At 33.4% G+C, this 72089-nt stretch overlaps 5 protein-coding genes across 5 annotated transcripts; 2 read left to right on the top strand and 3 right to left on the bottom strand.

Annotated features, from left to right (window-relative positions):
• Positions 1–10537: 10537 nt before the first annotated feature.
• LOC131651211 (NDR1/HIN1-like protein 6) lies at positions 10538–11011 on the bottom strand. The gene has a single exon (XM_058920879.1). It carries the CDS (start codon positions 11009–11011, stop codon positions 10538–10540), a length of 474 nt encoding a protein of 157 aa, XP_058776862.1.
• A 24449-nt stretch (positions 11012–35460) lies between these two features.
• On the top strand, positions 35461–36939 carry LOC131651210 (uncharacterized). The gene is made up of 3 exons (XM_058920878.1): positions 35461–35964; positions 36059–36290; positions 36407–36939. Exons 1-3 carry the CDS (start codon positions 35461–35463, stop codon positions 36937–36939), a joined length of 1269 nt encoding a protein of 422 aa, XP_058776861.1.
• Positions 36940–42343: 5404 nt separating this feature from the next.
• Positions 42344–45141, bottom strand: LOC131651209 (uncharacterized). Its single transcript, XM_058920877.1, has 11 exons — positions 45004–45141; positions 44364–44631; positions 44170–44260; positions 43983–44073; positions 43748–43849; positions 43519–43644; positions 43271–43428; positions 43058–43178; positions 42792–42965; positions 42603–42656; positions 42344–42523 (listed from the first exon to the last, which is right to left on the bottom strand). Exons 1-11 carry the CDS (start codon positions 45139–45141, stop codon positions 42344–42346), a joined length of 1503 nt encoding a protein of 500 aa, XP_058776860.1.
• Positions 45142–50414: 5273 nt separating this feature from the next.
• Positions 50415–54311, bottom strand: LOC131653750 (uncharacterized). Its single transcript, XM_058924025.1, has 6 exons — positions 53579–54311; positions 53262–53470; positions 52676–52895; positions 51922–52007; positions 51700–51791; positions 50415–51132 (listed from the first exon to the last, which is right to left on the bottom strand). Exons 1-6 carry the CDS (start codon positions 53666–53668, stop codon positions 50888–50890), a joined length of 942 nt encoding a protein of 313 aa, XP_058780008.1. The 5' UTR covers positions 53669–54311; the 3' UTR covers positions 50415–50887.
• A 4158-nt stretch (positions 54312–58469) lies between these two features.
• LOC131651208 (uncharacterized) lies at positions 58470–59535 on the top strand. Its single transcript, XM_058920876.1, has 2 exons — positions 58470–58755; positions 58913–59535. The coding sequence occupies exons 1-2, from the start codon at positions 58470–58472 to the stop codon at positions 59533–59535; spliced, it is 909 nt and encodes a 302-aa protein (XP_058776859.1).
• Positions 59536–72089: the final 12554 nt, after the last annotated feature.

Genomic DNA, 72089 nt, shown 5'->3' with positions numbered 1-72089 from the left:
CCATTCTCACTAACTCAGCTTCAACTCAAACTATTAACCCTCCAACAGAATTCTAACTGTCAGTTCCTAACTTCTAACTACCTAAATACCAGCCTTTAACTACCAAAACTAACTTTTTTAACAGGCTGTAACCGAATCCAAAACAGAAAATTCTAACACCCTCCATATAACCGAATTCATAACAGAATGGCCAGCTCACCTAACTGTCCTAACAGATCAACAACTAACTTCCTCTCCCTCATAACTAACCTCTCAATCCTCACCCTTAACCTCATAACAAACTCCCCCTAATCCAATGGCTCACATCCTCTCACCTCCTCTATATAATCTCCCTTCCATCCATAATTCAAACTACACGCCATTTTTCTTCCCATTCACCTTCAACTCTCTCTGCGACACACACTCATTCTCCACCATTACACGCCATTCACACTCCATTTTCACCATTTCACTCTCAATTCAGAACTCTCTCTCTGCAATTTCATCTCTCCCAACCTCTACTACACACACCATTCCATTTCATCATCATCTTCTTCTCATCTTCTTCAACTCTTCATCACATCTTCATCTTCTTCTTCAACCTTCTCCACACCTTTCTTCAATCACCACAAAAATTCACAAAAACAGTCTCTTCGATCTTCACACTCTCCATGCAAAGCTCAGAAAATCAAGAACAATAACAATATCGCAACGTGAAAATTTGAAAATCAAAAGAATAGAGGAAAGAAGAAATTCGGAAGCGCAAAGAGGAGAACGCAAAAGAAGAAGCATCACGAAGCTTTAGAGAACCGAAGTATTACCTGAAGATTCTCTGAATTTCTCTCCATTTTCGTTGCCGTTGAAGCACCGTCAGACTCCGACCGAAAATCATTCTTCAATCAGCGCCAGAAACACTCTTCATCTCCATCAATCATCATCACATAATTCTTCAACTCCTTCACGATAAATCTTCAACATCATCGGTCAATGTTCTCTTCACAATCTGATAACTCGTCATCTCCAACGCGTCATCATCGTTAATCTACAAGGAATGCATAACATATTCGCATTAGCTTCAATGGAGCGAACACAACGAGGATGAATCTCCGATTGCTTTGGGTTGGTGTTCTCCGATTTGGATCGAGGGAGATCGGAGAGAACAAATCTGAGATGAAGAGAGACTGAGATAGAGGTCCGAGACGAGCGGAGATAAGAGAAGTGGAATCGGAGATGGAGAGCTTAGAACGGAGAAGCTCCGATCGGAGAAGGATTTGATTCACCGCGCCGTCGTCTACTCGCTCGTGAAGGAGAAGTTGAATTCGTTTGAGTTCACGTAAGCCTTTACCCTAATCCCCTTTTCCTTTTTCTTCTTTCTTTTTTTTATTTTTAATTTCTTTTATTCTTTTTCATCAAAATTGAATCTGAACACCATGGATCATCATATTGGGCTACACGAAAATCTTAGAGATCATATCCCTAAGCCCATCACACTATACTCTTTTACTGAAGAAACTATACAAAAAAAGTCTACTGGGCCTGATCGCTGCTATGCACACCCCCTTGGCCCATGTTGCATTTTTATTTCTGCTGAAAATTCCAAAAAAAACAATAATCTGTTTGGGCCAATTCAATGGGCCTGCGCCCTAATTGCTAACTACACCACAATATCAGTATTGCACCCCCTGTTCATTGCTAGAATTTAAGTTTTAATTAGAGTTTTACCATTTTCTTTTGTACGATAAAAATACTAATTTTTCTCCTATATTTTTAGACATTAGTACTAATTTTTGACATAGAAAATAATCATAAAAAATATTAGTTTTTCGGCTATTTGTTTTTTTAGTCTTTTTGCTTGACTTGTAATTCATTTTCTTTCATAAAAATCAATAAAAATAGTAGTTTTTTAGGTTATTTTTTGCACTTAATTTTGATTTGTTTCTTATATGCTTTTGTGCTGATTTTGTATGTTTGTGTTTACATTGATTTTGGCCTATAACTTTGACCTATGTTAATATCATTTTAATGCTCCTTTTAGAATTTAGTTACCATGTTAACTTTAGACTTAGATTAGAATGATTCTAGGCTTAAAAATTAGGCTAGTCCCCCCTTTCTCATCTCTTTTTCTTTTACAACACTAAAACATCTAAAAATATCAAAATAAAATCCCCTCTAAAAAATACAAAGAAAATGCTTAAAAAACATTAATAAAAAAGTGAAAATCATTAAAAAGGGAATGGAAGCTTGAATCTCCCTTGCTTTAGGGAATCATTCGAGTGCTTGGATCTCCCTTGCTTTAGGGAACCATTCGGGCGTAAGTTCCCAAACTCTAAAAGACACAAACCAAAGAGTAACTCGAGTTTCCCTTGCCTTAGGGATTTCCTCGAAACACTCAAACTCTCTCTCTTCTCTCCTTTCTTAAGGGCATTGTTATCTCCGCTCTATTGCATCCTAGGCTGTCCCCTTATGCAAGAGCGAGAGCGTTAACTCCGCCCAACTAAAAAACACAAAAACAAACAAAACTATGGAGCCGAACTACGGCGCTTTGATTCCTGAAAAGGATACATAGGCATCAAGTCGCGGGGCTTGAACGAGCACACTTGTAAATATTCCTTCTTTTCCCCGTATTTCTTTTGCATGCATTCACATATAGGTAGACATAGTACACACCCTTTAGATAGAAACAAACATAGGTGGATACCATCGAGTACGATGGGCGCGAGGGGTGCTAATACCTTCCCCTTGCGTAACCGACTCCCGTACCTAGATTCTCTGGTCGCAAGACCCTGTTCCTTACTTTGTTAGGTTTCCTGATATTCCTTTCCCTTATGGGATAAATATATTGGTGGCGACTCTGTTCATTTTTCGCGAGCGTGCGACATTCCCCTTTTGGGCCTGCTAATATACTTGATCCCATACTTGTTTCAGAGGGTTGGTGGAGGGTGTTAGGGGCCCGTTTCCCAATGTTCACTCCCTTGAGATGTCTTTATCACTCTTAAATATGATAATCAGTTATGGAATCCCAAACCTTTTAGGTTCAATAATCAATGGTCATCTCATTCTGAATTTTCTGAGTTGGTTATAAATTCTTAGTCCACTTATTAGATCTATGGTTGGAAGGCTTTTTTCCCAATTGGTAAGCTTAGATATCTTAAATCTACCCTTTTAGGTTGGAATAAGCAAGTGTTTGATAATCTAAGTTGCCTAATTGAGTCTCTTAGAGCTGTTATTGGGAACCTAGATTTGTTGGTAGACTAAAAGGCCCTTTGTGTTGAGGAAGGGGAAACTAGATCGAAAGCCATTGCTAATTTTTGGGATTTTCTTAGGATGAAAGACTCTTAGATTTTCCAAAAGGTTAAGGCTTAGTGGCTTAAGGAAAGGGATTCAAATTCATTTTTTTCCATGCTTCGATTAAATGTAGGATCAGAAGAAACTCGATCTTAGCCCTTAAGTTTAGGGATGTCTAAATTGAGGGAGTGGTTGAGCTTCATCAATAAGTGCTCATGTATTTCTCTGAGTGGTTTAAAGAATTGTATCTTGTGAGGCCTAGGCTCAACAAGAACCCTTTCTCGACCTTACCTGTGGAGGATAATCTGACCTTGACATCTACATTCCTTCTTAAGGAGCTGGATGAGGTGGTGTCCTAGTGTGACGGGAATAAGAGCACAAGCCTTGATGGTTTTAAATTTTCTTTTCTTAAAAGGTTTTAGAGCATGCTGAGAGACAATGTGAGGATTATGTTTGATGAGTTTTGTAACACCCTACTTTCCCCGTTATTTATTTATAAAAATACTTATAGACTTAATAGAAAAACAGTAAAGCAGGATGCCACATCCCTTAAAACTCACGATATAAATATTTTCATATACCATCTCGTTATAAAAACATGCAACGGAATACAGAGTTTGTACTTATTCATGACACTCAGGTCTTAACACAACAAATTCCACCTCATTGTGGTCCAATGTTAAAATTAAGTATGATACGTAACAAATCAAATTAAAATTCGACCAAATAGCAATGCAAGCATCCAGGAACTATTCAGGTACCTGATCCTCTGTACTCCCCAAGGAGCACAGACACCATATTAAAGAAAGGGGTGAGAAGTCATTCAAGTAATTAAATGGTATAAATCACATGCTAAGGAGTGGTATTCACTAACAAACCACAACGATAACAATTCCCATTATACACACATATCATCACAATATAAACCACCTTTACTGTACACAGTGCACATCATATTGATGTATGCAATATGACTCAACCATCACAACTATATGCATGCGGTACAAACACAACCAAATACGGTTCATTTATATGAACCTGATTCTAGTCGAAATCCAGATAAGCCATGTGCGTTCCCCTGAACAACGACTTATCTCCACTTGACTCTCACTGGAGTCCGGATGAGACTAAGCACCCATCATCGATGTCCACCTAGGCTCATCTCCACATAACACGACATGATGATGCATGACATATAACTAATGCACAATTTAATATAATGTTGTACATAACACGATCCTCCTTGATCACTTGTGAGCCATATACTCACTGTAATCTATTTCAAAATTACATCATTCACACAAGAACATAAACACAATTTAAGGATTCCACAACTTTGGAGTACAAGCCTCTCTTCACCACCTAAAACTCACATATTTCACTTACGCATAACCAACCTATATTGTTCCCTAATAATTTAAGTCATTCTTACCCTCTAGATTCATTAAACTACATTGCATGCAAATACTGCATCATATATCTCCAATTGTTCTATCATATTATAGTTTAGCACGTCAGCTTCCCAATGCTTTGAACAGTACTCGATTTGGACTAACAATTTGAAAGCTATGAGGTAAAACGTCAAGGCATGTCATAGTTAAAAACAACATATGAACAGTCAACTTCACATACATAATGGAAATAGGAATAAAAATCAATCAATTCACTTATCTCCATCATGGTATAGTTCAGTGTGTTAGCTTTCTAATACTTTGAACGGGACGCCGTTTTGACATATGGATCAAAGTTATGATCAAAATGATTTTATAGTACAAAAACCTGAGATTTGTTACGGCCCCCCGTAATGGCCATTATTGACCCGTAATGCTCTCAGTCCAGAATTTAACTTTTTCACGTTTCTTGTTCAAAAATCAAGAGGGCTATTATGGCCACCGTAATAGCTATTACGGAACGTAATAGAGCCCATAAAACCATATTTTTATGCGATTTTGTGCGATCTTTCTTGTTTTTCAGCCCCTCAATAGACCCCAAGCCCCATGTTTTGACCTCCAATAACCCCAAAACATATCATATCACATGGCACATGAATCAAGGGAAATAAACCATCACAACATCAATTTATCATCTCTATAACCATACACAAAATACCAATTACGAATTCAAAAAACGATCCACACACATACATATTCAATTTCAAGGAAAACATGGAAAATACAAATAATCTCTAAGAGGGAAAGGAACCCTCACTACCCTCTCTTGTTCAAACACCATTAGATGAACCCATTCTCCCCTTACCTCAATTCCAAGCTTAATTCCCCTTACAACTGATGAAATTGCTTGATTCCCTTTCCTTTCCCTAGTTCTCCTCTTTCTCTTTTTACATGAAAAATGTTTTTCTATTTCTCTGTTACCTCCCTATATCCCCTAATTCATCATTATCCCAACCATTAAATTAGTTACCCCAATAATAGTAACAATAATAATATGACTAATAATAATAATAATATTATCAATAATACCTTATTGTTTATTACTAACATATCATCATTATTATTATATTATGCTAATTATAATCCCAATAATTAACTCACCAACAACTTAGACTCTACCCTTAACTCAACTACCACTAATCCCACTTATAAAAATTAGAATATGAACGACTAAATATAAAAATGGGGTGTTACAAGTTTCATTATTTTGTAACTATAGCTCGTAGCTTTGCTTCTTTTTTGTAACCCTTATTCTTAAGGTTAAGAACCCATGTTCCTTGGGTGACTTTCGACCTATATCTCTGATTGGATCCCTGTATAAGTTGGTAGCCAATATTCTGGCTAAGAGACTAGTGTTTGTGATGGACAAGATAATTTCTCCTAATTAGTCATCCTTCTAAAAAGGAAGATGGAAAAATACCCTTTTTGGTCCCGTATGATAACCTCAGGGTTCATTTTAGTCCCTTAACTTCAAAAAGTTCCATATTGGTCCCTTAACTTTTCAAAACATACCATGTTGGTCCTTCTTCGTCTAATTAGCGACGGAAAAACTCAAAAATCAGTCGCTAATATGACATAAAGGACTAAAACAATACCTTTTGAAGATGTAAGGGACCAATATGAAACATTTTGAAGTTAGGGGACCAAAATGAACCCCGAGGTTAACTTACGGGGCCTAAAAGGGTATATTTCCAAGGAAGAATGTTTGTTGATGGTGTTATGGTTGCCAATGAGGTGGTTGACTTGGATAAACGCATTAGAAAGACATGCCTTATCATCAAAGTAAATTTTAAGAAAGCGTATGATTTAGTTAGTTGGAGCTTTTTGGATTACATGCTTATGAGATTCAACTTTAATGACAAGTGGAGATCTTGGATAAGAGCTTGTGTGATTGCTTGCAACATAAAAATGTTAACAAAATGGTTCCCCAACCCATGAGATCATGATCTACAAGGGGTTGAAACAAGGAGACCTTTTAGCTCATTTCCTCTTCTTCCTAGTGGCTGAAGGCCTTAATGGGTTGATCAAGAGGGCCACTAAGCTCTGTCTCTTTTATGGGTTTAGAGTTTGTGCATCTAACTTGGAGATTAGTCAACTTCAAGATTGTCGATAATACCTTAATCTTGGAAGACCCCTCGATAGAGAAACTTTGGACTATTAAAAAGGTTCTGAGAGGGTTTGAGTTAGCTTCGGGCCTTAGGGTTAATTTCCATAAGAGTAGCTTGATAAGGAATAATTTTGATCCTACCTTATTAGTACATGCAAAAAAAATTATCAATTGTAAGACAAATTCTCTTCCTTTTAAGTATCTAGGGCTTCTAGTAGGCCTCAAGCCTCAATTGGAGTCCACTTGGGAACCTCTAATTAACTTGATTTGAAAGATACTTCACTCTTGGAATCATAGGTATGTTAGTCTTGGGGAGAGTTATTCTCCTAAACTCTATTCTCAATGTTAATCTTGTGGCATATTTTTCCCTCGTAAATATTCTTAAAAAAGTGTGGAAGAAGTTAATTAGGATTTAGAGGAAGATTATTTGAGGAGGTGTGAAAGGGGATTCCAAGATATCATGGCTGAAATGGTATTATGTGTGAAAGTCCAAGAAGGAGGAACATTTGGGTGTTAGAGATCTCTAGATGGTTAAACTGGCTTTCTTAGCTAAATGGATATGGATACTTATGTCGAGTGCTTCTGGTATGTGGTTTGTTATCCTCACTGGTACGTATGGTTTTTCCATTGTCACCTCTTTGTTTGAGGTTATCCCATGGGATCTCGTTTTACCTCCTCTTGGTGGAAATGTGTAACCCTTTTTAGATGTAAAAAGTATTATCCTTCCAATTGGTTTTAGGTAGGCTTGGTTAAAAAGTTTGAGATAGACCTTCAAATTTCTTTTCAGCAAGACCCTTGTATATGGAGTATACCTCTTAGGATTAGGTTTCAAACCATTTCTGAAACACAAAATGGCACCATGGGAGAGATTGAGAGTGGAAATATGAGAGAATTTCTTAGGGCCTTGGTTAGAGGAGATCTTCTTAGTTCATGAAGAATCTATGGTCTCTGATTTCTTCTTAATCCTCTTAGAGTTTCAATTTAGTGATGAGAGTGATAAGTGGGTTTTGAGACATACTAGATATGGTTTATTTTCCCTGAAGTCTGCATACCAATTTCAAATAAACTATTATTATTCATTTGAGTCCCAGTTATCTAGGTAGAATCTAACTCTTCCCATATCTAGGATAGTTGGTCCCCCTCTAAGGTGGTGGTTTTTTCTTGGTAGCTTCTATTAGACAAATTCCTGACTAGGAAAAACCTATTCAAATAAAGGTCATTGTTCATCTAGGGGGAATCTCGTGTATTTTTTGTGGAGATTACTTGAAACAACCTCTCATGTATTTGTTACTTATAATCTTTCTTTGACTATTTGTTATAGGATTTATAGGTGGTTAGGGGTTCAGTTGGCTTTTCCTAGAGAGTTGTGGCATATTTTCGAGTTTTTTCTTTCTTTACGTGAGAAGGCTAAGTCTAGGGGAGGTTTTGCCATGATTTGACATATAGTGGTGTGGACTATTTGGTTAGTGCGAAATGATAAGTTGTTTGTTGGATCGTTAACAAACGTGAAAGGAGCGGAGGATAAGAGCATTTTTGGGCTTGGTGTTGGTTTCTTAACAACGCTACATTGAACTCACCCTCCTTATCTGTGTGGCTTCAAAATCCTATCATGTATCTTAGCCAATTGCGGGTCAAGAGTTCTGACCTACTCCTGGGGTTCAATGGTCTCATTGTTGTTAACGGGTTTTCTAATCTGTTGATGGAGGATTTGATGGTTAGAGCTCTATTTGGCTTCAGATTGGGCGATGATTTGTGATTTTCGTGCCTAGAACAGGAGGTGATTACTTTTTGATGTTTATCTATCATTGCTTGGATTTGTTTTCCCCTTATCTTTTGCCTTTTATCTTTTTATTTTAGTTTGGCCTTCCTTGTTTCATCTGAATATGTTCTTGTATTTTATTGGGTCTTTCTCAAATTATTTTCTATTTATTATATATCTATTTTCCTCTTAAAAAGAGATGAATTTCAATATAATAATGTTTATTTCTTAAACTTAAACTAGCAAAGAATTTTTGTATTCTTATTCTCAACTCGCAAATCAAGAAGATTGCAAGTTTTTTTATCTATTTAAATTTAGATGAAGTTGTAATTTTGTTAATTTTATTTAACTTATATACAAAACTAATCTCTCTATTTTAAATTTAAATAATTTTAGTAAATCTCTTACATTTTTGTACTTAATTTGATGATGTGTCTATTTTTAATAATGTCTCACTTTTTGAAACATGACATATCATTAATTTAAGAAACATGTTATTGAAAAATAGAAAACATTCATTTTGAGTACAAAAATATGAACAAATAAAAAATAATTTGAATTTGAAATAGATGAACTAGTTTCGTGAATATGCTAAAATAAGGAACGAAAATTATAATTAAGCTTTAGGGTGAATTCGAACTGCTGAAAAACAAAGAATTTGAAAACACAACCCTCGTTGTGATGCATTTGATTTAAAAACTGTTCATGAGACATGACAAAAATTGAGATGGAACATTTACATTGGGGTTTTTCTTTATAAGCAACATACTTTTGTGAGAGACACACCTCATATTCACTTGAAACTTTAAGGTGATACGTGTGTGGGTTCTCTCACTTATAAATGATCAAGTGTCCACTTATCTAATCAATGTAGGACTTCCCTACACTTTATTTCTCAAAGTTTCCAATTCCCACTTGATATTTTCAACATTCCCCTCAAGTGTGAGTATAATCACGATGCTCCCTCTCAAGCGGAATCTCTTTCATGCACATACACTTGTACTTCCGTTGACACTCTTCAACGGGACACCTCCCACCCTCTCACCATGTGGAGAGTACTTTCGATACAAGTAAGTCGGTCGTTCACTCAAACCAAAGGCTCATGATATCACAATTGGGTCATCAATTTGGGAGACAACGAGATGGAACATTTACATTGGGGCTTTTCTTTATGAGCAACACACATTTGTGACAGACACATCACATACTCACCAAAAATCTTATGGTGATAGGTGTGTGGATTCTCTAACTTAAAAATGCTCAAGTCTCCACTTTTCTAATAAATATGGGACATTCCCACATTATGTTTCTAAAATTTTCCAACTCCCACTTGTTATTCTCAACAATATGGACTTCCTTTTAAGTTAAAGGATAAAAAATGAACCCCGAGATTAACGTAAAAAATCAAAAAGGATATTAAACCTCTATTTTATAAGCATTATAATAATTAACCTTGACCACATTAATTAAAAATTTTAGATCCGTCACTAATTAAAGACATTAGACATATTGCATGAAAACATGGTGTTTAGAGTTATCCACACTCTTCATAAAGACAATATGTGGGTTAATTACAAAGTTAAATTTGGTGCATATTCAAACAACAATCTCTAGATATAAATCTCCATTTCTTTCGAAATTAAGTAATATCATTGCAGCTGACAGATGCGTCATAAATTTTCTTTTTAAAATGGTAGTTTTCTTCTCTAATTCTTTTCCGTTAATTTTGTAAACAAAAATCAATTGTACATTGGTTCTATCAAATCAGTGATGATCTTAACAAGAAATTAATGCAGTTTAATACCACTAGTATATGACTTAAATGACACTTTTTATGTATCAATATTTGAGCCCTTAAGTGACTCTAATCATAAGTCAATATCATAAAGCTAAAATTATTAAATAGAGTTCTTGAGAAAGAAAATATATACAAATTTTGAAAAGAGAAAAATCTCTTCACATATGGATATCATAAGTGAAGTCTTTCTTCAAAATGTTAGGCTTTTTGTTTTGTTTCAACTGATCAATAACCAATGAACAATTTACATCAACAACAAATTTTCTAAGATGAATTAAGTCATCAATCACAATCCTAACGGGAACCTTCACCATTATTAACAAAGGAATATGTCCTAAATTTTGATCTAGCAATAATTTATTTTGCAAAATAGGATCAAAATCACTATCTCCCTTCAATGTCACATTAAAAATTGTTGTTTCCTTCCCTTTTTGCAAGAAAGGTTGAAATTTCCCCACCGAAATTTTGGTTCCTGAATACGATATACTAACTTCATTTTGTAAGTAATCCAAACCAATGTCTGCATTTGGATTCACTGCTTTCATGACAACATTAATGTCAGTGTGTAGGTTATTGCTTTTTTGTAGATCAAAATTGTTTACATCGAGATTTTCGACATTGTAGGTAGGCATGTGTGGTTGAAGAAAAAAATAAAAGGCTATAATGATTGCAACTATGATGAAAATTATTAGACAGATGCAGCAAATACAACAACGGCAACAACGTAAGCAGAAACAACAACAACACCTTAGTAATCCACAACTTGATCTACGGATGGAATGGCGCCTTCTCTGATCATTTAATGCTTCATATCTGTTCGGAATATAATGATTAGATTTCATGGTAAATGTGATGAAGGTGATGGTTGATTAACATTGATTAATCCTTTGAAATTTTACATGAATTTGTTTGTTTGTTTAGAGAAACTTTGTGTTGGTTAAGATTTTGCTAGGTATGTATGGACAAGGTTTTTCTATGAACATGTTTTGTGGGGATACAACTGGTTTCTAAATCTTTGTCTCCTTAAATTTAGGCACTTGTTAATTTTGGTAGATTTTTTTCTGATGTTTTAAAATTATGATATGCTTAATTCACCACCTAAATTGCAAGAGCTTTAACAAAAAAAATATATATTATCAAAAATATTATTTCCATAATATATTTTGATATATTAAAATATGTATAAGGTGAAATGAGAAAAGCTTTTTTTTTTTTATAAAAAAAACACGGCTCGTTTGTTCAATAACTTAAAGACTAATTGGTAGTTTAAGTACTGTGTATTTTAGTATATTTTAGAGATTAATATGTCTATTGTTCCTATTATATTGATTCTTCCAACTTCAATCTTAACTAAATTTTAATAAATATTTAAAACATTCCATGTTGGTGTAAGTCTTATAGGTCAATAGTTTTGATACTTGTATGAAATTATTTATTAATAATAGTCATTTCTTCGTTATATTTGTTCTTTTAAAAATAATAAAGTTCCTAGAATAGTTAGTCTGTTTAATGAAACATTAAATATAATTTAATAACGAGATCACATAAAACATAAGGACATTATTCTAAACGTATCTGTAGTCGAGCTTTATTGTGAAATGGGGTAATATTAAACTTTTGAGTCTATTATGAGAATAGACTGATGATTACATCTCATGGATCATTGATAAAGAATGATCAAGTCTTCAAAAAGGTATGAATATTATGAATAGACTGATGATTACATCTCATGGATCATTGATAAAGAATTATCAAGTCTTCAAAAAGGTATGAATATTATGAGTAATATTTATACTAGATTGACTCGCTATAAGAATACTACATATAATATTATTTAAAGTGTCATAAGTTATTCTCACTGTGATAGTTGTGTATACCACCCATCGACCTAAAACCACTATGGACCCCAAATGTGGAGTCGAGTACTTTATTATTGATCAAACGTTATTCATAATTGGATGAACATAAAGAAAATTTATGGGTATTCCACAAATTATGTTGAGGGACATGAGTGGCCTAGATGGAATTTGTCAATCCCGCGTAATAGGATAAATGTCTAAGGATCCAATATTGAACTGGACAAGAGTGACACGATCTATGCCTTGTGTTCAATATATACATGAGGACAAAAGGGGTAATTTTACACACAAACATTATCACAAAAAGGTTTTATCATATCATATGACATTTTTATGACTTAAGTTGCAGTGATGTATTGTTAGATACCGCTCACTATTTACTATATTAAATGTGTGATTTAATATAACTGGCAATGTCACAAGTACCTTCAGGGGCACACAAAAAAGGACAAATTGATGAAAGATAGAATAAATAAATGAAATAAAGAACACTATAAGATATGGTGTACTTAAGAGAATTACATAACATCGTAAGGTAAAACACGCTTAAGTAGATTATAGTACACAGTAAAGTACGATGCACTTAAGTGAAATACATAATATGGTAAGTGTCATACCCCAAAATTTGCCCTCCTCTTTTCATCTTCAATGACTCAAGGTTCGAGGGTTTATTCAAGCAACATTTTCCTAATCAAGGGCCTCCTAAACTAGGGTTTGCACTTTATTAAAAAATTTGAATCTCTAAAGCCTCAAAGGGATTTCAAGGTGTCACATATGTATCAAAGCATCTCCATGTCAAAAGTCAAGTTTTGATTCCAAGGATTGCTCACTCAATGGCTCAGATGATCAATAATCGACTATGTTGACTTAAAAATCAACTACAGTCAAAATACAGTCAAAACTCCTGACTTTTTGTCAACATCAAGTATTTGAGGTTATATCCATCATCTGATCAAAGGTTGCCATGATCCATTAATAAAAACTCAGAAATGAACAAATGCAAAAGGTTCAAATTAGGGTTTTTTATAGGAGAAAGTCAACTCAACTTTGACTGGCCATAACTTCCACATGGAGCATCAGAAATTTCTCACTCAAAGCCTATTTTGAAGGAAATTGAATCCTCTACAACTTTGCCTCTCACAAGCCAAGGCCAGAAATGCACCATTTGAGAGATATGCTACAAAAGATTATAGGTCCTTTTCAAAGGTCAACCAAAAGCAGTTTTTTGTCAAAGGGAATATCATCAAGATAAAATCTCCAAATGGAAAATATGTTCCATAGTGGCTTATAGAGGACATCTTGAGGTTTTCAAAAAGTCCTAGAACTTCTTCGTATCTTAAAAATTGAGGGAGATATGCCCTGTCAAAGTTGGACGAATTTGAAGGCAAAATGTGAAACAAAAGTTGTTCAAAATGGATATTTTTGCAAATAAGCCCATCTAGTTATGATCCAAACTTGATTACAAGGTTACTAAGGACCTCCAAGTTCAAGGCCACGCCCATTGGATTTTTATTTTAATTTTAGTGAATTTTTTATTTATTTAAAAAGTAATTAAACTCAAATAAATCAAATAAAAACCAAATATTTGATTTGGCTCCTTATCCCAACTATATCCAATCACATATACCTCATATATAATGCAAATTCGTGCAAAGAGGATTTGTAGTGAGAAAGATTGGAATTGGCTTATTTTGGAAAGTTTCATTATCATGATTCAATCAAATTACAATCTCCAAAAATATAAAGATTTGATTGAATTTGCTTAACCTAATGTTGCTACTATATATATATATATATATATATATATATATATATATATATATATATATATATATATATATATATATATATATATATATATATATATATATATATATATATATATATATATATATATATATATATATATATATATATGAATCCTAATGATTAAAGGAGGGGGGATTGCTGCCTCAAATAAAAAAACCCGAGCCAATTCTTAAAGAAAAATTCAAGGAAAAAAATCGTTTTTGGAGAGAGGGACCGATTCAAGGTGTTTTGAGAGTTCATACATGTTCCTGGGATCTCATTGAACTTGTTCCAACTATTCTCCAAAGTCGCAGCACTCAGAACACGCGCCTACACGCTCACGGTTTGGTGTTTACAAATTTGATTCGATTTGTTTAATTTGCGCATGATGAATGAATTTTGATTATATATTCATGTTCCTGATGTTTAATCGAAGCTTTCCATGTGGTTTAATTTCTGTTTGAGTCCATGAATCAATATCTACCATTGTTAGGTTTTGAAGGTTTCAGGCTGGGGCTTCACGTTTCACGCCAAATTGGGATAAATCATGGGCTCTATTGTGTTCAGCATGAGATTTCTAATTGAATCATGTAGTTATTTTATATTTATATGTTGTATTATGTGAAACGGTCCATTGCAAGGATTGGCTACGGAAACATTGGCAGCAGGTTCGCATCTGGTTCGCAGCAAAAATCACAGAGCCATTGGGGAAGAAGAAGACTACTGGGCGCGCGAGTTTCCTTTTAAAAAGCTTCATTGTTCCATGCTCCAGCGTTTATTTTTATGAGTTAACAAACTCACTGGTTCCATGCGCATACCTCTAGAAGGCATACGATGCACCTCCAGTCATTAGCCATTGGATCTGCCATCTTCTTGATCCTACGCGCCTGGATGCAGCTCCACCATGGAGCTTCAAAGAGAAGCAGCACAGGATCAGTACCAGGTTTTCTTAATTTTTTTTATTTTATTTATTTGTTTCTATATTATTTATATAATGGTGTAATTAAATTAATACATTTTTATTACATGTAATTTGATTGTTAAATTAAAACAATATAATTAATATTAGGATTATTTCTTATTCGATTATTTCGAGTAATTATTTTAATCATTTTTAATTATAGAAATTACAAAAAAACCTAGAGAAATATATTAAGGTGTTAGGGTTTGCTCAATCCCACTGGCCATCGGCCAAAGTATTAGGATTAGGGTCTTCTAACCAAATTAGGTTTTAGCCAAACAATCTTAGAATTTTATTCGCTTCGATTAAATTAATTGATCGCGGTGGGTAATAATCAATTGTTTAATTAATTAAATTCAAATCATTTATTTAAAATACAAAGTTTATTTTGCTAAATGGTTTTAACCAAATCTATTGGTTACGATGATTAGCAATCTCTTTCAATTCGTTAGTGGTTTTAATAAAATATATTGATTGCGATAACTAACGATAATCAATTCCCAAAAACAATTAAATAACTAATTAAAACACATCAATTTGCTAACGGTGATAATCGAATCAATCGATTAGAATAATTAGCAATGCTTTTATCAATCCGTTAACTATGGTGATCAAAACTATTGGTCATCGCAACTAACGGTAACATATTAAACCAGGGTTGTACGCCCAAATCTTAAAACACACTAAACCACGAAACTACGGATTTTCATCTCTTCAATACTGCGAATGTGGCAACTCAAAATGCCTTGCAAACCACAAAACTCAAAACTACGATAGGTAACTCAAAATACCTTCAAACCATATCATATCAAGTTCAAAGGCGTACAACCCTGTGCCTGAACTACGTTGACTCTGATTCTCCATAAGGAGATACATAGGCACTTGGCAACAAGGCGAGTCCCCCTTCCCAAAATCCTAATTAGGTTCGAATCTTACCGTTCACCCTTTTCATTTCCTTAGCTATTAACCTTAATAAATTTAGCCATAAACCTTATCTTCAATAAAACCTTAGGAAAGGGTTGAGGGTGTCTAACACCTTCCCTCGACCTGATTATAATAATCTTACCCCGATCTCTTAACTGCGTAGGGTTTCCTATTCGCCCTGGTAGAATAGGTGGCGACTCTAAAAGTCTAATCTTTAGGGCAGGTTGCTATAGTAAGGTATCGTACGCTTAAGTGAAATACAATACATCATAAGGTACGATGCACTTAAGTGAGTTTTTTGTCTTGCAGCTCTTACAAGTGGTTCTATAAATAGAACCTTTGTGCAGAAGCTTACACGCTTGATGAAATTCGATTTTGAACCTTAGCTGTATTAACTTTGTCTCTCTCTCTCAAGGTCTTCATTCGTAGCAGTTAGCACTGAGATTGAAGGCACTCTGATCGTGTGGACTGAGTAGACGGTTGTACTTCATTCATCGATGGTGATCATTCATCTAATTCTGAATAAAAGATTTTAATCGCCACGAGAGGTAATCGTTTCTAGCACTGATCATGCTCATTCGTAAAAACGACTTAAGAAAAATTATTTTTTCCATTGCGTATTGTATCACGATTTTCCTTTACCTCAAACCTAGGGTTTGATATATTTAGAAGAGTTTTATTTTTTGTGTCAAGTGTTAGAAACGGGTAATTATAACATGTATGGCCCATAGTCATAGAAAAGAGATATTTTGGATCTTCTATAACTATGAATCATACTCAATAATCTCCACTTCAGTGATTATTAAATCCATATGAAAATTTCATGCATGACATCCACATCTTGACAACTGAGAATACAACACCTATATAACACTGAGAAACATGTAATATGTCAAAGCAATGCTTGAAATTTTCACCGGCGAATAGATTGGTTAACATATTATTTGTACTCTTTGATCTATGAATCTTTTCAAGCAATCTTTGTGCATATGCAATTAACACTCATATCTTGTAATACATCACATAAATATATTTGGTCTTGGTGTGATACACATAATTATTTTCTAAAATAAATAACACTCTAATGATTATAGTGTAACTAAACTCTACCTTGCTCACACCCAATTCCTTAACCAATATGACATGATCATTTAATTATTTGTGTTGAATTTAAGTATGAGTGATTAAATCTTATATAATAATAAAAACAAAAACAAAATTGAATGTATTAAAGAGATGACGATCAATAACTTAAAATTTAAAATTTTTAGTGATGATATGATATCAAGATTTATTAGGTCCAACCCTTTGACATATTTAAAATGGTATTTTTTTTCTTAGGTCTAAGTGTTAAAAAAAGTATATCTAGGTATCGAAAGCCACTATACAAAAATGTTACCTAGGCCTATAAATATATATATGCAATGAGAAGGTATTGATGGCAGTCACATTGAAACTCTCGGTTGCACAATTTATTATGTGAACTCAATAGCACATTAAATAGTAAAAAATTGCAATAGCACACAAACATAAGTGCAAAATTGTTGCTGCATTTATGCTACCTAACCTATACTTGTGCTTGACCAAGCAAGCAAAGCAATCACGTAAAAGAAACACTTTTAACTCTCTTGTTTTAAATTCTTACTGTTTTTTCTTCTTTCCCTCAAACAACAAAAGCTTAAACAATCTTGTGATCTAAGTGTTGTAATCCTCATTCGCACCCTCTTTCATGTGACAACCCCTTATCACACTCTCCTTTTGCCTGTGAACTGATTCAATTCCATGCATTCTTTTCTACCTATTTATATATTTCCTTCCTTTAACATTTTCACCATGCACTCATAAAAACATCTCATAAGAACAACACTTTTGAAACTTCAACAATTTGATCATAATGAAGAGGAGTTTGGTCTATGTTGTTGCATTTTTCCTTCTTTTACTTTATGTTCCAATCATCACCTCTTCAAGGCACATTAGTCACTCAAATTCACGTAAGTCTCAAATTATTTTTATTTTATTTTTTAATGTGTCAAATGTTTTTATTAATTTTCATGTTAATTAATAGGACATGGACATTCAAAACATGAAGTGGCAAATATGCGGCGGCCGATGCAAGTAGCCGGATCACGGTTGCCGGATTGTTCGCATGCATGCGGGTCGTGTTCGCCATGCAAATTGGTGATGGTGAGCTTGGTATGTGCATCACTTGCAGAGGCTGAATCATGTCCAATGGCTTACAAATGCATGTGCCATAACAAGTCCTATCCTGTTCCATAGAATGAGTTATTAGGAAATTTTCAAGTTTCAATTTCTAATACGTTGTAATATATATAGTGCCCATTTTCCTTGTTTTTTTTTAGTTACTTTTTTTTCTCTTTGGTTTATCTTTGTTGTCCAACATGGTGGAAATTGTTTCCTAACAATGAAAATGGTTTTTGGTACTATTTGCATTGCATATTCTTTAGTGTATACAATGCTTGCGTTATATAGACTGGGCTTATTGGGCCATAAACTAAAAATCAAATGAGCTATTATTGGAGAAATTAATCTGGCACCTCCAAATTATCCCTGACACCCCTTATTTTTCATTATTTCAAAAATATCCATAAATAAATTTGGTGGATGTCCAAAAATGAAATTTCCAATATTTTTACAAAATTTCCAGTAACATACTAAATTCCGGTAGTTCATTTATAAATTTTTGATATAATATTTTTTTTTTAAAATAATATATATTTTTTATTCTACCGGAAATTTTAAAATATACTGAAATTTTTAATAGTGTAAAATTTATTTATTTTTTCGAAAATGCACTATCACATGTCTCGAAAATTTCGGTAATTTTTCTGGAAAATATGGAAAAAAATCCATAAACACAAAAAAAAAATGGTAAGAACATAAAAATAATACTAGCACTATTATTGAAGGTGTCAGGTATAAGTTTGGGGTGCCAGCTTAATTTTTCCTATTATTGGCATCCCTACTTTTTGAAAATTTATCTAGCACCCATTAACTGCACCGCACACCCCCTTCGTCTAATCTAAATTAATTATTTTGTCCTTAATTAAAATAAGTAAAGCTATCACATTTAACTACTTTTTTACAAATTTGTCTAAATCTTTGATAATTTTTTTAAAATTTATTTGTTGAAATTCTAAAGTCCAAACAAAATTTATATAACCCGAACGTAAATTTTTTAAGAATTTTTTAAACTATAGTTCGAAACATATGGTTTGTATTAGTTTTGGTTCAAGATAATTTTAATAGTAAAACAAATTTTTATTTGGCACAAACTATCCAAAAATCTGGAATTGAGTCAAATCAATTTCACATATAAATATTCAAGTATAAGTTACATTACATTCAACTCACTTTGATTTAAATTAATTCAGGCAAAATCAAATCACTCAGAATCAACTTTGACCCATTGAACCAAAGATATATTAAGTCTATCCGGCCAAAGTTTTGGAAGAGTGTTCACATTCATCTAAGAGCCAGCTATCAAGTATAACTAAGGCTTATATTTCTCAATAAGCTTTTTAATTGCTAATTGTCTAGGGAAATACCAAGACCGTTTACATTCCAAAAGATACACTATATAAAAAAAACTTAGGGTAATGGACAAGGTTTAGGCAGTGTACTATAGTACATACTCTTATATTCGCAGTTTGAAAAAAGTTCTCGTATTCGAATCTATTTTCGTATGGGCATCAATGTTCATATCCATATTTGTACCTTATAGGTACGTCAATACTCATATTAGTATTTATTTATCCGCGTTTGTAGTAAAATTAAATCGATTAACTACAAAATATCATATATTTTTAAATTTTGTAACAATATTAAAAAAATTATGGATGTTATTGTTGAGCTAAGAAATCAATAAAAATACTTTTATTTTAAAATGTATAATAGTTCAATAACGATATATTTTTTTAAATTGATAATCGTGCATTTTATATAATAATATAAATGACATTATATAAATATGTAGTGTAGACGTGGGGCGGGGTGGGTAGTATGATACTCGTACCTGCATCCATACCCACTTATTTTGATGGGTATTTACCTGTGTCGGTAGCTGTACCCGTTTTGCATATTTTTACCCTGCCCTTTGTAGACATTTTTGGCAGGTATCTGTTGAGTATGGCCTAAATTGTCATCCCTATCACCGACTAAAAAGGTTGACTATTTCCCACAAGTGATCCTTTAGTTGAGTTATCCTCAATGTTTTTCAGTTTCAACCATGTCATTGAAAGACTCTTTCAAGAATTCCTTATTCCTTTAGACTGCCTCAAGAATGAGAGTGTCAGAGGCATTAGTAATGGCTTCATCAGACAGTTAAAGGAGAATAACTTCCCCACCTTCCACTTGGGTATCATCTACAAAATCTGAATTATTAGAGTTTTGATCAGTATAAACTTGAGTTTGCATAAATATTTTTTTGGACCTTGAATATGTTTCCTTCTATTAGTTCTTCTTTCGTCTTCAGGTAAAAGAGAAAATCTTTAGCATCCTGCAGGTGCTTATATTGTGCCCAATACACTTTCAATTATTGTAAAATTTCAGGCATATTTTTGTAGTCTAGTTCAACGAAAAAGGAAAATCGTGTTTTTTCTACAAGTAATTTATAACTATTTTACTTAGTTATTCCATGAATAAGATGATCGAACATATTACACGTCTTCCAGAGAGGAAATAATTTTTTAAAATCTTTCCCTATTTGGCATTGTTAGCAGCTTAGCTCTCAAAACTTCAACTTTCAACAAAGTTACCCTATTTGGCCAGAGTCGTCTCAAGTTTTTAGAGGTCCTATGTAAATTAACTGCAGTTTAATCATGGTAAAACAAATAGAGGCCTTATTTAAATATAAATTAACCATGAAAATATTTTATGAGGCCATATTTAGCCACAGTTTAATCGTGATAATTGTGGGCTCTATGCGGTTGTATGTCTTGCACGCCCTAAAAAACGACCGTGCATTTAGCCATATGGCTTTTTTATACAAGTCATGATGCATGATTCTAAACCTACAATGTACTCATCTTTTGGAATTGTAATGGCAATATGATCACCCTTTACACGGGGTTGTGGTGGATGACTTAACTAGATGGCACCCAAAAAAAAATTAGCGCTTGTGCAAACAATTTCCGCTAAGGCAATGATTTATTAATGTCGATGGTTGGTGGTAGGAGTCGTGATTTGAGGCAAGTCCAAGGGATATTGATGAAAGTCATGGTGAAAATAGAGAAGGTTGGTGTCAAAGTTAATTACAAATATTTCAGGATGAAGGAAAGTTTAGAGACAATGTTTTAGCTCGAGTTAACATTTTTTCTGAAAAATATTTGATCATGGCCACAAAATAGGGTAAGTAAATTTTATAACAAATATAAACAAAAACTTATATTCATCAAATTTTATAGGGTTAATACTACTTTACCCCCCTGCCATATAAGCGAGATTCGGTTTACCCCCCTCTAAAAAAAAAACTTATTGGACAAACCTTGCAAAATAAAGATTCCATCAATATTGACCCTGATCAGTTTTTTTGGCCAAGATTCTTAGAATCTTGCCTACGTGGCATTTTTGGTAGTGCTGACTGTACAACACATAAGCAATGTGGCACAGTCAGCACTGCCACGTGGAATTTATTTTTTTTAAAATTTTTTTTTTTGAAATTTTTTTTTAAAATTAATATTTTTTTTTTAAAAATTAATTTTTTTAAAAAAAAATTAATTTTTTTTTTAAAATTAATATTTTTTTTTTAAAATTAATATTATTTTTTTCAAAAATTTAATATTTTTTTACGTTTTTAAAAAATATTTGACAGTACCTGCGGATTTACGTACGGATTTAAAAATACATGCGGATTCACCAACGGATTTGACAATACCTGCGGATTTACCTACGAATTTGACAATACCTGGGGATTTACCTGCGAATTTACCTGCGGATTTACCTACGAATTTGACAATACCTGCGGATTTACCTGCGAATTTGACAATACCTGGGGATTTACCTGCGAATTTACCTGCGGATTTACCTACGAATTTGACAATACCTGCGAATTTGACAATACCTGCGGATTTACCTACGAATTTGACAATACCTGCGGATTTACCTACGGATTTAAAAATACCTGCGGATTTGACAATACCTGCGGATTTAACTACGAATTTAAAATTACCTGCGGATTTACCTTTAAAAATACATGCGGATTTACCTGCGAATTTGACAATACCTGTGGATTTACCTACGGATTTGAAAATACCTGCGAATTTATATATAATAAAAATAAATTTTAAAAATAAAAAAAAAAAAACAGTAAAAAAATTTTGGAAAAAAAATTTAAAAAAAAATTAATAAAAACGTAAATTTTTTTAATTTTTCCAATTTTTTATAATTCTTTTTCAATTTTTTTATAATTTATATATAATAAAAACGTAAAAAAAATATTAATATTTTTTTTAAAAAAAAATTTAAAAAAATCAACAAAATTAATAACAAAAATTTAAAAAAATATTAAATTTTTATTAAAAAAAAATTTTCAAATAAAAAAATTATAAAAATAAATAAATTCCACGTGGCAGTGCTGACTGTGCCACATAAGCAATGTGTTGTACAGGGGGGTAAACCGAATCTCGCTTTGGCCAAAAAAACTGATCAGGGTCAAATTTGATGGAATCTTTATTTTGCAAGGTTTGTCCAATAAGTTTTTTTTTTTAGAGGGGGTAAACCGAATCTCACTTATATGGCAGGGGGTAAAGTAGTATTAACCCAATTTTATATAATAGATTGTGAAATTTTCACCATTATACCAACTTTTTTCAATTTAAATCTCCAAATATTATTTTTTCCCCTCAAGATTTCCAAAATACTTTTTTTTTCAAAAAAATTTTTTGATACCAAAGTTCCGCCTAATCCTTTGGAAGGCCCTATATAATTTTAATTGGACTCCTCAATTGAATTAGTGGGCCTATGTTATTTGACTTTTTTTGTTGAAAAATATTTTCTACTGAATTTTATATGGATTTTTTAAATATATGATTTTATAAAATAATATTTTTGTTAAAATCTACAGAAAATTCTATTGCATATAATTTATCACCGGAAAAATCTGTAGCTAAAAATTTTCACAGAAAAATATCATATAATTAAATAATAAAATAGGAGAGCCCGAGAATTCAATTGGCGGGGTGTACATTAAAATAATTTTTTGGTTTAAAAAGATGATATTTTGGAATTTATTTGAGAAAGTATGGTAGTTTGATATTTAAAATGAAAAACAAAATTAATATATTTGTAAAATATTTAATAAATTGTACCCAAAATATTTATGAATAGGATAATTAAATATTGAGTTAAAAGATAGTGCATTGACAATCTGAAATAGTTTTACACTGTCATCTTATGAGAATTAATTATTTGACCGTATCCTATAATTTATTTAAAAATAAAAGTATAATCTTGTACTTAACATAGTCGTGATTGATTCACAGTATAAAATAATTTTATAGCATATATTCTTTATTCTCTGGAAAAAAAAATTAACGAGAACCACGTTGACATACATTTCTTTAAAAGAAAAAAACACATGTAATTTGCTTCTCTTTTTTTCTAATTCTAAAGAAGTCCAAAAGCCCATTAAACAACTGTTGTGAATTCAATGCCAAGAACAAAGTATAAAACAAGGAAGAATAAAGGACAAGGAAGAAGAGGAACACAAGAATTGGTTATAACTACTATTCTTTCACTTTCTCTTAAAACAAGATTACAAGTTTACAAGAATAACAAATAACCTCTCTCACCCTAAATTAGGATTTGCAGCTTAGCAATGATGAGAGACTAGTATGCTATTTATAATAAAACCTAACATACTAACTAATGGGCTTTTTCAGCAAGGCCCATTACACAAGCCAACTTAATAAACAAGCTAACTTAACAAATTAGGGTTTAAACACTAAAACCTAATTTAACATGCTAACAACCCTAGCATCTTCGACATCTGCATGCTAGACCCATCTTCGACTACAGCATGCACACTTCGACACCAGCATGTGAACAATCCTTCGACTTAATGCTTAACTCTGTCGAACTGTCGAACCAAGAAGCTACCCTTCGACAATACTAGAGTTCGATCCAATATCTCACAAATCTCCACCTTGGACCTAACTCTACAACGTCAAGGAACAAACTAGCTTTCTTCATGCAGCTTTATCAACTGCATACAATGGAAAAACTTGCAACTCGGCAATGTCTTGGTGATCATATCAGCAGCATTGTCTTCAGTCGAAACCTTCAGCACTTGGACTTCTCCACGCTCGATTACTCCTCTGACGAAATGCAGTCTCACATCAATGTGCTTAGTTCGCTCATGATAGGCTGAATTCTTCGACAGGTGTATTGCACTTTGACTATCACATTTAACAGTGATACCTCGACCTTGAAGTTTCAGCTCCTTTGCAAAACCTTCAAGCCACAATGCTTCTTTCACAGCTTCAGTTAGGGCAATATATTCCGCTTCAGTGGTTGATAGAGCAACAACCTTCTGAAGAGTTGCTTTCCAACTAATTATTGTGCCAAACATAGTGAAAACATATCCAGAAATAGACTTTCTAGAATCCATACAACCTGCATAATCAGAGTCGACATATCCTTCTATTACTGCTTTACTATCTTCACCCAAGGCTCCACCATAAATTAGGACTCTATTCAGAGACCCATTTATGTACCTTAAAATCCACTTCAATGCTTGCCAGTGAGCCTTTCCAGGATTCGCCATGTACCTGCTTACAAGACTTACTGCGTATGCTATGTCGGGCCTAGTACAGACCATAGCATACATCAAAGAACCGACTATATTAGCATATGGGATGCTATTCATATAGGCTCTTTCGACATCAGTACTGGGACACTGATCAATACTCAGCTTGAATTGAGGGTTTGTTGGAGTCACAACTGGCTTCGAATTCGACATACCAAACTTTTCAAGAATCTTCCATAGATATGCCTCTTGAGATAGGCATAACTTCGACTTCTTTCTATCTCTTCGAATGTCAATTCCAAGAATCCTGGAAGCAGCTCACAGATCCTTCATATCGAACTCCTTATTGAGTTCAGCCTTCACCCTCGTCACATCTTCAACATTGTTGCTTGCTATGAGAATATCATCCACATAAAGCAACAAAATAACAAATGAATTACCAGATCGAAATCTGAAGTAAACGCAGTGGTCGAACTGACTTCTAATGAAACTTATGCGTGCCATGAACTTGTCGAATCTCCTATTCCACTGTCGAGGAGATTGTTTCAGCCCATACAAAGATCTCTTTAACTTGCACACATAATCTTCCTTCCCCTTTTCGACATACCCTTCAGGTTGCCTCATCAGGATCGTTTCATCTAGATCACCATACAAGAACGCAGTCTTCACATCCATCTGTTCCAGTTCAAGATCGAACTGTGCCACCATGGCAAGCAACATTCGAATGGACCTATGCTTCACAACAGGAGAAAACACATCATTGAAGTCGACACCTTCTTTCTGAGTGAAACCCCTTGCAACTAACCTTGCCTTGTATCGTTTCGACGTCACTCCTTCAATTCCTTCCTTAACTTTGAAAATCCATTTACAGCTGACTAACCTTGCCCCAACAGGTTTCTTGATCAGTTCCCAAGTATGATTATCATGAAGAGATTTCATCTCATCATCCATGGCCTTCAGCCATTCAGTCTTATTTCGACTCCTCATAACTTCCTTATAGTCTCTAGGTTCTTCGTCTAGAACCTCACTTGCAGAGATTAAGGCATAAGCTATAAGATCTGCATATCCAAGTCTCTGAGGTGGCTTGATGACTCTTCTCGACCTATCTCTCGACAATAGGTAGTCATCGTCAGTTTCCTCAACTTCAGCATCTTCTGCTTCTTCTTCGACTTCATCTGGGATATGCAATTCAGCATCAACATGCTCCACCTCAACAGGAATCTCTACCTGTTCTAGCTCTTCGTCAGATGTTTCTGTACTTCGACCAACATCATCAGTTTTCTTAAAAACCATTTCAGCTTCATTGAAAACTACATCTCGACTGGTGATACACCTCCTGTGACCTGGCTCTAGGCACCATAGCCTATAAGCTTTGACTCCTTCAGGGTATCCCATGAACATGCATTTCAGAGCTCTAGGTTCGACCTTGTCTTGCCTAATGTGAGCATAGGCTACGCAGCCAAATACTCTCAGTTTGTCGAGATCTGGTGGATGTCCCGACCAAACTTCTTCAGGTGTCTTCATATCTAACGCTGTCGAAGGACATCTGTTTATCAGATATGTTGCTGTCGAAACAGCCTCAGCCCAGAACACCTTTGTTAACCCTGCACTAGTCAACATGCATCTGACTCTCTCCAAAATAGTTCGATTAAACCTTTCAGCCAAACCATTTTGTTGTGGAGTACCTGCAGTAGTTCTATGCCTTGCAATACCAGAGGCAGCACAAAAACTGTCGAATGCCTCATTGCAAAATTCAAGGCCATTGTCGGTTCTCAACCTCTTGACCTTCCTGCCAGTCTGATTTTCAACCAGAGTCTTCCAACTTTTGAAATTCTCAAAAGTTTCATCCTTAGTCTTCTGGATGAATACCCATAATTTTCTGGAATAATCATCTACTATGGATAGAAAATACCTTGCTCCTGAATGTGATGCACACCTTGCAGGCCCCCAAAGATCAGCATGGATGTAATCAAGGGATCCATGTGTTCTTTGTTTGCCTTTGTTGAACTTCACTCTGCAAGATTTTCCAAGTACACAGGGTTCACAAAACTTCAGCTTTTCGACTTTGTCTCCACCAAGCAGATTTTGTTTCCCTAATTCGACCAGACCCCTTTCACTGACATGGCCCAATCTCATGTGCCAGATTTCTGTTTTTGACAAAGGTTTCGTGGATGCAACATTTGTCGAACCACTTACAACTTCAGCCTCAAGGGTATACAAGCCTTGTTTCTTCACGCCTCTCAAGACTTCCTTCGAACCCTTCATGACTCTTAGGATACTTTTCTCTCCTTGGAAAACATATCCTTTCTTGTCGAATTCACCAAGAGAAAGCAGATTTCTCTTCAAATCAGGAACATACCTGACTTCAGTCAACAACCTTATTGACTCATCATGGAGCTTGAATCTCACAGATCCAACACCTGCAATCTTGCAAGCCTTGTTGTTTCCCAGCAATACTGATCCACCATCTTGATCACATAATTCCTCGAACAAGTCTTTGTTTGGAGTCATGTGCCAAGTGCAACCTGAATCCATAATCCACTCCTTCTTAGAGTCACTGCTTGAAACCACAAGAACATCAGATGATTCGAAATCATCTTGAACAATGGCAGCGTTGCCATTATCCTTACCTCCATGATATTTCAAGCGTTCAGGGCACACCTTTCTTGTGTGACCCTCCTTTTTACAATGGTAGCATCGAATGCCAGATGCTTCGCCACTGTAAGTCTTCGACTGGCTTTTGCCTTTCTTCTTGTCGAACTTACCATCCTTTCGTAAGAGTTTTCCTTTAACGGCCAACCCTTCGCCAACAGTCGAAGGTTTATGCTCCTTTCGTTCATTCAAGTCCTTAGAGTACAAGGCTGATTGAACTTCTTCAAACGTCAGGGACTCCCTTCCATACAAGAGAGTTTCTTTGAAGTGAGCATGTGATCGAGGCAAAGAACACAATAGTAACAGCGCTTGATCTTCATCATCGATCTTCACATCAATATTTTCAAGATCAAGAATCAGCTTGTTGAACATATCCAACTGCTCAGTCAATACTTTGTCTTCAATCATCTTGAATGAATACAAAGCTTGCTTCAGGTAGAGTCGATTTACCAGCGATTTGGTCATATACAAACTTTCAAGTTTCACCCATAACCCTAATGCCGTCGTCTCCTTTGATACCTGCCGGAGAACCTTATCACCAAGGCTCAACAAAATTGCGCTGTGTGCTTTCTCGATCATATTCGTCTTCTCCGCTGCCGTCAATTCTGCATTCATGGCTGCCTCTCCCTTCAACGCTTCCAAACAACCCTGCTGAACCAGTAGAGCTTTCATCTTCAAGCGCCACAGACCGAAATCATTCACTCCGGTGAACTTTTCAATCTCATACTTTGTTGAAGGCATCTTCTCCACGCTCACCGCACCAATTTGTTGTGAATTCAATGCCAAGAACAAAGTATAAAACAAGGAAGAATAAAGGACAAGGAAGAAGAGGAACACAAGAATTGGTTATAACTACTATTCTTTCACTTTCTCTTAAAACAAGATTACAAGTTTACAAGAATAACAAATAACCTCTCTCACCCTAAATTAGGATTTGCAGCTTAGCAATGATGAGAGACTAGTATGCTATTTATAATAAAACCTAACATACTAACTAATGGGCTTTTTCAGCAAGGCCCATTACACAAGCCAACTTAATAAACAAGCTAACTTAACAAATTAGGGTTTAAACACTAAAACCTAATTTAACATGCTAACAACCCTAGCATCTTCGACATCTGCATGCTAGACCCATCTTCGACTACAGCATGCACACTTCGACACCAGCATGTGAACAATCCTTCGACTTCATGCTTAACTCTGTCGAACTGTCGAACCAAGAAGCTACCCTTCGACAATACTAGAGTTCGATCCAATATCTCACAACAACTAAACTACACCAAAATAAAAGCAACAACACAAATGCCAAAACATATTTATTTTTTTAGATGATATACATCACTTTCAAATGCTCATAAAATTCATTATGATTTGTCTAAAACAAAAAAAATTAATTAAGAATCTTAATTGCACATGCATCATTGTTTGTGGCCAAATAGCCAGTTGCCACGCTGCATTTTAGGTGCATCTTATCCAGAAAAAAATATATTATATATCCAAATCCAATCCAAAATCTACAACAATTAAGACCTATTTGAATGAACATGCGACAACAAAATATGACTCGACGAGGCTTGTGGCGACCATGGTATTATGTTTTCCCTCAAAACTATCTCAATATATAATGAAATGAAGAGTGTGATAATAACTATTCAAAAGACAAATAGTGATATAGCGATGGGAATTAACACAAAAACATAATAATTAGTAAGATGTAGTGGATATAAAAGTTTCAAGTTGCAAGAATCTTTAAGAAACCACAATACATATTTAATGAAAGTAAGTATAACAATCTTTAAGAAACAACAAAAAGATATTTAATTAAAGTAAATATAACAATTGTCAATTAAAAGCGAATGAAGTTAGTGAAAAATAAATAAGAGTAAAAACTAAGGGTCGAATTAAAGAAGTGTAAGCTCCCTTTAAATTATAAAGTCATAAGAGTGAGGTTTGTAAACTCCTTCAAAATCTTAGTCAGATTAATAAAATTTATCATTGAATCACAATAATCAAATATTTAAATTTTAAGCATAAACAATATCAAACAGTCAGTTTCAAATGTTTAAATATTTATCATTCTTCTCTCCTTTTTGTCATCAACAAAAAGATACAACAATAAAGAACATAAAAGAAACCGAAGGATAAAAACTATATTTGGGATTAAATAATTCTGAATAAAAATAAGTTTAAATCAGTTTTTGCAATCCCCCTAAAACAATTTCTAGGATTTTGAAAAATGGCTTGATTGGTTGAGAATATTTTTAAGGAAACATCAAAAGACGGAAATGAAAATAAGAGCTAGTAAACCTAGAGTATAGCACGCGTTAATTGTTATTGGCGATTAAACATCCAAAAACAAATAAAGTTATACTCAAGATTCACTATAAAAGCATGGTATCAATACAATCGAAGTCATAGTCCTTCATCAAACTCCTTTTTATGAAAAACAAACACATCAACTAAGGCTTCCAAGATTAGCATCTCTCTCAGAGAGAGCAAATTTTCCAAGAGAGATTTTCCTCTTAAGCAAGAAGCAATTTAGTCCTTTAACAAGGCGAGCACATCCACTGGAGTACCAAAGCTAGAAAGACTTTTGTGTTATTTTAGACAAGTGAAACTGAATGATATATATAAAATTTAGATGAAAAGTGGCTTATTTTTAAACTAAAATAAAATATTTAGGTAGACACTTTAATAAAATAAAATTATAATCTGAAACTATTGAAATTCGAAGCATATATTTTGAATTAGTTTATCCCTCGATTTTTAGCTGAAATCAAAGAAATAGATTGCATTTTTTCAAAAAAGAAAACATGTTGTATCCAACAATTATACTTCGGTTTATTAATATATATAAGGCGTAATTATTTTCATAAAATATCGTTTTTTAGTAGTGACATCATTGAAGAAGGAGTATCTTTATCTAAGTGAAGAATTAAATTCAATTTACACACAATTAATAAAATTCATTATAATGGATCTTAGATATAAGAAGAAAATATTTAAATTATTATATTGAATGTCACTATTTTAAATTCATTTTTATATTAATTATTATTTTGTTCAATTTTTTTTATATTCTTATGTTTTCAACTATTTTTCGTAATAAAATAAAGGTGAAATTGAAAAGAATATGAAACCCTATTAAGGACTTAAATGTTTTTAGACAATTTTTTTAAAAAAATAATATGCTTTTTGTTGTTGTTTTTTTACATTCAAGATCGGGTTAATATGTATTAAAGAAAATTATGGTAAAGGAAACTATGTTATTTTATTATTTATAGAATTAAATATGTTTTAATCTCATAAAACTATGAATTTTTAAGTTTAGTTCTTCTTAAATTTTAATTGAAATTTTAGTCATTTATAATATCACAATTCACAAAAATAGGAAAAAAAATGTTTTAAAATTATATTTATAAAATATAAATAAAAATTGTAAGTAAATAATATTTAATGGTAGATTAAACATACAAATTCATAATATTTTTAAGCTAATGTCGTTTTCTGAAAATGAATAAAGAAACGTCTCGAATCTAGCGCCTAGAATCTTTTTCTTGTCCTTTCTCTTACTGGAATAGGTAAATAAAATGAAAGTGAATTGGTCAATTGTTCAAGAGGTCAATTAAAATGAAAAACGAAGAAAATTCCAACATAACAATTAAAAATAAGGATTAAAATAAAATTTTAAATTTTATTTTTTGTTTCCTATAAAAAATTATATGTTTTGGTCCTACAAAATTATTAAGCATGTAATTTTAGTTCTACTGTTAAACAAATGTGTATTTTTAAATAGTTATTGCGTCGATATGTTTAAGACGTTATAAAAAGTTTTTTTTTTAAAAAATTCAAAATTTAATTTTTTTTATGTCAAAATTTTCATTAATTTTATCAATATTTTTTAAAATTTAAAAATTCTCTCACTTTAAATAATTCTAAAGTTTGGTAAACAAATATTTTACAGTATTATCAATATGTATGAAAAAAATTATTCAAAAATTTTAAAATTAAAAATTAATTAGAAAGTTTTCAAAATTTTAAAAAATAACAAAAACTGAAACTGAATGCATAATATTTTTGTATGGGCTAAAATATATATTTTTTAATATCGACTAAAAATAAAATTAAAAATATTTATAAAAACTAAAAACATATTTAACCCTAAAATCAACTATGAGGTGTTGTTTTTGAATGACTATACAGGCATACATTTAATCAAATTTAAAAGAAATGTTTTCTTTTATTATAATTATAAAATTTTTAATTATATACTTTTTTATATGAATCAATTAAGTTATTTGTATAAAAAAATCCAGTATTTCAAAACTCTCTTTTTAAATTTTTTTTATAAACATTGAATGTCTAAGTTTTATTTATAAAAAATTAGTTAAAATTAATTTTCTTTTTAAACTACCAAGTTTCGCTCACCATTCCATTCCATAGCTGCCTGCCTCGTTCTTCCAACAACAACAACCGTAGGACTGTGCATAGTATGGATATTCATAAAATCAAGTTTAACTATAATAGAAGAAAAACAAACAACAAATTACAAACTACGTGGTTTTTTTTTTTATAGCAAAATTTTTTTTAAAAAAAATTTGTTTATAGACTTAATAAATATAACATTGCTACTCATAAATCTTTTGACTCTATATAAAAGATCAACTGATTTTGATGTTAGAAAATTAAAAAGCATAAAAAAATAAATTGTATAAAAGCATGTTAATTGTCGGAACTTCTTTTCGCATATTTGATCATTTTATTTAAAGTATTTTTGAAAGTTATTTGTTCCCGACCCCATTAATTAGTAGAGAAATTCTAGTTAAATTCACATATACCAAAATATATGTTGGACTAAGTGCCGATCTCTCCCCATATAAATGTCGAAATTCATAATTTTCTCTTTTTTAAAAAAATATTTTAGCTTATTGAAATATATCAAACATAAGAAAAAAAATTTAAATAACCATGTTTAATAAAAAAAATACCAAAAAAATCATGTTTTCGGGGTATTTACCAAACTGTCTAGGTTTGGGATGGCAGATAAGTGAATGCGCCATTCCAAATGGCGCATATGTACCCTACATGCCAAATGAAATGGCGCAAATGAAGAGGAATTTAGGGCACATGGAAGTTAGCCATATCAAATGGCGCATGCACCCATCATGCAACACATAGGCGCCATTTCATTTGGCTCGTAAGTGTTGTGCCTTTTTCTTTTTCAAAATTAACCCGTTTCGGGTATTTTCGCGCAAAGTTTTTGATTTCGGTCTTTTATTTTCGTAAAAACGTCTAATAAATCGAGTTCGTAAAATTCTTATTAACCCTAAATAATGTAATGTTTGCGTCGTCGATTTCGGTTTTTTACTAAAGCACAATTTATTGATGAAAGACTGAGGAAAGGTTACAAGAGTTGCATGCGAAATTGATACATTGTCGTAAAAAAAATACAGAGTAGATTAAACTTGCGACGAGGTCGAGCCACGATTAGGGCATCTTTTTCTATTGTGCCCCACCTGACGACAAATGCTGCATTTTCTTTCCATTTTGTCGTGGACGTCCATTTCGGTTCTAATCCGCGTACTATTGGGACGACCCTTTTTCTTTCGCCGCATTGCGTCGTTATGCCAAACTAGGGGTGTTCATGGGTTGGGTAAACCCAATAAACCCAGTAAAACCCACCCAAACTGATCCAAAAAAGTGGGTTGGGTCGGTTATTGGGTGAATACGGTTTTCAAAAATTAAAACCCATTCAAAATAATTGGGTTATGGGTAAAACCACACCCAACCCACAAAACCCATGGGTTATTGAGTGACTATTTTTTCTCTTTTTTTGTAATTTGACAAGCGATGACTTTGATGTTTTTAATTTTGCTTGCTTCAATTTCAACTTTTTGAACATCTTTTATGTAGTAAGTAATGATTTTAACTTATTTAGGATGCCACATTTTGATTATTTTGATGCTAATTCTAATAAATTGCAAGTATTTTATGCAATTCTAGGTTTTAATAATGTAACTTTGGTTTTTACAAACATATGTTTATAATAAATTTCATTATACATTTTGACATTTGATGTTAAAAAAAAACAATAATATGTTAAGCTATTTATTAAGAAAAAATGTAACATATCATTAATAATTATATAAGAAAAAGTAATATTGGGTAACCCATTACCCAACCCAATTCAACCCATAAATTTGTGGTTTTACCCAAACCAACCCAATGATATTGTGGGTGGTTATTTTTCCTCACCCAAACCAGTGTACCATGTACGGGTTGAGTTATGGTTTTGGCTAAATTCAACCCAAACCGACCCATGAACACCCCTATGCCAAACTACCTCCCCATCATACTCAGGCCAGTAATCCTCCTTGGCTACCACTAGAAACGCAGCACTGTAAACTCGGAGCAATGTCTGAGTCTTGTAAATTGGAGACAGTAGTGATTTTGCGTCGCGGTGCGCAAACGCACATGCAGCTATGACGTGTGAGAAAGACATACGAAAAGCTTGAAACCTTCCACAGTCGCACCAATCTTCGTTCAGCAGAATCCTATACTGTTGTCTTGGCAAACCCTCATTATGGTCAATTGTTTCGCGCACACTGAACGTGCAGTTGAATCAGTCGAAAGAAGTTACTTGATGAGTGTTTGCTTTAGCCGATTGCTGTTGCATAAATTTCATGCAACTATCACTTAACAGTTAACCAGATTGTCTAACATCACCCCATTTCCTGCCTCTCGTTGAGAAGAGCGAAGCCATCCTAAAGTAGGTTGCCTCCACTAGTGTTGTGATAGGAAGGTTATGAATGCGTTTGAAAACTCCATTTATTGATTCCACCAGATTTGTCGTCATATGGCCGATCGCACGCCTTGATCATAAGCCCTAGTCCATTTCTCCCTAGAAAGGTTATCTATCCAACTTCCTGCATCTGGATATGTCAGTGCAATCTCACTCCGATAATGCTGGAATGTTGGTTGGGTTAATGCATAACCAGCATTGACCAGGGCCTTCCTGAGATGTCTGTCCTTGATCTCCCGCATGAAGTTCTGGGCGATGTGGCGAATACAATAGACGTGTTTTGATGGCGGGTCATGCCATCCGTTTGCTGGATTATTATAAGCACTCTCAATGGAAGCGTGCCTATCAGAGATTAAACAGATGTCCGGCTGAGGAGCAACATGTTCTCGGAGGTTCCTTAGAAAGAAACTCCAAGTCGCGGCAGTTTCACCTTCAACAATTACGAACGCCACTGGAAAATGTTGTTGTTCTCGTCCCGTGCAACCTCCATAAGCATGGTTCCTTTGTATTTGTCGTATAACCATATTCCATCAATTTGAAGTATGGGTTTACAATGTGCAAACCCTCGTACGCAAGGTTTGAACGCCCAAAATAGCCGATGGAATATTCCGTTTCCTTAGACAGGGTTTCCATCCGGGGCATGCGCGGGCAGTGTCTCTAAAATAGTAATAGTGCCAGGTGCGTAACTTTGTAGCGCAGTAAGGTAGCGGGGAAGAATTTTGTATGACTCCTCCCAGTTGTCGTAGACTATCTCAATTGCCTTTGTTTTTGCAACCCACGCCTTTCTGTAAGATGGAGTGTAGTTGAAGGTTGTAACGATATGCGAGATAATATTTTTGACCTTCAAAGACGGATCAGCGCTTATTAGAGGCAAGATCTCCTGACATATGAGATCGCCACTGAGTTTCGTATGATCCTGGGAAGTGTTAGGGTTGACACACGTGTGTTGTTGCGTAATCGACCCTATTTTCCATGCATTACTTCTCTTCCTATAAGAAGCCAACAGTCTGAAGCCACACTCTGGATTCTTACAAGTGATTACATGATTTCAAGCCCATTCCTTATCCGAATGACTATGTTATTCAACAATTGGGAAACCGGCTTATATACGATGAAAGACAGTACAATATCCAGGACATGAAGGCGGAATTTGATAACCTATTCAAATGTCTCACTAGTAATGAAATCTAAGATTAACATATTTCTTATTACTAATTTACATCCTTATATGAACAAATGTCAACAAGTGTTGTTTATGCATGAATGTCATTTTATAGTGTTTGTTATTATGGTGTTAACAAGATGAACAGAGGAAGGTTTATGACCAAATCATGGATGCCGTTATCAAACAAAAAGGTGGTGTCTTCTTCCTGCACGGTTATGGCGGAACCGGTAAGACATATATGTGGAGAACACTTGCAAGTGCATTGAGATCTAAGCATGAGATTTGTCTTACTGTTGCAACAAGTGGGATAACATCTCTTTTGTTGCCAGGAGGTCGTATAGCTCATTCAAAGTTCAAGTTGCCAGTTCCATGTGTCGAAAAATCAACTTGCAAAATTAATTTCAATGACCCTAGCGTTGGTCTTCTAAGGGAGGCAAAGCTAATTATATGGGATGAGGCACCAATGGCACACAAATATTGTTTTGAAACGCTGGACAGGACTTTGAAGGATGTCATGAGTAATTACAGTAACTCCAAAACTATTTTCGGAGGGAAGGTTGTGATTTTTGGTGGGGATTTCCGTCAGATATTACCCGTTGTACCCGGAGGAAGCCGTTCTGACATTGTCCATTCAACAATTAACGCTTCTTACATTTGGCATTATGTTAAAGTCTTGAATTTGACAAAAAAACATGCGTCTATCCTCCGGACCAAGTGAAGAAGATAAAAAGGAAATTGCGGATTTTTCAGATTGGCTTTTAAAGATAGGAGAGGGAAGAATTTCAGAACCTAACGACGGTTATGCTAACATTGACATACCGCCCGAACTGTTAATTACAGACTTCGATGACCCTATTCTTGCCATCGTCGAGAGTACATATCCTGATTTCTTAAATTGTTACCAATCGTGTGATTATCTCAAAAATAGGGCCATTCTTGCTTCCACTTTGGACATTGTTGATACAATCAATGACCATGTCCTTGCCATGATGCCAGGTAGAATTTTGCATTATTTATAGATACTGTGTTTTAGATTGTTATATCTTTTCTAATGGATAATTTTATAGGGGAAATACGAGATTACTACAGCTCTAACTCAGTTGATTGATCAGAAATCCATGACAGCAACATTCTTCAAGTCCTTAGCCCAAAATTCCTCAGCTCTTTAAGAACTTCTGGCCTACCCAACCATCACTTAAAGTTAAAGGTTGGAACACCAATCATGCTTATGCGAAACATTGATCAATCACAAGGTCTATGTAATGGGACGAGGCTTATAGTAACTAAAATGGCTGCTCATGTCCTTGAGGCCAAATTGATGGGTGATAACAATAATGGAAAGGTTATATACATCCCGCGAATGGATATGTCCCCATCTCAATCTCCTTGGCCATTCAAGTTATCGAGACATCAATTTCCGGTTATTGTAGCCTACGCCATGACCATTAACAAATCACAAGGCCAATCGTTGGATTGGGTTGGACTTTATATACCTCAGGATGTTTTCATACATGGACAGATTTATGTTGCCGTTTCACGAGTTACAACAAAAAGAGGTATCAAGATATTGATACATGATGATAAAAACATCCCAAAGCTTTCAACATGTAATGTTGTATACAAAGAAGTTTTTAACAACATTTAGACGGTACGTATATATCTTTTTTCCAGTTTCTCTGTTCCGGATGTATATGGCACAGAATAATTATTTATCACTAATTCTTGATAACATTTTCTATAGTATACTTACTGTCGTTTATATATACTTTAAATTAGCATATTTTGCATTCTAATAAAACCTACCTTCCTGTGCAGATCATCCAAAAGGCAAAGGATCCCAACATTTTTGAACTACAATCTTAACTGTTATTGTTCTGTATGTAGCAATATCATTTCCAACATTATTTTATACTTTGAATCTATGTTTGTTTTGCTCTTCATTTGCATTCAATATGTCCATTAGATCAAATATTTTTACCCTACAAACACCGACCAAAACATACAATCGGAACATAAGGAAATATTTTTACCTCTAAAACTAACATCATTTTCAAAATTTCATCACAACCAAGGCATTATAATCAAAACAACATAACTGTTTTACCTGAGACTATAAATTGAATTTCAATGCTTCTTTCTGTTAGCTTCCCAGTTGAGAATGAAATATATAACTTCTCTCCATAGCAAAGCTTCAAACTACATCTTTGCCAACATTCATATTAGTTTTTTTTATCACAAATTTTAGAACAAATCATTCGTGCCCTGTTTTCTTCCTCATGGGTGTAGGATAAATCTTTTACTTTATCATAAGGTCTTCAATAATTCATCCTTTCCTTCTTTCCAAATTTACTTTCACGTGGGACTTATAATTGGCAGCATATAGTCACATGTTGTTGGAATATATTTTGCATACAAGTATTTTATTATATTTCCAACATTTTCTATGCAAAACAGGTTCCCAACATATCACATGCTTACGGAATATATTCCTTTGTCTTTTACCAACACCATATATGCGGTCCCAGCTGTTTTCACATGCAATGATCAACTTTCTTTTTTACTTTCAATTGCTTTATTGTCATTTTTATCCAACAACCATATATGCCTTATACTATATTATACATTATTAGGGTCCCATGCACTATGTATCACTCCTATTAAAAATGGTATCCTATGCACTATGTATCACTCCATCAATTGGGTCCCATGCACTATATTTAACATTATTTGCTTCAACTATTCAACTATGGTATCCTATGCATTTCCAATTGTCTAAGATAATGACCTGTCCCCCAAGCACTTGCCTCCTTTAACGCACATATGTATTCTCGATCATCATCTAAAAATCTCATTGCAAAGCATGCTTCTCGAAAGGTTTCATATTGTGTTTCACCGACCTTCGTGATTTCTTCATAGCTAGTTGGTCCCTTTGCCACAGTCAACATCATCCGCAAATAGAAAAGTTCACCGGTTGTCGGTGGAACCCACACCAAACGTCCAATAGTGAACCCTCTTTTTCGTGGCTTCCACAATCTGTTTCTCTTAACATAAACAAACTTTGTAACAAATTCACCGTATGTTAATGATTGGGCTTCCTCATATGTTCCATTTGCTACCAGCCAAGATGTGAACATAGATTCTGTGACGCTTGCATTTTCTAAGACATGCTCCATTTGTAATCTTTATAATAGACAGCCTTTTCACCAATGAGATGGAAAAACATTCGCTCAACAGCAGGTTTCCTTCCATGAACCTTGTATGAAAATATTCGCCAACACGCCTCACTCGGAGATACATACCTACAATCAAGATATTGTTTGATCTCATTTACACATTCATGCTGTAGTCCGGTGTTTGACTTAGAAGCAACCACACTTGCACCGATTATGTCATTTCCTTTGTGAATGTATTTGAATAGATACTTGATAGAAGTGCATTGGTTACACCATTCCATATTAATATGTGCTTGATATTTCAACAATAACCGAGTGTTATAGGGAACCACATTTCTATTATCCAACTTGATATTATTATTTGTAATTACATGGGTGTTGGATCTTCTTCTATATAATGGATAACCTTCAGCATTAACAATTGTATCTTCGATGAAATTTTTTGGATAATATTTCGAACATTGCCGATTTCTCATACATTGTGAATTAGGCCGTGAAAGACCGCACGGTCCATGTATCATATGTGATTTTACCAGTGCGTATAAAGCAGGACGAAGTGAAGGATCAGGTATCTCGGCACAAATGATGTTATCAATGTCGGACGATGTTGGATACTTGCTTTGGGGGTGCAAGAAAATCAAAATGTGAGCATGGGGTAAGCCTCGCTTTTGAAACTCAATTGTATACATAACTGCATAAATAAGTTAAAAAAATGGTAAATGTGAATAATAAAGAATAGTGAAAAGTTAGAAACATATTGGGGGGAAAAACTTTCCCAAGAATATGTTTTTTTCTTAAATCAACCATAAGCTCTTTAAACTTGATGTTGAAAACGTTGGCAACAATGTCAGGCCTATCACGAGGTTTTAAATTTTTCCCGGACAGCAACCGTGTAATCTCTGGCCAATTTGGGTTGCATGTGAAGGTGATAAACAAATCTGGGAATCCCAATCTGCTTGAAATTGCCATACCGTCGAAGTAAAGTTGATCCATGTATCGTTTGCTACCCACAAAAGAAGATGGCAGAACAACACGTTTACCTTGTTTGTTACCTGGATTCTGGCCTCCTTCCTCACACCTTGGTTGCAAATTATTGTATTTTCCGACCCTTAACTTGGATTGATTTTTTCGCAACCAATTGAGATGTTCTGATTCCATCATAGCGTAACCATCAACCAAAAATTGTTGGAAAGGTTTCCTTGAGTACAATAATGTTTTAGGTTCATCTGTGCATTCTTGGAGATGAAAACACAGCCAATCCTTGATAGATTGCCTATTCTTCCTTGTAACAGTTGTCTCATCTTTATACTTGTGAAGGATATTATTCCGGTATCCATCTTCACCGTAGCAAAAAATCAATGGGTATTGATATGAAAGATAACTTGGATTGAACTCATCTATTCTTTATAATTTACCACTCCGGTATTCGACAACAATGTCTCTCTTTTCACCTGTGTCAATATCACCAACAATAAGGGCAGCAACTTCCACAACGGTTGGCATATTATACACACGACCATCGTCATGTCTGTCACTGATAAGTTTCAGCCTCAATTCGACGTATGAATTGGCCTTAAACATATCACGTTCCATTCGAAACGCTTTGGCAAGAACATTAACTTCATCTAACATACACTTTAACTTAGCAACAATAGATGTTTTAATAGATGTATTGTCCCTGAAAAACATAGTAGCAAACATAGTGTTATTTGTCTAAGTAATCGTAGAAAAACTTTGGTATTTAGGAAAAGAAACTTCATTACTTGAAACAACGCATTCTATTTGTAATCTTGTGGTCAGTGTCGTAAATGTACAATTGGGCATATTGTGGTAGTTCACCCAGTGGTGGTATAAGACTGTCTATCCGGTGACATGTTTGACCGTGTCGGAGCATCGTTGGAGGACCTCCTCCCTTGGGAATCTTAGTGTCAAATTTCATTCCCGGAGATGTAAACGAAAACATTGCATTGTATGTTCGTATATTGGCTTGAAAGTTTTTGCTCTCAGGATCAGTTTTGTGATGAAGTAGCTTTTCCAACAGTAACAGTGGTTGTTTCATGTAGGGTAAAACAATTTTACCGCTCCTGCAACACAATTCGAATTTTGGAACAATAGTATGTTTTCTCATATTCTTGCGCTCTGCATACCACATGCAAGCTTGTCAAATTAAACATTCCCACACAGGGTCACCAATGTCAGAATAAGGTGCAGAAAAATAAAATATTAATTGTTTTCAAACGGGTATCAATTTACGCGGATATTATGTCAAGAGAAGTTAAATAACAACTTACACTGGTTGTGTTGATCATGAATATCATCAGGTTCTATGGAGTCATCTGAATCAGAGTTGTGTCCAAATGAGTCGCATTCTTCAGAATCTCCTTTGCTATCATCAGAGGAATAATCTGGTCTAGTTACATTAGGAGTAGGAGGAGATAAATATGGTGGGTTTGATATTTTAGGAGAAGTGTGTGAATTGTTAAGAGCAGTAGGGGTAAAAATTAGTAGTTGATTTTGACCGAATTTTTGCCGTTTGCCGGTGTTCGATGATTCACCTACATGGAACGATGGAGATGTCTCAACATTGTTGAAACGACTGAATAGATTCACCCCATTGCCGGCAAGAAATCTTGATCTTTTTTTGTTTTGTATTATGGAAACATGGTGTTGAGATGGTAGAGTGTGGGCATCGTTAGAGATAGTAAGCTGGAGGGGAGATCTTATTGCTGTGTCCCTGGATGAGCCAACGAATGTTCCAGCAGAAGGTGTTAATGTTGGCTGGTTTTCTTTGTTATGGCCATGGTTAGAGAGTTTATTGTTTGACAACAAAATCCTCCTCCTTTTTCTTGCAAGAGTTGTAGTGGAATCATTTGCATCAAAGGGGTTGCCATCCATTGAAATGAACTTAGTTGAAATGAAGAAGTTGATTGTATGAAGTGTAGTTTAAACCAACAAATGGATGGATATAGATTATCTTGTAAAACAGAACAAATGTTAGATCTCAATGGTTTGAACAAAGGAGGCAAGTAATTGGTCCTTCATCTAAATAAAAATAGAGGGAAACAGGATGTCAATTTAAAAAAAGCTGGGAAAATTTCAAATTTGAAATAAGGGCAAATATGAAAAATAATGTATAAAAATTCAGAATTTCCTCTACATAAGAAAACTATATAAGAAAAAAATATATAAAAAAGTAGGCCAAGATTATAGGTAGTGGGAGGCTGTACTTTACCATATTTTATGGAATCATTGTGCAGGTTTCAAGTCAAAATCGATGGAAGTGAGACATGAAAGGGGGCTACCTTTACACAAAAGGCAAAAGCAACCCAATTGCCTCAAGTAAGTGTCTAATCACTGGTTATTTAAATAAGTATGTAGTACTACTCATTAAATAAGTATAAGTATTTGTATTAGAACATAAAATTATATTTCCTCATGTAATATTCCTTATTAAGTTAGTATGTAGTATTGTTTGACGTAATTTCTATTATGTTGTTAGCAAGAGTTAAAGTAGCAAAATGTGAGTCTGTTTAAGTACTTTACCATATTACTTATATACTATATATAAAACCTATAAATTGTGGTGATGGTATAAAGAGAAAATTGGGTAAACATTTAAACAAACATTTGTTTCATTCATGTAATAAAACAACCAAATAATGCAGTCGAGTAACAATGTTAAAATGATCGGAGAGTAGTATAATACCGAAAGCATACGTTATATTGATTTGACAGTAGTATAATACCGTAACATACATTAGATTGATCGAACAGTAGTCGAGTAATAATGTAATATTACAACAAAATATGTATTTTCCAAATAGAATCCATACATAAAATTACCCAAAATAATAGCAGCCATGACAATATTATAAACTATTTTTCAATCTTCACTAATTTCCTAGTGATCCTCGTTGGTTTCTTAAGTTTTGTCGAAGACAAATCTCCTTCGCCGTGTGTTGCAAGACTTGTAGATTCATTGGATGGATCCGGGTTCTGTCTTTTTGCCGTAGGTGTGACCGGTTCACCGTGCAATTTTGAAGTAATTTCAGGATCCTGCAGTTAAAAAGATGTGAGAAAGAAGTACATTGATGTAGGTAAATAAGTGGCATTTGTATAGGTCTCAAAACAACACCGTAACAATGTCGGAATCATCAACAGGAACAGCCTCATCAACACTCTCCTTGATCTATAAACATGATGAATAAAAGAAAATCAGAAATAAAACTCGACATGTATTCAACTAATTTAGCAGAAAATGTTAGATACAGCGCAAGACAAATCTTACATGGTTCACAGGGGCGCATAGCTATTGTGAATTAACTGTACTTGCAGCCACCCATTCAGCTTTTAGTTGATCCACAACAGATTTATCTTTCACTAACATGATGACAGAGCAATTAGACCAATCTGGTTGCCACTTGACTTTGAATGCAAGTTCCTGATCCAGCAGCTTGTCAAGTGCCAGGGGAAAATCGAGGGGATCAAATATTCCAGCCTACATAAAAATGAATATATATACCATGAGTTATTATATGCAGTGTTGAACCAGCATGTTTTAAAAATCATAAGTTATATTTTTGTCGGTACCTGAAACATTGTTTCGCGCATATGAGCAGCCGACACTTCCAATAGTTCCCCACTCTCCTTGTCCCACAAAACAAACTTGCATTTTGTACCAGCATGAAGAACATCCACCTTTATTTTATACCTAAGTTTGTACCCTTAAAAATGTAAGTTCACATTTCACAGATAAAGTTGGTGTGAAAATTAGTTGATCAAATAAAAGATTGGCATTTATACCTGAATATGGCGGTTTCCGTTTCATGTCCCTTTGTACACTTGTAGGGAGGTTTATCACCAGTGACTTTATTTGGGCATTCATGGCATGCTTGGTAGTACCAGCCATATCTTGACGCAAAGATTTTCGTAATTGTGGCAACCGTAGCACAAAAAGTTGTCTGAGATTACAAAAGGGTGGTAAACGGAAAATCAAATATAGTATATGAGTTTGAGTATATTTGCTTAAACAATAAATGCAAGATTACTACCTCTTTGAGTTTAACAATTTGCTCAAGAGGAAGAAGAACAGCATTAGACAACAATTTTTTGGGAAGGTGATTGGCGAGAAGTGTATGAGTTTTGCGACCTGCCCTGAGACTGCTAACTGCGAAGGCCTGAGACAGCCATTATAGTATCCTGTGTAAGCCAGAATACCAAAAAAACATAGTCAGTGTTAATTATGAAGGATGATACCAAGTGCAGGGTATTGCAATAAACCAAGTTAGTACATTTTGGCGAATTGTTTGATTGTCTCCATGTCTTCATTAATAGCCACTTTGGTGACATTGTAAGTGTTGGTAACAGATAGTGGATATTTTCCTGCAAACACAAAATAAGTTAATAACAATATTGACTTGAAAACATAAAACACACTTTATGAACCGTAGGAATCAGTATGGGAGTAATATATACCAAAAGCTTATTTGACTTTTGCATATTGAATCAGAATCACAATCGGAATGGAAGTATCGACTTGCTGTTCAACGTAGTTGATAAACTGCACCGTGTACGCCTCCCATAATGTAACCGTTATAGTGTTGTTGCTACAAAATGCACATTTAAACTAAGAAATCAGACAAAATATAAGCTATAAAGGGCTACCATTAAGATGTATGAAAGGTAACAAACAAACTTTCAACCTCAAGTCGCGAATGACAAAGTTGACCTGTTGCTTTTTACTTCCAACCTGGGCCTGTGTGTACCCAATTTTATCAACCACTCCAATAACATCTGTAAAAGACAATGGGAAAACGTGCATCAGGTTGAATGAAAGATTAGATGCATAGTGCTACATAGAAGTTGAGATTGTCCCAAAAAGTATATAGAGTTTTACCTAAAACTTGATCTTTATTCCATTTCCCAGTTAAAATATCAAGAAAAGGAGTGAGTCTGCAAGCCTTTTCCTGAATCTGATGCACGTTTCTATCCCCAACTTTGGTCCCACCAGTAAATTTAAGGAGGTACTTGTGAGCAGAAGGTTTGAACAGCAGATCATTCAGCTGAACTTGGAAGTTTGCAATAGTGTAAGTATCATTAACAACAAAGAGCGAATCAAAACTCTGCCTATACACGGGAGGTACGATAACATGGATATCACTTCCCTACAGAGGTAATACAAACAAAATCCATCAATATAAAATAAACCATAAAATATAGCCTACATCCAACGATAAAAAAATCAAAAAACATACTCTTTAACACCTCCCTACAACCAAATATTAACCATTCAAAACAAAAACATACTGTAATAAAATATAAAAAATCAATACAAAATCTTCCTCTTTAACACCTCCCTACAACCAAATATTAACCTTTCAAAACCAAAACATACTGTATGAAAATATAGAAAATCACAAAATATAATAAACGATGGTTATTGTAACAAAACGAACAGATTCAACGAAAACAACATAAATAATGGCTGCAAGCAAAAAAATTTTAAGTCATGTTTAACCTTCAATGTTGAAACTAACCTCAGAATCATAAACAACCATTTCAAAATGTTCCTTGTTGTTAGAGATGACACTCCATTTGTGATGTATTTTAACAGCAACTTTCCAAAGTTCCTTTTCATCATTAACATTAGAGATTTTTTCCAACGGTCGTGCCATTTTCTTGCCTAAAGTTAGGGTTTAAACTATGGCTACAGCTTCGGTGGAAGAGGAAGTTGTATTGTCAAAAAAGGGTTGAATGGTTAGCAAGCTTTTGAAAGGAATAGGTTGAAAGAATGGTGAGTGACGGTAGATGAAGAGGGAGAAAACGATAGAATGCATATGGGATTGTGATTGGAAAGCAACATTGGGAGTAAGGAAAAAGTGTAAATGGGTACAGATTGTCTTTGGAGGAGGATATTGCCTTACTCGGTTCAGTTAGATTAGAAATAAAAGGACAAATAGTACATAAGTTGGCCAATAGAGAGAGGAACAGAAGAGACAATTAGTTAGATTGAAGCCAAAGTCAGAATTTAGTCACAAAAAGTATTATTTGGACACATTTTGACCCTAAAAGAAATAGGTGGAATTTTTTAAACAAAAGGCATATGAGTCTTTATCAGGTACTTGTGTTTTCTTATTTTATAGATATATCTGTGTTTCTCATATATATTTAAGCAAGCTTAAAAATTTTATAACTTTTTTGTTTGTTTGTTAAGATTTAAGCAGGATAAGTTTTTTTACATCCTTATGACATCTCGTACAAATTAGGTGATGTGACATATTTAATACTATTAAATCAAGATTTCAAACCTTGAGATAAGTCTTAAGTTTTGATTTTGCAACACTACATTATCCTTTTGTGTCAAAAAGTTTTCTTCAAATTCAACAATCATCATTAGTTAGTTGTTCAGCACTAGAACCAAATTCTCACCTCGTGGTTTCAACAACTACTCTACAATTTTCTTATTTTAAACTAGCATCACCGTCACTTTTTCATATTTACACATGTTAGAAGATTTCTTCCATATAAATTATCAACACAATATTTTACTTCCTCCCATTTTAGAAACTCCTGGATTATTGAAAAAGAAAGAAAATGAAGTGGAGTTAAAAAAATGAATAAATAGATGAAGTATTGTGAAAAAGAAAGACAAAGAGGACAAAGAAGAAGGAAAATGAAGAACTGGAACGAGATGGAGATGGATGAAGAGAAATAAAAATGAATTTTACATTATGACGATGGAATCTTAGTTGGTCTAGATGTAATCTCTAGTAATAATATTCATTTTATATTTATGTATCAATTTAAACAAATACTTAATTTTTAGAGTGTAGTCGATATACACTGAAAGATGTATCCCAATTTTCATCTGATTGACCTATTTGACCAGGGTTGTTTATAGCATACCCTAATAACATGTATGGATGAAAAGGAGAGGCAACAGTCATTGCATTATTTGTGTACATTGACGTATTGACGTGTTAGAGCATCTCCAACCGTGAACTCATTTTTAAGTTTTTTGTGGACTCTATTAAGCCACGTCAACTTGAAACAACTCAATTAATTTTTCACTCCAATGATGCAATTCTGAAGAATTCATATTAGGTCCCACAACTTTATTTTATAAATTAACATTTTATTCATATTATGTTCATATTGGGTCCCTCAATGACTAGTTTGTATTTTATAATATAAAAAAAAGTAAATGAACCGTTGCTTCTCTTTATTCCGTTGGCCAGCTGGAGCACCTTGAGAACATAAAGTTTGATGCCACCTGGAAAACGGCAGTGAAGAACCTCCCATTGGAGGTGGTCTTAGTATGTAGTAAGAGTGGAAAAATAGGCTCGACCCACCGGATATGTCAGTTTTATCCGTACTTTTTTGCGAGACGAGTTAAGTTTTTAGGCTCGCACCTTCTAATATGTCTGCCCCGTCCCTCCATATCTTTTTGCGGGCTTTTGTTAGTATGAGAATTGACACAAAAATTTATAATTTTTAGGCTTAAAATATGCAATGACCACGGTATTATCCGCCCCACACTCATTTTTCTGCGGGACAAGGTAAAGTTTTAGGCCCTCACCCTCAACAAAGCTCGCCCCACCGCATTTTTTTTTGGACTTTTGGGAGGCAGGTATAAATGGGACGGACATGCTCATATGGATATTCCTTACCACTAGGGGAGTTGTAAAACTTGGAAGAAATTGATGCCTAATACCTCCTATGGTGGTCTGTGTAACCACGGGATTGACAGAAAAATTAGTTGGTGGTGGAATAACCATTTTTGGTGTCTTGGTCAAAACTAATGTCTGACTCACAATAGGAGCAATTACTCTAATGGTTGTTGAAGTGCATGTACCATCAACAGTCGTTTCGATTGGTTGCTCTTCTACATTTGGAGCCTTATTCTGGGGAGGAGGAAATCCTTAAGGGGATGAATTTTGTGATGATCTAAACATACTAACAAATTTGTGACTTCTCAGATGCATACACACTCAACAATTGACAACATTTAGATGTGAAGAATGAAAAACAAACATAAAAGCACATACATTTTTTGCAAAACTTTAAATTTCGTACAAAAGAGTCTCACTGAACGTGCCAATTAGTTTATTTGTGTTTTTAGTAAACACTCACGAATTATAATTCACTTGTAGGATCAAACTTAAAAACCTAAAGGACACTTTGTGTTAAACGTTTTGAGAAAATGTAACAGTGCTAAAAGGTTTGCATTGTAAAGATTCAAAAAAATAAATGCAAAAATGTTGAAATGGATAAATCAAATAAAGGAAAATAGTAAAGCAATTGGATAAAAAAAATGCTTGAATAAAGATTGAGACACAAGTTCATACATTTCTCACAAATTCTTATTTATGTGACTCGGATGTGTGAATTCTAGAGAAAACATAATGAAATTGTGAACCTTCTTTACAACAACGAAATCTATTTATATACTATGTACATCAATAATTGCCAATAACGGTTAATCTCCAAAATTCGACTCATATGTTCTACGTGGGTTTTTGTTTTCTGATGTGTTTCCACATGTTTTTAACTATCAAACCGTTTTAAACTATTACTGTTGTCGAAAACGTCTTCAAAAACTCCACTTATCAAATTTGTAACTTTGTGTTGACACATGACTTAGCTACCTAAAGTTAGTATTTATTTCCACATTTTATCTCACATTCATGTAGAAAAGGTTAAAGTCGAAAATATCTGGCTAACAACAACTAATAAATCACTTCAACGTTTTTATGCTATATATTATGTCACGTCAAGTTTCTTCTATTAAAAAACAAATAATTAATTTGTTTTTCTCTAAAACCAATTTAAATATTCTAATTTGAGATACTCTTAGGATATGTTTGGTTGGGTGATATGGGATGGAATTGAATGGAATCAAATGGTAACTAATAAAATTTTATTATTTGAATTTGTAAATTGTGGATGGAATGAAATGAAATATTATGGAATCTATTTCATCTCATTTCATCCAATTCTCCATTTTTTAATTTCATCCAATTTATGATGTATATGATAGAGTGAGACAATTTTAATAGAATAATTAAACAATAGAATGAGATTTATATTCTATTTCATTCTACTATATTCTGTTCCGCTATATTCCATTCTACTCCACTGTGCTCCACCAATCCAAACATACCTTTAAGATTGTTAGTATATCAGTGAGATGCTGAAAAATCATTAAAAAGAATTGGATGCTGAATTTTAATTGATGAACTTTTTATTTTTAACACCATGTGCTAAAAATTTAGGCAATTTTAGTTGCATTTTGGCTCTTGATATAAGCAATCAACTTTTTTTTTTTTTGTTAAATAGAATAATCAACTAGAATGGCATTTACACACAAACTTATAAAATAATTATGAAATTTAAATAACACAACAAATGAATTGGTGCATTTAACCGAGGCTGATTTTTATATAAAATATGATAATATGTTACTAGTATATATTTTTTATTTTCATTTATGAATGAGCATGGAAATAATCCAAGATTAATGCAACGATATTACACTGTCCAAAAACTCCTCTCCTAAATAGATTATCTCTTGTGCTATTTTGTTTCGAAAGAACCTCCAAACTAAATAAGATACTTTGTTTTGAAAGAACCTCCATACCGAATTAGACATATTAGTAGTATGCGGCAAAAGAGCCAAATATGCTTCTCTAAGAGAATATATGTCGGAAGCAGACCACTCTCCTAAATTAAGATGACAAATGGTGTTCCACCAACTAGAAGTACCTCTACCCCTAAGTCTCCTCTTTGCTTTTTGTCCGGTATCTCTTCATTGGTGGACTAAGCTTTGTGATTGACTTCGCCTTAATGTCGCATCATTTTCGGATAATCTTTTTTATCGTCTTTGTATTTTGGAGTCTATTTGTAGAACCAAGTTTAAAATATATATTAGATGACTTTTTGGGATGGCTTTTTGTTGGGGGGTTAGAATTATAGAAATGAGGTTACTTTCAATAGTCTTGTTGAGTAATTTTGATGCGCTTGGGATGATGAAACTAGTGGCTTGAGAATGGTTTATCTCTTCCTACAATGTTAGAGAATCTATTCTTTGAGTTGATTGGTGTGTGAATCCGACTTTGTGTTTTCGATGTTAGTTTGGATGGGTTTGTCGGGTGGGAGTTTTTTTTTTTGTTTTGTTTTGGAAGTGGTTTTGACTTCTCTCTTTTGTAACCGTGGGTTAGCATCCCTTGTGCTTTTTTAATATACCTTCTTTGATTATAAAAAAAAAACTCCAAATACCATCTTAATTTATTGTTGTAAAATGAAGCAGTTAAAAGAATAGAAGACAAATGTCCATTCTTTTTCCAAGAAACCCTACATCTACTTGCATTTTTCCTTCTTTTTCTTTGTTAAGTGAGTGCGCACCAAAACAAAAACAATGAAAACCCATTAGTCTTTGTGGAAATAAGATGATGACACATTAACATAATTTGGAAAATGTGAACATATCACATCATTCCCTCATCAAATCCATTAACCATAACCATTAAAGTCAATAGCAAAAAATGACTAATGTATATATATATATATATATATATATATATATATATATATATATATATATATATATATATATATATATATATATATATATATATATATATATATATATATATATATACATACACGGACTTGGATTCTCTCCTTCATTTTTCTCTCATTCCCTCTCCATCCTTTCTATCTCTCTTAATCTCACTCTCACTCATCATTAAAAAACAAAATATAATAAAAAGAGAATGAAATTAAGAAAGAGATAGAGAGGATGGAGAGGGAAGGAGAGAAAAATGAAGGAGATGATCCAAAGTGAGGTAAACATAAAGATAATATACAAATTGATCGAGTATTGTTACTCATTAAAGTTAATCTCAGCAGTTACGCATAAAGAATATTTAATTTATAAAAAAACAAATTTATACACTATCTAATAAGATGTTTGTATTTTGATTTTTTTTTAAATAATACAATACAATCATTAATACTATACAATATCAAAGGAGTTCAAAGGGCTATAGTTTCTCACTTGTGTCCCTCTCATGACCCCTCCTTCCCTCACTCCCATACCCATCTCTCCAATTCCCTTTTAGAACATACTAGTATAAAGTCTATCTATTAAAACAACTCAATTCATCAACCACCCTTTACATTTAAAGGGGTTTCAAGGTTGGTCCTAAAATGCTCTCAAGGGTTACTACTACTACTACTATTACATTACATACATATCCTCATTAATATTCTTCTCACACCCCTTCAATAAATTAAAGACAAAAAAAAAAGGAGCAATTAATGGTCCAAGAAAGTGCATAGACAAATAATAAAAAAAACTAAGAAAAGGAGGATTTTTTTTTTTTTGAGTAGTGGAATTTATCCCTTTTGTGGATAATTTTAGCCATGTCGAATACCCATGAAATAATTGAAGTCATGATGTTGAACCCTTAGTTGCTTTAACCATGAGTCTGCTACACTTAATAGTGACACAAGTCTTTCTTGGTCCCGACCACGATTTCCTCCTGCCCACACATTTCCACCTTGCATCTTGTATGTTGCTAATCCAAAGGCTGGCAATGAGATGTTTTCTCCTTCCTTTTTCTTTTCTTGGCCACCTTCAATATCATCATCAAGGTCCATCCCTACACAAAATTAATATCTTTCAATAACTAGTACATTAGAATAGGTGGTAATTAATGTGACATGGTTGGATCGTCTCATCACGCTAGGTTCGTCAAAATAAAGATCATCTTTTATGATCGAAAAATTCCAAGTAGAATGTCCACTCTGCACCTGGAATTTTTCAATCACTAGAGAATCTCCATTCGCTTGATTCAATTGATCGTTGAATTTAATTAAAAAATAATAAGTTTAACACTCTCAACCGTTGAATTAATCTAGCGATCAAAATTGAGTTGGAGATGGATCAATATTATAAGTACTAGTATGTGTATTTTCCAATAAAAATATTAAGACCGAACGGTTTAAATTTTAAAATAGATTTTGATTTCTTAAAAATAAAATTGAAATTATTATCTAAAATTTTCAATCTTGATCAAATAATTAAGATACATTTGAGTGAATAAACTCACATAGTTATGACTGACTACGGATGATCCGAACCCATAAAATTATGTAAAAGTATGATACTATAGCCAAAATTTTCCCTTTAATATAATATAAAAATGTAATAAATAGGAAATAAGTACCTTGAAATGAAGATGAAAGTGTGTGGTAAGTAAGGAAGCATGTGGAAAGATCTTTAATTGTTCTTCCCATAGGAATATGATATATTGGGTACCTGAAAAACAAAACAGAATATTCCTTAACAAAAAAAATTGCCACAAAAGTACATAGATAGAGAGAATCAATTATGTTGATGAAGTAAATAAGTAGCTAAGGATAGGATAGGATGAGACAAAGTTGGTTACCAAGCAACAGCCATCCAACTTGCTGGTGAAAGATCCACACTTCTTAGTGACATCAACCCTGGGTATCTTTGGGCTAATCCAGATATCTGAAATTCATAAAATAATTCTACAAATTCAACAATGGAATCTCCATACTTTTATACATTACCATTTATTTATATGATTGATGCATTTTAAGTTCTTTTTGTAAAAAAATTGCTAACATCCATCCAAATTAGATAAAAGTTGTGGAAGAAGAACTTATGCTATAAGCGCATGACAAGTACATTGATATGAAATAAAGGGAAAAAAGGAATATGCTTAATAATTTCCATTTCCACTCATAAGTTCAAAACAAAATGAGTCTTTACTTATTCAAAGGTCAAAAGTTGGAATTTATCTCTTTAAGGATGCCCATATCACCAAGTTATTGTTACTTGTTAGTGTCCCAATTTCCGAATTAGGATTTCTTACCTTCACGACTTCCTCATATTCACACATTCAATCTAGATTGAGATTCAACGGTTTACATTTCAAGTTCAATCTTTATATTTAAAAATAAATAAATTAAAATCTACATTAAAATCATGACTGTCTTATCTCAATTTAATGGTTATTGATTCATTGATTACGTGAATGAGTAAAAATCGTGATCGGATGAAATCCAAATTCTGCGATTTCTTTCTATACCGAATAAAATGCGATTTCTTTCTATACCAAATAAAATGGAGCCTAGAGATGAAGTAAGGAATAACAAGATAATATTTTTACACACCTTATCCATTAGAGGTACTCTTCCATAAGGATTTGATCTTTCAAAATATTGACAATAAAGATGACCCAATCTATCATTCAAATGCCAAAGACAATCTTGTTCATATCCTTCTTCTGATGAAGTTCCATCCCATCTCCATAACTTATCACATTCACTCTCATCACTGTAAGAATCACTGCATGAATCCCTCGTCTCGCAATCACCCGATTCCGTCTCTTCCCTGAAATACCCATTTCAAATTTCATGAACTTATAAATTTTGAAATCTTCCGTCAGTTAACGTCAACATCAGATAACGTTAAACAAGTCAGTTTTGTAAAGATAAGTCGGACGCATTTAAAGGCCTGATAGAATTAATTATGTAGCTAGTGTGAAAGTTTGACCTTAAGAAACAGTAACAATATCCAAATTCATAATACATATTATCTTTCTCTAGTGGGGTTTGAATTTTTCAAAATGTCCTATGGTTAGAGACATGTAGGGGACACCAAAACACCAATGAAAGCAACAATGGTTGAATTTGAAATTCAAGATGAAAAAACCCAAAATCATGTCAACACAATAATGATCAAATCTGAATTAATTACCTGAAAGTGTTGCTAGTGAAAATCTGAATTGCAGAAAGATAAGGAACATAGTATTGAACAAGTGTTTCTCCACTAGTTAACGTGATTGGAACACCAGCTCCATAAGCACTCCATTCATCATAACATCTCCATAAATCACCTAAGGTAAAATATTCCATTGTTTCTCTTTCCCACGGTTGCCACAAACCGTTCAGGTTTTTAATCTCAGACTTCAACAAAAAAAAAAAACAACATTAAAAAAAAAAAAAAAAAGACAACAACATTAAACAAAAAAAATAAAATTATTAAAATCGTCGAAAACAAAAATAAGACAATACCTTAGGTAGAAACTGGGATTGAACAACCGGTGTTGTACACCGAACGAAGCAATCAAGGTTAGAATGCATTGAGCCTTTATTGAAAATCATGACTTTAGAGAGAGAAAGAGAAGATAGAGAGAGAAAGAGAGAGAGAGAAGGGAGGGAAGAGGAAAAGAGGGTGTGTTTTTTTCAGCTTCTCTCCCAACCCTGAAGAAAAAAAACAGAGAAAAACAAGAACCCAGAAAAGGGAGAGAAAAAAAAGGTGTAAAGATTAATTTGGGAAACGAAACTAGTGTTAGAAAGAAGAGAAATTGAAATGGAAAATATGTTGAAAAAGTAAAAACAGTTTCTATTATTTGACTATGAAAAAAAAAACAGCTAATTAACCGTAAAATCTCATTGTCATAATCTATTTATAACTTTGTCTGTTTTTTTTTTTGTTAGCTTTTGGTTTGGTAATGTTGTGAATTGAAAGCTAGCAAAAATTTCTTGAAACTGAAGGAAAAAAAAAAACTAGATTGTTGTTGAGAGATGGAAACGGAAAGGAAGGGAGATAGATAGAGACAGAGAGATATTTGAGGTTTGAAGGAAGCGGTAAAAGTGGGGGGTGATTAACGGAAAAGGGAGGGGAATTTTGGTGAGAAAATGGAGAAGAAAAGTGAAAAGAAAAATGTATGAATATTGTTTGTGATTGAAAGGGATGAGAAGAAGAAGAGAGGATGGGGAGTTATGGATTGAATTGAATACTCGGCGAAAATTATGGTGTCCAGATTACATTATTTATATACAAACATTTATCACTTTCATCTCTCTTTATTTTTTTATTATTAAATGTTATTATTTCTTTCTAACTATAAAATACTACCTTTTTTTTTTTTTACTCTTCCATTATTATATGTTACTTTAAATATATTTTTATTAAATTATATAAATCGTTTTATGATATCAATATATTATTAAAGTTATTTTTATTATATTTTAACAATTTTTTGTTTTTTAAATTTATCTTCATTCTATTGTTAATTAATAAAGAATAATACTATAATTTTTTTTAATTATAATATTTATATAATAATTATATTTTTTTAATATTTGGATAATGATAAAAAATATTTATAATAAAAAAATAGGAGGAGTGTTAGTATAGTGAAATTAATTTTAAAATGTGTTTTTTCAATTAATTTAATATATATTATTAAATATATATATATATATATATATATATATATATATATATATATATATATATATATATATATATATATATATATATATATATATATATATATATATATATATATATATATATATATATATATATATAGGGGACGACTCAAGTGAGAACACTTGGTTATTATGAGAAATGAGAACAACGAATCACGACCATTAAATTTTGATTTTGTTGATTTTAATGGACTGGATTGGTTTCTCTTTCTATGTTGATTTAAATAGATATTAAGGATCATAAAAAGAGAAACTCATCCAGTCCATTAAAATCAACAAAATCAAAATTTAATGGTCGTGATTCATTGTTCTTATTTCTCATAATAACCAAGTGTTCTCACTTAAGTCGTCCCCATATATATATATATATATATATATATATATATATATATATATATATATATATATATATATATGAGGAGGGATCAAATTACACCCGAAGAGTTACACCACGAGTTACACTCATTCAATAACTACATTTTGAATTAATATTTTTTAAATTCAACCGTTGGATTGAAACATAATATCATATAGATCATACCTATAAAGTTTGAGCTTAATCTATAATGATTTACTATGTCATTGAATTACATCAAAATTAACGTTATATGAAAGCTCATTTTGACGTTAATCTTTGGATATCTTGATCGTATAGCAAATCATTATAGATTAAGCTCAAACTTTATAGGTATGATCTATATGATATTATGTTTCAATCCAACGGTTGAATTTAAAAAATATTAATTCGAAATGTAGTTATTGAACGAGTGTAACTCGTGGTGTAACTCTTAGGGTGTAATTTGATCCCTCCTCTCTCTCTCTCTCTCTCTCTCTCTCTATATATATATATATATATATATATATATATATATATATATATATATATATATATATATATATATATATATATATATATATATATATATATATATATATATATATGGGGACGACTCAAGTGAGAACACTTGGTTATTATGAGAAATGAGAACAATGAATCACGACCATTAAATTTTGATTTTGTTGATTTTAATGGACTGGATTGGTTTCTCTTTCTATGATCCTTAGTATTTATATTAAATTAACATAGAAAGAGAAACCAATCCAGTCCATTAAAATCAACAAAATCAAAATTTAATGGTCGTGATTCATTTTTCTCATTTCTCATAATAACCAAGTGTTCTCACTTGAGTCGTCCCCTATATATATATATATATATATATATATATATATATATATATATATATATATATATATATATATATATATATATATACTCAATTAGAGATACGTTAACAATTTAGACTCAGTTTAAATACATTTAATGTTAAAGATATGATATAAACTTGATATAAATAAGTTTAAATGAAGATGTTTTATAGGCAATGATATTTCAATCCATTCCATAGATCTCTTATACACTGTGGGAATTTTCATTTTTTCCTCCAGCTTCCGTAGATAGATGCACATCCGAAAGCATCCTATGAAGCCAGAAAAATTTGATTGGTTCGGTTGATATATCTACAAAAGTATAATAAACTATTATATATATATGAGGAAAAATATAAATAAATTCAGTTCAAGGATACTTCCGTAAGTTCATCTACGGAATGGCTTAGCGTCATACTATTTCGTATATGTACCTACAGAAGCATCTGATATAGTTTGAACCAGTATGATCACTCCACCATTGTCACATTTCTTCTCCAACACTCACTCTCACCACCCTAAAAAACCCTACTTCATCAATATCATTTTCTACACCAAAGTTCCAATTTTTTGGTGCAACATATCAAAGGGAGCCAGAGAAGATTCAATTTCAAGTAAATATCCATCTTCAACCACTACATTGTTCACATTATGCAACTAAATTTCTGTAAAAAAATTATGCTGCTTCCGTATATGCATCTACAGAACGTGTTGAAGATGAACACTTCCGTAGGTGCATCTACGGAACAATCACTGAGTTGTTTTTTCCAGCAGTTATGTAATTCTGTGTTATTTTGGCAATTGTTTTCAAATAGGTATGGTGCACCCCGACAATATTTCAAGAGAATTAGCTCATTTAGTCGATTTTTGTACGAGTGTGGATGGGGTTGTCGCAAAGACAGTAGATGTCGGAGGTGACTTTAGTAGCAAGGAAGACTTTGATGATCGTGAAAGTATGCTAACATGGATTCGTAGGAATGCAACTACCCTTGGTTTTGGTGTGGTAATAGGAAGATTGGATAATGGTACGGCAAGAAGAAACCTAATTGTAACAATGATGTGCGAAAGAAGCGGGAAATACCATCTTCCTCTAAAAAATTTTAAAAGAGACAACACGGGTACTAGAAAATGCGAGTGTCTATTTAAGATCCGCGGTTACATGTTGGCTAGCAAGAAATGGATATGCTCTATTATTTGTGGTTTGCATAACCATGAATTGTGCGCAAAATTACAAGGTCATCCTAGTGTTTGTCGGCTCAATCCGGAAGAGAAGACATCTATTAGAGACATGTCCTTGAATCTTGTCCAACTGAAAAATATACTTGCCACATTGAAAAGGAAGGAACCCGACAACGTATCGAATATAAGACAAGTGTATAATCAACGATACCGCAATAATAAGGCGAGTTGGGGAGATAGGAGTGAGATGCAACAATTTTTGAAAATGTTGGATGCTAACAAATACGTGTCGCGCTATAGAACTTGCGTTGACAAGGTTATGGTCCGAGATATTTTTTGGACTTATCCGGATTCGATAATGTTGTTCAACACTTTCCCGACAGTGCTCATCCTCGATTCTACCTACAAGACCAACAAGTATCGACTCCCATTATTTGAGATGGTCGATGTTACATCCATCGAGAAGACATTTCCGTTTGTTTTGCTTTTTTAGAGTGTGAAAAAGAAGATAATTTTAGATGGGCATTGGAGGTGTGTCGCGCACTTTTGAAAAACAAGTCGAGATGCCTAAGGCGATTGTTACGGACCCGACCCCGCTTTGATGAATGCGGTTACAAAGGTATTTCCTTCTTCTGATGCATTACTTTGTCGATATCACATATCATGTGAGAAGTAAGGTTAAACCCGCTATAGGGACGAAACATGTAGAGACCGAAGGTGGGAAACCGGTGAAGCCCGGAGTGATTGTTGACTGAATAATGGATGCTTGGGCTCGTATTGCAAGTTCGTCGACAAAAGAATTGTATGTTGATGCCGTATTGCAATTTCGGAAAATATGGGGAAAATATCTCGATTTATTGAAATACGTTGAAAGCACCATTCTTGACAAAGTGAATGAAAAATTTGTTTGTGCGTGGACTGATAAGATCCGACACCTTGGGAATACAACCACCAATAGAGTTGAGTCGGCACATGCTACTTTAAAAAATTGGTTGTGTAATATCAAGGGTGATTTTTGTCGAGGTTGGGACACCATAAATCTCATGATTTCGAACCAACATAACGAGATACAAACCTCATTCGGTAGGAGCATTACGGTGTGGGAGCATCGATTTAAGGACAACATCCTTTACTCTCAATTGATCGGCAATATGTCTCGGGCTGGATTGAATTATATCTTTCACGAGGCCAAACGCGGTGAAACTTTTGGTGGCGATAGCGCAAAGTGTGGTTGCACTATTACTACCCCGTATGGTCTCCCACGTGCTTGTTTTATTGCTAAAATGGTGAGCCAATAAGAATGGATGAAGTCACTCTTCATTGGAAGAGACTTAGTTTTGATGATGATGGTTGCATCAAAGAAGAATCAAGTATCTCTATTACTTCCAAATTGGAGGCGATACAAGACAGGTTTTCGAAGGCCGATGACAACATGAAACTATACATCAAAGAACAATTGCGGAAGATTGGCTTTCCAGAAACAACCGACATGAAACCGCCGTCTCAACCGGTTAAAACAAAGGGTGCTCCGAAGAAAGTGAAGTTTACGTCGAATGACAACTCGACTACACGGGATCCTTCATATTGTGAGCACGTCGACAAACTCTTTCCCGACTCACCTACTCCTAAATCTCAAAAAAGTTCAAACAAAGGAGCTCACATTAGCAAACCGCCTTTTACACCTATTGCTCCGAAAGTTTCGACTCCGACAACTATTGACACAAAATTCCATCAATTGAAGAGGTACATATTGCTCCAAAAATTCATCAATCGAAGAGGTGCATATTGCTCCAAATATTCCATTCATCGACGAGATGTCGGTTTTTATGCACAAATACATCGATCGGATCGTCAATATGGTTGGGGACGGTAATTGCGGATTCCGGGCCGTATCAGCTTTGCTTGGTAAGGAAAATGATGACCATAAGCTTGTCCGTCTTGAACTTCTCGAAGAGTTGATGAACCATAAAGACTCGTACACGTGGGTATTTGGAGACGAAACCAAATTTGAATCGGTCAATGAAGCTCTTGTTCCTTGGTTGGGCGCTTACGCACCAATGTCAAAATGGATGAGATTCATGGAAATGGGACATCTTATTGCATGCGCATATGACATGGTATGCATTGACTTGACACGATATGGTTTTTCGAAAACCTTTTTCCGCTCCGCACCGCACCTCCTACAAATTTTGGTGATTGTATTATGTGTGTTGATGGCTCGCAAAATCAAAACATTTTGTGCAAGTTTACTTGAAACTGGATGCTCCATACCACATACGTCACCGAAATGGGCACTTCATCATACCGAAGCTGTCGATACGTGGCCGAATCGTTTTGTGGATATGATGCACGATTCGAAAGGTTGAACAACATCGAAAAGGAATCAAATGCCAAAAAGTCAAGATTAGAACCTCCAACAGATTTAGCCGGCGACAGTTCTTTTGATGTATTTATCTAGTTTCAAAATGTAACATATGCACTTTATAACATTGCAATATAATCCTTTTTTGTGTTTATGTGTTTGTGTCTATGTGTTTCAAAGTGTTTATGTTTTGTGACTCTATAACTGCTGCTACTGCCTTTTGTTCTGTTAAAAAAACTAACATGGAAACTTCCATAGATGTATCTACGGAAGGGTCTGATATTGAAAATTATGGGTGTTTACCGTAGATGCATCTACAGAAGGAAGAAATCTATGACCCTTCCGTGGATATATCTACGGAACATTCTAAGACAGAAATTGTGTGGTCTATAATCACCAAAGGCTTCTATAAATTTGGGGTTTCTAGGGTTGAATTATTACACACAAACACAAACACAAACACAAACACAAACCCTAAACACAAACACAAAAATGGCTCACTAAAGGCCTTGTTCAGCGCAGCGAACATCATCCAAGCGTCCCGATCCTGAACCGGTTTATCGCAAAAGGGATGGGCATGTTATTTTCTCTTCCGTCAAACCTCCCATGCCGGTTAAGTTTTGGAACATACGTTCCTTTGACCAACTCAAGAGGACTCTGGTGTCTTTTTTAGAGGGGGAGTACAAACCCGACGAAGTCATCAGAAGGATCCAGAGGCTTAGAACAAGGACCTCTTCTGTGACCGGAGAAAAGGAACGTTGGTGGGATGAAATGGAAGGCGACATTGATTTCGTTCTAATGATGCATGGATCAGATGACATTGTTTTAATTGTTGTAGTTTCTTAGTTCTCTTAGTTTTTTTAATTTTTTGTTATAAATTTTGATGTATCTTTTAATCAATATTGATTTTAATGAATGAATGAAAGTGTTATTGTTAGAAATGTTGATTTTCTGATTTTGTTTAGTTTCGTATGTGCATCTACGAAAGTCTACCGTATGTGCATCTACGGAACAAAACAACGTTAAAACAAAAAAGGGGGTGCTTTCGGAGATGCATCTACAGAAACACGAAGATATTTTGGTCAAATCGGTGATGCGTAACAAGCCCATGGAGTAGATTGAGAAATCATCTTATAGGCTATTTACTTGGTCATATTAAGATGAGCTTGCTAATAAGAATATTTATAAATGGTTAAAATATGTATCAAAATTTTAATTTTAAAACCTCCTATCATTGTAAACGACAAAATTTAACGATTATATATATTAATAATATAAAATAATTTTATACTGTCTTTTAATAAAAAATCAACACTACTATATTATTTAAATAATTTTAAAATATATAAATAATTTGATGAAATACTTCATTAATTGATAATATAAAATTATTTTAAACGGTAGATATATCTTCTCTTTTTTTTTGGGACATCTTCTATTTTCTCTTAATAATATATAGCAATATACATCTTCTATTTTCTCTTAATATATATGCAATATAATATGTTTGTTTGTTATTTTTAGTGTATATAATAATAATAACTTTGATTATAGAACGAGGTTTGTTGTCAAACCACAACCCCGTCGCTATCATTTTTAAATTTTGTTGGCTTCGTTCATAGATTTAAAATTAACAACTTATATATCTTTCTTAGAGAAAATAAAGGGGATTTTTATTTCTCATATTAAAAATAAAAATATAGTAGATTCTTTTCTAATAAAAAAAAGAAAAGTGCAAATGTAGACTTCAATAAAACACTTAAGTCCTCCATTTTTAAAGTAAAATGTTGGACTCTTTCTTCACCCGTTAACCTCAACGAAAGTTTTATGTGACTACCAAGTTATTAATTTACATATCATGAAAAGCTTTATAATTAAGTGTCGGTTATAAAATCGTAAAGTCCTGTTAATATTATTGGTAATCACTATTTATAATTAAAATAGTAATACATCACAATCTCATCAAAATCTTATATGTATATAAATGACTTTGTATGTTTTGATTTGAAAATGATTTGGTGATGTCGGTCTCATTATAGTCAATTATGTAGCTATTCCAAAAAAATTATACTCTAATATTTGGTGTGTATATTTTTTTTAAGATTATTATAGCACTAAAATAGACCTGTATAATATGCTAATTAATTTAGTTAATTGTAATTACTAAATATAATATTATTAAATCATGAATACAATTATGTACATTTTTTATAGTATCTTTCTATATTCCCTTTCACATTTCAATTATCAATGTCCTCTCGTGTTTGCCACTCATTTTATTAAAAAAATTCAACAAGCACTAACTGAAAAACCTATGCTCAACACAGGTTATAAATTTATAATAGAAAAATATTACCATAAAATTAACCATAAAGCTAACGAAGAGGTTAATTTTTCTAATTTAAATTTATATTAATTTTTGCTGAATTCAAATAGTATTAGATTGATACTAGTTTCACAACTAAGATATTTAATTTTAAAGTTTGTTGCAAAATTAATGTTAGTAATATTTTTATTTAAAACAAATGTTTTAATCGAGATACAATAAAGGTATAAAAATGTTTTATTCTATCATCCAATAAAAATATAATAATCTCTCATGTCATATAATTAATTAAAAAATTTTAATCTAACTTAAGAGAATACATGATCGTCTAGAGCCGTCTCAAATTTTTGAGAGTTCCAGTGTAAGAAGTTGAAGTTATCTTAGTTGAATTTTGAAAAAAAATTCAGTGGCCCCTATTTAAGCATAAATTAGTAATGAAATATATAATTTGAGGCCTTTTTTGTCCTAGCTTAAACATGAAAAAGTGTGAGGCCTTATGCTGTAGGTCGTTTTGCACACCCTCAAAGACAGCCATGTGATCGTCATTAGTCGAAAGTGTGTAAATTTTTTTACACAGTAAATGCTTCGTCCTTTTCTGTAAAACAAAAGAAAAAGTAAACTTAAATTTTTGTACACCGTTTACATAAAGTGATATAGATGAATGGAAGTTGGTGAAACCGCGTAAACGTAACAGCAAGTAATTCATATATTAACACTTGTTGTACCATTGTTTTGTGTTGTACCCTTGAATAAAAATAAGCTTAAGCTTAAACCTAACGTACGTTTGAATAGAGAAAGAGAGATGAAAAATAAGCACGGTACAGCATGTACAAGCAAGCCATAGTTTTGACATGGTCTTAAAACGCAAATGATGAGTCTCTGGATTAGCCAGCACGGCATTGCATTCATGGTATGGCAGATAGATAAGATGTATGGGCATACACGAAAACTATTAAAGAAATGAGATTATTAATTTATTACACTCTTTGATGATAAATAAAGGAAAAAAATTGAATTGATAAAAATTAAATTATTTACTTAAAGTTTTGAATTAAGCTGAAAATATTAATTTTTATTGATGTAAGTGTCTCTTATATTTAGTAAATCGGAATAGATCATATTTGTATTTGTGACTTGGTTGTACAATTCCAACTTGTAAATTTTGTGAGAATATAAAAAAACAAATGTTAGGGAAGGGAAAGAAAATGCCATAAACAAACAAAGTTGATGAAATTGAAAAAAATATTGTGTGGGGGCCCTCTTGTTTGAACAGTCAGTCTTTTATTATGTGTGGTTATGGCAGAATTTGTTACAATATCACGTGGTTTTTATTCACTTTCATCAACGGGTTTATGGTAGTGTTATGGGCCGGGCAAACAACCCTACCGTATAAGACCGGCCCAAATACGATAACTCAATTTAGAATATTCTTGCAATGAGTGACAAATTGATAGATCAGTTTTAGAGGATCACACATTAGAACGGAATCATATATTCATTATTGATTTTTGGATTTATCAGACGGTCTCCCGCTTTTTGTATTAGGTCAAGCGGAAGCGCTGAAAATCTTCATATAAAGACTCTTTTATGCGTTATGACATGTACTAATTGATCGTTCTTACAAAGTTACATTTAAGTTTATGCGCCTAACTTTGTAGGTACACCATGTTCCACCGCATCAGAGGCCCACACCATTGATTCGAAAGAGTTCTATGTTTACATGTCACAAATATTTTGTTCCTCACTGGAATAGTGACGTTGTATGTGGGAATCTTTTTCTGAATCTCATGAAACTCCACATCGACTCATTAGATTTATCGTTGCACCATTTTACCGCCAATTCCTTCAATCGACAATGATAACATATGACCTTGCAACCAGAATCATCGGGTCGGTTTCAACCTCCATCTTGGTACCACACTTCATCATATCCTCAATAACTATAGCCTAGCCTGAAGGAGCCAACCAAGATATCGACAAAGAGATGTGCCTAAAAATTGCAAACAAATAAATAAGATCTGAAGGATAAGAGACCAATCATAGAATTTTGAGATAAAGAAAGGGTAGATGGAGTCCCCAACAAAGTGCTTCTGTTGGTGATAACTGCCATAATAGAAAATCACATAGCGCCAAAAATCCAGATGAACAAAGGAATTTTGTGACATCATGTACGTCTGTCTTTTCGAGAAGCTAAAGGCTAAACAAATGAATAATATCACCTTACAAAAGCATGGATCTTCAGGTGTTCGACAATTATGTGACTTGTCAATGGGATATAATAGAACTATCGAGTGTGAAAAGAAAGTGATGTAAACGTGTACAACTACATTCTTGGAAGACTTTTCTTCACAACACTCGACCTAGATGTTTTGACCGTCCACCTAAAGATAAAATACCATAACATTTATGATGAACCAGTTACTATCCATGCCAACTTATCGAAAGCACACTAAATATATGAGATGTTACTAAGATATCTAATGACAACCATTCTTCTACAAGAGAGCATCTACTGATCTAGTGTTAATACCACATATTTCAATGCGCACACAGACGATTTAGCAACAAGTGACGAGTGCAACCTCTCAGTCGAGGAAAAGTAGAAAACCCTGGATTGATTCCAGATGGAGAATTTAAAGTCATGCAACTTGATGGGAATCCAATCATAGTGTTAAAGATAGGATTTGATCTACCAGCCCTAGTGAAGATAAACATCATTAAGCTCCTCAAAGCCAATGCATACTTGTTCGTAATTTTTCTAGATGAAATGTCTTGTATTGACCCATGTTTGACTTATCATCAATTGAATGTTGATCCATCCATCAGATATATGGCTTTGAGGAGATTATGGAAATCCCCCGAAAAGGTTGATGCCACATAAAACACGATTTAAGGGTTATTCTATACTAATCCCGTCTCTAAACTAAAGTACACTAATTGGTTATCAAATGTCGTCTTGGTTAAAAAATAGAGCAAATAGAGCAATTATACTTATAGATTGGAATTGTCACGTAATGACTTAAACAATTCATAACACAATCAAGATTGAAATACAAATTTAACCAAATATACAAATAATGAGTTGTATTGAATGATTGACAAAATTACACGAGAAATGTGATTTTACAACACCAACACTGTGTGGATTCTACAATCACAATTTTCAGTTTTAATCTTTAACCAAATAAAATCAAAGTTCCAATTCTAACAAAACGTACGCTTTTACAATTAAATCACTACCACAAGAAATCCTAATAGCATGCAATTTTAGAAAGCACAAAAGAACAACCTAACACGCAATGTCTACGAAACTAAAAAGGAGAGAGAGAGAGAGAGAGAGAGGGAGAGAGAGAGAGAGAGAAGTATACACATATATTTTTACTAGTTCGACTTGTTTTTCCTTGCTTTGTACCTATTGTAGTCTCAAATGGTTGCCCGTTGAAAATTTGTTGGTCTTCCAATAATATTTGTGAAAAAATTACATGAGTTTAGTACAACCAAAATATCCAAATTAACATTTTGGCTTGTACACGATCTACAAAGTGAACTCTTTTTGAGATCTTCGCGAGAAATCATCTTTAGTCTTCCAGCCCCAACAACCTTATCCTAAGTCTATGTTCTGCAACAATTTTTACTTGATCCTACTAGTATCTTGAGCTTTGGTGTGTTCAAAGATTGAGAAGAACTCCCACCTTGTCTGTAGGCTTCCACACAATACTTCTAAGATGAACCTAAAGAGAAGAACTTTCTTCTTTTCCATTAGAATTGTCAAAACCAGTCACAACACCACACACCTTACGAACCTATGAAACCTTAACCAATTTTTTTTAAAGAAACGTTAAATTCAAAAATGAATCTCCTCAACAATCGCACGTCTCCAAAGATGATATTTAGATCTATGCAACAATGGAGAAAGAATGAGGTAGAAGATGAAAGAAATTGTTTGCAAGTGTTCAAGGAAGATTCAAAACTCTTTTAAAAATATGAGACACCAAGTTGTTTGTAAGTTTTCAAATCAATAATGGAAGTGTATATTTTCTAACATTGTGAAGGTTTTGAGAGAAAATGCTATGTATATATGCTAGAGATCAAGCATAAAAGATGAGAGAAAAATGATGTTTGATTTGAGTCATAAGCAAAAAATATGGGTTGAGTCAAATGGCAAAGTGATTCGAATCAAGATCTAAAATATATGAGAAACCCATGTGTGTGATTCGAGTCACATGATTCGAGTCATGAAACATGTGATTCAAATCAAATGAGACAGTGGCAAAATATATAAGTGCAATTTTGCATTATTTAAATCAAGTGAAATATGTGATTCGAATCAAGGGTGTTATGATTTGAATCAAGTACAAGTTATGATTTGAGTCATGATAGCTTGAAACATTGCCTGAATGCATCTGTTTCATTTGATTTGAGTCATGGGATGTGTGATTCGAATCTCACTCCTAGAATCTTAATTTTTTGCAATTTTAAATAGGTTTTTAGATTATAAAAATGTCATGACTTGAACCAATCTAAAATATAGTTCTTGATCCAAAAACTAGATAAAATAACTTGAAGCATATTGTTATACCCCAAAATTTGCCCGCATCTTTTTTAAGAAAACTTCAATCTGAAAATTAAGAGTTTCATATAAACATGGATTTTTATTTCAAATATCCTAAACATATGAAGTGCTTAAATTTCAGAATTTCTCTTACACAGTAACTTGGCTAACAGTGGAATTTATTCTTACGCAAACGCCAAATGCTGTTCATTACACCACAAATACTATTTATTTATTTTACAGATAAATAGTACTAACACAGTTCATGCAGGGTTAAATCTTTTTGCAGGCGCAAAAGCAGGAAACTCACACTGTACTGGTAACAATTGTTTTTGGTTTCCCACTAACTTTTGTACTATATTCCATTATTTTCAAAAATCTTTTCAAATCTCTCCTTTCAAATTCAAATCTCAACTTTATTCTCCATCTCTCTTTTTCCAACAATACCTTACACTTTCTTTCAAATCTCACTTCCACTCAAAATTTCCATTTGTACGGAATCACATCATTCCCCAACGTCTCTATCATCTTTCCATTCTATAAATACCTCTCATTCTTTTCACAAATCTCACATCAAATTCTAAATCATCTTTCAAATTCCTACCTCATAATCCATCATTTCTTCTTCCCTAACAAGAATGGCAAAATGGATAGAGACACTGTTTCTTACAGTCATCACCATTGCTACGGTGATCATGACTTTCTTCTGCCTGCACAGTCCTGAGGAGTGTGGACCTGCAATGGTTATGCTCCCAATCATCTACATGTTATTGATCATAGCATGGTTCATCAACCGTCATTTTTAAAGTTTGCCGTGTTTCTTATTTTCTTAAACGTACCGTCTATTCGTCGTACTTTTCAATATAGTATGTAATATTTATACTGTCAGTATTAAATGTTGTACTATTTGTCATAATATTGCTTAATTACTAAGATAATATTTTGTGTATTTTCTGCCAGTCAAATATTTCTATTTCTGTGCATTAAATAATTTTCAGGTTATTATCGGTAATTTTGCCCGCATACCGTAAATATCAGTTATTTATTATGTTTCTGTTTTCTAACAAGTCATGTAAATAAATTTTCATGCTTCACATAAAACAAAAACAAAAATAACAACAAAAAAGAAAATTAACTTTGACTGTTGATTTTTCACTCTAACTGCTGCATCAATACACTGAACAGTCAGTTGACAGCCAAACTGCTGGCAGTACAATTCTCAGTGTTTTGTACCATCAATCAAATCAATCTTTCACAATTCAAAATTCCAAGATTTTTGTGCTAGAAGTCTTCTGAATATCACGCGATTAGCAGAGACTCAACACTGCACAAAAATCAGGTACGCTTAACTGTCTCCTACACAAACAGTCCCTAATCAGGGTTTTTCTTGTTTTTACAGGAGCAACAAGTTTTTTGAGAGCTCAAATGGATTTCATACACATCCATATATCTCAAAGTACCATCATACAAATTTTCAAACTTCAATTCACTCAGACGCACCGTCAGCAGCTCAAACAGTCAACAGACGACCCGTTTGACCAAAAAAGTCAACAGACAGTCAAAAATGAAATTTTTTGTCAAAGTCCATATTTTGTCAAAGGATTCATCATTTGATCATTGGATGATCATAATTCATCAAGGAAAGATCAAAAATCAACAAAACCCTAAGATTCAAAATTAGGGTTTTTGCCTGAAAAGTCAACTCAACTTTGACTGATCATAACTCTCTCATCCTTCATCCAAAAAATTCAAACCAAAGCTTGTTTTGAAGGAAATTCAATTATCTTTCAAATGCCATTGATCCCATGGTCATTGGATTCACCATTTGAAAAATATGATCAAAGACATTACAGGTCATTTTCAAAGTCAACAAAAAGACACTTTTTTCAAAAGGACACACAAGGAGCTTCAAAAATCATTTTGACATGAGACCAAAGACATTGGTTAGAGGACTCTTTGAGGTTTCCAAAAAGTGCAAGATCTCCTTCATATGACAAAAATTGAAGGATTTATACCTTGTTGAAGTTGGTTAAATTTTGGGAAAATACATGAAATCAACATTGCTCAAAAATGTGTTTTTTTCCAAATGGGGCCAAGTTTTCAGCATTCAAACATCATTTCCATGATGATATGGGCCTCCCACGACCAAGACTAAGCCCACATCATTTTTTATCCATTTTTGGCATAATTTTATCTTATTTTAAGATTAAAATTAAAAAAAAAAAAGAAAATGAAATGGATAAAGAATAGCTTGTATTCCAAGCATGACTCATTCAACTCTGTCCCAAAGCAAAGTACAGCAGAGGAGAAGAAGAAAATCAAGCCATGGTGGCTTAAAGGCAAAGCTACCAATGTTGAAAAAGTCAAGATTCCAAAAAAAACTCATCAATGCTTTTGGCTTAGTTTCTAAGCACTCTAATGCTTATAAATAGGCTATAGCACTTCAGTAATAAGGGGACACGAATCAGAAACAAAGCCTTGCTCATATACACTTGTAATCACTTGAAAAAAATTCAAAGAAAATTCAAATTCGAGTTTTTAATTTCAGTCCATTTCAATACAAACTAAGCATTCAAACATCATCTCTGAGCTTCACTGAAACTATTCCAATCAATTGCAAGTCCTAAACATCACTGAATCGAGCTATATAGGCCACGGTTTGTTCAAACTAAAACCAACTTATATCTCATAACACACGCATATTTAACAAGATGTAGATGCATAATTGTGTTTGGTTTGAAGCTCTGGTCGTTTCTGGAGCTTCAATTGGATTTTAATGGATGTTTGTAGCATATACCATTTTAGGGTTTTCTTAGCTCAAAATTAGGGTTCTTCATTAGGGCCAAAATTAAAACAAATTAAGGGCAGGGTTACATTCAGTGGAACAAGACGAATCCAATGGTACCATCGCGCTTGATTTCTATGCTTGTTTGACCCTATTCGTTATTTTGCAGATTTAGGGTTCACTTACAATAGCGCTTTTTTACAAAAGCGCTGTAAAAGGCCTTGTCTGAAGGTTGAAGACGATGAGGTGTCTCCCCCTCATTGGTCCAGAAGCGCGCGCGTGTTTTTAAACTTTCCACTAATCCAGTGCTTTGCAGGTGTACTGATCACCACGTGCCTCAATTTCTGGACCATCTGATCTCATTTAATGAATGATTCAACGCGCCAGATCACTCTTCCCCACCATGCGCCCTCACTGATTACCACACAGGATCAGTATCCTTTTATTTTCTATTTTATTTTCTATTTTATTTTAATTTCTTTGTTAAATTAATCAAAAATAGTTTTAAAAATCCAAAAAATACACAAAAAAATATTTTTAGACTTCTAAAATAATATATTATTTTCTGAAAATAAAAATATTTTATTTTTCTTCATAATTTCAATATTTTGCATAATTAATTAGTATATATTTATATATTGGCTTTTTAATTATTCTAACCAATCAAAAAAAAATCATAAAAAAATTGTTCTTCATGTTAAATATTGTTTATATATTATAAGCTAATTTTGTACATATTTTGAATAATTTTCTTTTTAAGTTTTAATTATTTGTATAATTATTTGTATAATTATGTATTAATTAGCTTAAATCAATTCCCAATCAATTTCAAAAATTCCAAAAAAATTAGTTTTGTTTTAAAATTAATTAACAAATATTTTGTACATATTTTAAACTTAATTTCTAGGTTTAAATCTATTTTCATCTTTTTTCTTCATTTTAATTTAATTAATCATGCATTAATTATAATTAAAATCAATCATAAAAATCCAAAAACATGCCTTTTATTTTTCTTGCAATTTAAATTCCTAGATAAATGTATAGGATGTCAAATTCATGTAAATAGGCTAGTTTACATTTCCTGCATAATCGATGTAATAGCGTAGATTTACTTTCCGCACTTTACATTTCCGCATTTTACTTTCCAGCATACATATAAACTGCGTATATGTCAAAGATAAAATTGAACCGTTAGATCACTAACTTCAAAGATAAATATCTGAATCCAATCACAATCACACTTGCACCTCTTCAGGTAATCCTTTTCATTCTTTCAAAATCAAAGTCAAATTCTACTATTTTGAGTACAAAATCGAACCTTGCTTTTATATCCGGTGAAAGGATAGATTTTTAAAGGAAACAGGATAAAGACCTTACAACTCAGGGTAGACCTCCTAGTTTGCTTGCTCAAATCAAAACAAACAAAATTCTCATACACTGTTGATTTTTCAAAACTTTCAAAAAAAGACAATACTTTGTATACATCCAAACACGGGTTATTACAAAGTTAACGTTCTTTTCAAAACATCTTTCGAAAGATAAACAAGCATTTTGTATACATCCACACACGGATCATTACAAAATTCAAATTACAAAGGTATTTGAAACCACATATGAGCAATTTCAGAGCAATTGAAAAGTGATCGAAAAACAAGTGAGCTAAGCAAACTTAAGAGCCCATGGGATAACCATGGATACAAAGGGTGCTAACACCTTCCCTTTGTATAACCTACCCCCTTACCCAGAATTTCTTAAAGGTCTTTTTTCTGTTTCTTTTATAAACCTTTCCTTAATTGGATAAAATAAAAGGTCGGTGGCGACTCTGTGAATTTCAAAAATGCGAAAGCATTAAGCGACAAAAAAGAGTCAGTTCACGTATCTCTACAGATCAGAGGTATGGCCCGGTATTAAAAAAAATCGGAGGTCCACACAGTGTCAGGAAGCAGGAGAAGAAACAAAAGAATGGAGAAATCAGTGGCCTGACACGGGAACCCGTGTCACGTGACACTGCCCGTGTCAGGAAGCCTGGGGGGAAAGCAAAGAAAACATGCAAAACAGTGGCCTGACACGGGTACCCGTGTCACGTGACACTGCCCGTGTCAGGAAGCCTGGGGGGAAATTTTGAAAATAACATGGACAGAGGGCCAACACGGGTGCCCGTGTCACAAGACACGGCCCGTGTTGGCAGGGCGCGAGCAATTTTTCCAATTTTCTATTTTTTAGGGCTCCGAGTTCATTAAGGGTAGAGTGGACTTTTCGCACGTTTTGAACTTGAATCAGCAGTACTAAAACCTAATTTTGAGAAGGATTGTGGATCTTGGATCATATTGGAGATTTTCTACGAAGGAGAGAAGAGCAATCAAGGGTTTGGAAAAGGGAGATCTTCAAGAGCGGAAGCAATTGAAGATTGAAGAAATCCTCATCTCTTGTAATGTTCACGATTACCTTTGTTGTTTTCTTCATTATTATGAGTAGCTAAACATTTTTATGGTAGGGGGATGTCCCTGAATTGCTAGTATGTAATGAATCGAATTACCGTTATTTTATGATTTTGAAGTTTTATGAGTTAAGTTTATATTCAAAGTGTCTAATGCTTTTATCTATTGGAAAATAGATTCTTGATTTACGGTTAACGTTAGGTCGGACAAACCACGTTAATGCTTTTTGAATTATAACACTATTAGTGAATCGCTTAGGAATAAGGGTTTAACTATTGTGATCATCCATTCTTGATTACATGAACATGGTTCTTGGTACAAAGTTAGGTTGTTAAGGAATTAAAACATAATTTATGTACCATATGATTTTCCGCTAAGGAATTAGGGAAAATAACTTTTAAGAATTGTTACTTACTCATACAAACGAATCTTTCATGAAATAGCGGTCATACGAATT

Source organism: Vicia villosa, linkage group LG2, assembly GCF_029867415.1.
Source record: "Vicia villosa cultivar HV-30 ecotype Madison, WI linkage group LG2, Vvil1.0, whole genome shotgun sequence".
Taxonomy (NCBI): Eukaryota; Viridiplantae; Streptophyta; class Magnoliopsida; order Fabales; family Fabaceae; genus Vicia; species Vicia villosa.
Note: the sequence above shows the minus strand (reverse complement) of the source record. Positions and strands in the feature narration are given on the sequence as shown.

Excerpts from the sequence above, each read along its gene's own strand:
- LOC131651211 (XM_058920879.1), bottom strand. The coding sequence starts at position 11,011 with ATGCCTACCTACAATGTCGAAAATCTCGATGTAAACAATTTTGATCTA.
- LOC131651210 (XM_058920878.1), top strand. The coding sequence starts at position 35,461 with ATGGATGCCGTTATCAAACAAAAAGGTGGTGTCTTCTTCCTGCACGGT. Across the intron at positions 35,965-36,058 it reads ACATTTGGCATTATGTTAAA|ATAGGAGAGGGAAGAATTTC; the intron begins GTCTTGAATTTG and ends TGGCTTTTAAAG. Across the intron at positions 36,291-36,406 it reads TGTCCTTGCCATGATGCCAG|AAATCCATGACAGCAACATT; the intron begins GTAGAATTTTGC and ends TTGATTGATCAG.
- LOC131651209 (XM_058920877.1), bottom strand. The coding sequence starts at position 45,141 with ATGGCACGACCGTTGGAAAAAATCTCTAATGTTAATGATGAAAAGGAA. Across the intron at positions 43,850-43,982 it reads TCGATACTTCCATTCCGATT|GAAAATATCCACTATCTGTT; the intron begins GTGATTCTGATT and ends TTGTGTTTGCAG. Across the intron at positions 42,966-43,057 it reads TGCGCGAAACAATGTTTCAG|GCTGGAATATTTGATCCCCT; the intron begins GTACCGACAAAA and ends ATTTTTATGTAG.
- LOC131653750 (XM_058924025.1), bottom strand. The coding sequence starts at position 53,668 with ATGATTTTCAATAAAGGCTCAATGCATTCTAACCTTGATTGCTTCGTT. Across the intron at positions 53,471-53,578 it reads AATCCCAGTTTCTACCTAAG|TCTGAGATTAAAAACCTGAA; the intron begins GTATTGTCTTAT and ends TTTTTGTTGAAG. Across the intron at positions 52,896-53,261 it reads TTCACTAGCAACACTTTCAG|GGAAGAGACGGAATCGGGTG; the intron begins GTAATTAATTCA and ends TGGGTATTTCAG.
- LOC131651208 (XM_058920876.1), top strand. The coding sequence starts at position 58,470 with ATGGATGAAGTCACTCTTCATTGGAAGAGACTTAGTTTTGATGATGAT. Across the intron at positions 58,756-58,912 it reads TACACGGGATCCTTCATATT|GTACATATTGCTCCAAAAAT; the intron begins GTGAGCACGTCG and ends TCAATTGAAGAG.